The following is a 72,089-nucleotide window of genomic DNA, read 5'->3' as shown; positions in this document are numbered from 1 at the left end:
TTATATCTAAGACCTGAAACCATACAAATTCTAGAAGATAATATCGGAAATGCCCTTCTAGACATTGACTTAGACAAAGACTTCATGACCAAGAACTGAAAAGCAAATGCAGCAAAAACAAGTACTAATAGATGGGACTTAATTAAACTAAAAAGCCTCAGCTGAGTAAACAGACAACCCACATATTGGGAGAAAATCTTCACAATCTATACGTCTAACAAAGGACTAATTTCCAGAATCTACAAGGAACTCAAATAAATCAGGAAAAAACAAAAACAAAAACAAAAAAAACAGTCCTATCAAAAAGTGGACTAAAGACATGAATAGATAATTCTCAAAAGAAGATTTGCAAATGGCCAACATATGAAAAAATGCTCAACATCATTAATTATCAGGGAAATTCAAATTAACACCACAATGTGATACCATCTTACTCCTGCAAGAATGGCCTTAATAAAAAAATAAATAAAATTACAGATGTTGGCTTGGATGTGGTGAAAACGGAACACTTTTACACTGTTGGTGGGAGTGTAAACTACTCCTTGGCATTCTTATTGCCAATAAAATTAGTAATCTAAAATTTAAAGTTGTTACTATTAATATTTTCCATAGTGTTAATAGTTAAAAAAAAATGCATGAGAGTAAGGCTATTAAAGTCTTTGACTTCTGTTTAGTTTCCTTCATAAAATGTCACCTAACCCAAAAGAAAAAGGCATGCAAAACAGAATTCTCAGTTAGACTGTCTCTCCTCTTAGGAAATTATATAGTAACTCTCAGTAGAGAGCATTCTCAGTAGAAATCACTTACATTTTCTTTTTTATAACGCTTTTCCTTTTAAAAAAATTTAGTGAGGTAATATTTAATTATGCTTTAGTGATGGGTAATACGTTTCTTTCACAGAAAAAAGAGATCAGTTTTTTGAATATTTTGATCATCATGTTGCACCCCATCACATGATATAAGACTAAATAAATTAAAGTCCATAAATAGGCTCTTTAATTGAGAAGCTGACACTATCCACATCTAATACACACACCTTTAAAGAAGTAGCCATAAAAGGACAAATAGTAATAGAAACCCAGATGAATAGATGTATCCAATATAATGACAGAATTTTGCCAAAAATTTGATATAGGTAATGAGCATAATCCAGTTTAATATCAATAATCAAAGATCTGCCAGTAAATAGTAATCAACCCAAGGGACAATACACTCTATTCAAATAGAAATGTTAACCATGATTCTTTTGCTACAGTACACGTTAGCAGTAGGAATACTACCAGCAACAGTAACACTAATATGAAGAGCAGCCTAGCATCAGGAGGAGGAAGAGAATAAAGTGGAAAAGAAAGATGAAAGTGGGAACAAATTGAAATAACAGCAACAGAAGTATTGTTAGTTGTAGTCATAATTAAAGTAAAATTTTGGCACAAATAGAATTCTAGCCAAATGCAATAGCTCATTGGTCTTCAGTAGCTTGGGTACCACTGGGTAATATCTTTAATTCTTTCTGTTGACTTCACTTTGGTTTCATTAATCTGGATAATTCAAAATAGGTCTTTCTAAGAAGGATCGCCCTGGTCACTTGTAAATTCAGTCAGAATTACTCTCAGTGACAACCTCAGTGGTTTTATTCAGGTTGGAGGCAATGAAGTTTAAATGAGTGATTAATTCATTAAAAATTGTGTCATGGAATACAGTAACAGGCCGAGTACATTTCTCACCTATAAAACTAATTAATCTGAACTAGATTTGTCTTGTAAACACTTGAGTCATAAAACAGGATTGACTTATAGAATTAAAGCAGATGGCATTCTTGTTTGCCTAATGATCTTTTTAGTAGAGTGACTTATTAATAGAGGACTATGAAACACAACTGCAACAGAACTTTGCTGTGTTTAGACAAAATAATATGAAGATTTGTGTAATTTTCTCGGTTCAGCTTAATAGACTCTTTTATGCTAAAAAATATTAGGTAACCATGGACATATGTATTCTTTCCACTTTGCATTAACTGGGTAAGCTCTATATGAAAATATAGGGTTAATTATCTAAGTAAGTAGATTACATCCCCATTTTGCAGTGTTTGTCCAAGATATTATGCACTGTTGCTCAAAGTATTAAATTCCAGGTATGAAAGCTAAACAAATATCCATATAGCTCTCATTGTGGTTTTTTAAATAAAGTGTTCATTATGTTCATCATAATCTAATTATATGTTTAGATCTCTTTGAGTTGCCTCGTATTAATTTGAGAATGCTAGTCTATCAATTTTTATATTGATTTTCATCATCAAAATGAAATCATACTTTTATGGCAGTTTTCTGTTCTTGCTTTTGTTCATAAAAGTCACAACACTTTAATTAAATCTCTGTGTTAATGGGTTTAGGACCAGTTGCCACCTTAATAAATCAGAACTACCAAATCTGTTCAGTTTACTCAAACTGCAATCAATGCTAATTTCCTTTTGGTTCAGCAACTTTATTTACTTTTGTATTGGAAGTTCAATTATTTGCCATTACAGTTTCAATGTATTAAGATAAATGTGATATAGCATCTAAATTGTAACTTACAGAAGCTCAATTTTTATTATTTGGTGCATTGGAACCTATTTAGAAAGTAATCTTAAAAAGTAAGGATAAATGTTATTATTTCAAATATTTGTTTATTTTGCCTAGAAATTAATTTTGCATATATACACACACGCATTCACTGACGACACATACATTTTAAATGATAAAATAGCAAAATTACTTAGCAACATTTGAAGTACTTCATATCTATTAAAGCACTCTTCCATAGCATGTATATTGTTAACATGGATGTTATTCTATATTTCCTTTCAAATTAATTATTTCTTAGTGTTTTAGACTTTAAACAACACAAAAAGTCATGAAACAGTAACCAATTTTATCATTTTTAACAATTGTTCAGGATTGATTGACATATCTGTTATATATAAAGAATAAATTTGGTCTTTACTTTTTTTCTTAAGAATAATCTGCATTTTATTTGCCACATTTGTTATTACTAAATGCTTATACTAAATAAGAAATTTAAAACTTCAATTTTTTTAGCAATGAAAATAATACACAGTAAGCCTATCAAAAATTTAGAGCATTATGATAGGAAATATTTTAAAGGTTGCCTGTGTGTGTGTGTGTGTGTGTATATATATATAGCGTATTATTTGTGAGTCGCAACACTCCTTGAATGTTTTCAATGTATTTACACAAAAAATGAGGCATATTTTCTTGAAAAAGGGCTGAAGAACATATGCTGGCCATACCTTCAAATCAATAAAATCTTTTTTTTAAATGTGTGCTTAATATTCTGATGAAATTTTACCACAGTTACTAAAATAATTTCGTGAAGAGATTTCTTTCTTATAGAGAATAATTTTTCAAATTATTTTTCCCTACAACTTCTCTATGTTTCTTGCATTTCTAAGAAAAAAAAATTCAACCTCTTGAGATTCTGATTCAAAGAAAATATGAAATTGTAGTTTCTGTTAAGAAACCAGACCTTTGATTCGAGAAGTGCAGGCAATTCTGAAAGGAATACTTGAGAAGATTTTTTTAAATACTGTGATACTCTATATTGCCCTCCAATATTTTCACATTTATTTTAATATCTTCAAGATTGTTATACTTCTAACATTTATCAATTTAATCAAACTTTCATATTCTGTGATTCACAACTCTAACACTACCAGACTTGTGTTTCCAGTAGGATAAATGGCTAAAATAATAAATATATGAACTCAAGGACATGTAAATATGAACTCTCAATTTCTATTCTAATTCATTTCTAACAGACCTACTATATCTGACATTGAACTGAAGGTCAGAGAACTCAGAAAGAAAATTACTAATATGATTTTTTAAGAGACGAATAACATTTGGGCACTTTAACTGCTGGTCAGCTAAAGGTTCACTGCTTAATAATAATTAATGCACGTACCTTAGCGCTCTCCCTTGGATTCTGTTTAAATGCAAAGTAATGTAAAAATATCTGTCAGACTCTAGCTAATGTTAAAAAACATTACTTATGTGTTTATTTACCTTCAAGCCAGTTTTGGACACACCTTATTTTAGAGTTTGTCAAAAGACATGAAAAACCTGAATATGACATGGAGTTTGCAGCTGTTTGTTGTTAGTTTGTTTTAAAATTTAATATTTCTAAATAATTAAAGTATTTATTTTATTAATCTTAATGTTTTCTGTGTACAAAAAGAAGTTCTGTTTTTGCCTTTTAAGGGACATTTTAAAATCTCTGGGAATTTTATAAGTACTCAACTAAAAGATAAGCTTGTTTTATTTTGAAGAAAATGTCCATTGATAATTATCTGGGAGATTATGATTACACTTGAAAATATTCAGCAAGATAGCTGGATGTAAGGTAAAGCTTAAATGAAGAATGTCCATGGTTAATTAAATTGCATTTCTCAACAAAATGGAATGTATGCCAATCAGATATGAGGCTCCTACTCTATCTCCCTGCTAAGCATTTAAGACTTAGAAAAAATAAAGGAATAAGTTGGATTTAGCATTATTATGGATGTGAACCACATCACTAGGAGATAATACCATATTATTTTTCTGGAATGACAATGAGGACATTCACCTTAAGAGGCTCCCTTTCATGCAGTATTTAAAATCGCAAGTGAGGGATGTGTTAGGAATAAAATGAAACCACAGGTGGTGTTTTGGTTCTCAAGTCCCTGATGCTTCAAATAGAGGGAGTGAATTAACAGATGAAATACAGAATCTGTATGACGTCTGGAATGAACTGTTCAAATATTTAATTTGCCTGTTTTTATCTTATTAATAACAAAACATTATATCACAATAACAAGCAGGGTTCAAATAATTACCAGCTAGTGAAGCATCATTTGCCTGCTATTAGTTTAATTTGCGTTCTGTTTTTTAGGAGACGTAAACTGTTTTGTTTTGAGAATTTCCCAGTGAACCTACTTGTTTAAAATACTTTTTCTCACAGTTTCTTTAGACTGTTTTATTTACTTTTTTTTTTTTTTTTACATCCATCAAGCCCTTTTCTATACAGTAAAACTTAACTTCAAAAGTGATTATATTTGTTTCTGTTTTCCTCACCACATAAGCTAATGTAGCTCAACAACTAATAAGAGCTGTAGGCTTACATGGCTTTTCAAAAAGCACCTCACAGTCAATAACCTATTTAGTGTAGTGGCTGGTAAGGATTGTCAGTTTGACTTTCACAATACAACTGCCAAAGAGCTAAAGTCAAATTACTACACTACTGATGCTTAGAAATTATTAAAGTATGCTTGTGTAATTGTAGTCTGATTATCTTACTGAGTAATTAGGAACACAGGTTTGGCTTGATTTTTTTTCCCGTGAGAGAGCTGTGATATAGAATTCTAGGGATAAATAAAACAAACAAAGAAAATCTTTAGTAAGCTAGAAATAAAAATATATATATATCTTTTATAAAGAAATAAAATTAACATAAACCTAAAAAATATAAACATAAAAACTGTAATAAAGAAGTTCCAGATAACTGTTTAAAAGATTGCAAAGGTCATCATTAAATAACATACACCTGAGGGTTGTTTTTCATGAAAAGGTAACATATTAAAGCTTTTTGTGATAAAAATCGTTACTAAAATCAGAAACCATTATGATTTCCTAAGACTTTGATTTTCTAAACTCACAAAAATGTGTCTTCTGAGACAAGGATACAAATTTCAAGGAGTATTTTTTACTAGTGGTTCAGTAAAGTAATGGCTGCAAACTTATGAAAGCACTGTGTCTTTATTAAAACATCTAATTTATACAGCACTTGAATCTCTTCTTGCTTGTGGCTCTTTGGATCGTTGGCAAATATTTTAAACATAACATTTTAAATAATTTTATGTGTTTATTTATTTATATATTTATTTATTTATTTTAGAGACAAGATCTCAGTCTGTTACCCTTGCTGGAGCACAGTGGCACAATCCTAGCTCACTGCAGCCTCAAACTCTTGCACCAGCCACCACACCTGGCCGTTTAATTTTTGAGTATGGTCTCGCTATGTTGCTCAGGCTGTTCTCACACTTCTGGCCTCAAGTGATCCTCCTGCCTCAGGATCCCAATATTTTTAATAATTTAAAATCATGTTTGTACTTTTGAATAATTTAACTATGTGGATGATTTAAATAAGAACAGGTATTATAAAATATATCATTGCTAATTTTGTTGAATAGCTGTGTTTTTATTTCCTCTGTAAAGAAGAACTATAGCAGAGATCCAGTCCGGGAGAATAGTATCAAATACAGAAATGAGCTATTGGACCAACAGGAGAACACCTGTTCTCTCTAAAAAGGATTATCCATAACCAAGGTGTAACCCATTGCTGTTCTATGACATGTGGGACCAGTAGTGTCAAATATCCTATTTTTTCAACTGAGACTAGGAACTCAAGTTCAAGGTCAATGTCCTAAGAGTTAAATATAAGCAACAAATTCAAATGTTTTTGAACATTCTACGCAAACCAAGAATTTCTGGGTGAAGTCTCTATTTGCCATGCTTGCCTCCAGTTTTTTTATCTCAAGGTATTAGGACTGGAGTCAAAGAAAACTGTTTTGAGTATGTCACTCTCTTAACTGAGATTAATTTTTATGCATACAATGTATTTGACATTTTAAAATTCTTTGTTTTGGTCAAAAGAATGGTGTTTCATTTTCTCAGAGTTGAAAACTATTTTTTTCTTAAAGGTTTTATGCCTCTTGAATGGGATACTGTCAAACTCTATATGATATTGTCATAAGATATAGATAAGGTGGTCTGAAAGTTTAAAAGAGATCATACCTGTTTTTTGAACACTAAAATATATTTTCAGAAGAGTAGATTTGAGTATGAAAATTATCTTCTATTTTATCTAAACATAATATTTGGGGCAAAATCCATAGTTCTGTTATTTAGTTAGTTGTAAAACTATTACAGAATGAATATTTATGAATTGTTATTTTGAGGTGTCCTAGTTTGAGCACTGATTATTCTATTAAGCCTTTATACTCATTCAAATTTCTCACATGCTGCTTCTATTTACTAAATGTTATCCTGGCCTCACAAGTTCTAATGAATTTTTAATTGTGAAGTGATGATATGGATTTGTGCTAACACTTAAAAGCCATCCATCATCAAATATATTTTACATACCGATTCCGTTCAGCTCCCGATCACCTGAAACTTACCTACTCCTTTGACAACTTACCATTTGCCTTGTTTGAAATAAAATAAAATATACATTATTTTGCTTTGGATTCCTTCCTTATTATGGTTCTTACATGCACTTTCTCATTTACATATAGTAACAGCTTAATTGGATTGTTATCTTAGTTTCTCCTGGGAAACTCTCTCTGCATATAAAACTCTACATTTTAGGCTCACCCATGTTGATCCTGTTTATTTGCAAACATGTATCTGTTTATTATTCATTTAAAAACTGCTTGTTCATATTTTTGCATATTCTCATCTCTTAAGCTAAAAGAATTTTTGCAAATTATTTAAATATATTTAAGATTCTGTCACTTTCCCAATTAAAAAAGTGCTGTTAGCCTACCTAAAAGATACCATAAGCTTAGTTATGAATATAATTTTCCCACTTCTACATTTGAATAGTCTGTTTTATAAATGAGTATAGCCAGTAGTGAAAACCACCAGAGAATATATGTGCTGTATAACTAAGGTCAAACTTTTCTTTTTATTAGTACAGTGTATTAGATCACATGACTTTCACAGTTTAATTTAGAACATTATTAGAGAAAAAGAAAAAAAGTGATTTTAGAAAAGGTAAAAGGTGGGAAAAATATTAAAACGAGAATGGTTGCAGGGCATTGAAAGAGGCAGAGTAGATATTCCAAAATTCAATAAATTGCTCTGCATTCTGGAGTTAGATGACTTGGACTTTTAATGTAAATTTCAGTACCAATGAATATCAAGTACGTAGACATAATTTCAATTAAAATTAATAACTTTTAATATAATCTTTAATCCTAAAAATGTATTACTGAGTTTCAAATATATAACTAGAATGTAAAATAAAATTTTCCTATGTTTATATGGATATTCAGTTAGCTAGGACCGTTATTCAAGGACTGAACTAGAGACAGGAAATTCTCTATAGAGAAATAATTCTGAAAATAGGTACACACAGCATTAGAAAAGAAAGAAGCAGTTTCAATCTCTTATTTTATCTCTATTTTCAGTTCTTGCTTCAAAACGTATTTGGTGGAAACCTGAGTTGCTGTTTTTCAATAAAATATTCCTTATTAGTTGACCACATGGTCCAACCTGGATAATCATTTATAATCCCCACACCAAAGCTAGATTTTTGACTAGGTTGCTTCTTAGTCTCTATAACTTCTCACCCATATGCCAAAATGCTGGAAATTCTAACAGTCTAATATTCATTTATCTAATATAAGGCTTTGCTTACTGTTAGAAAGCAAATTAAGCCACATTGGTCACTATCTTTGGTGTCAATTCCTACAGCTTGAGTTACGATTCCCCAAACATGTGTCTAATTCACTATCATTTCACAGAATAATACTGAAAGCATTCAGAATAATATTGAAAGCATTCAGTAGAGATAATAATTCTAGTATATCAGAAAAATACAGGTTTGGGGGAAAAATTATGCATTTGAATTTTGACTAATATGTCTCCTATTTATGTGCAATTTATTTACCACTGTCTGTAAAACTAGAACAGCTACACCACCTTGCAGGGGCATTGTGGAATTGAAATAATATGAATACTTATCATAGGATATGTCAAAATTCAGTGATGTCTTTGAATATTGACTCCATGTGACATGATGAAAAAGGCTAGGCCACATGGAGTTGAATGGCAGATACGCAGAGGTAAAGGGAGGTATGCAGAGAAGGAAAGAGCCAAATCTAACAATTGAAACAGGTAGCATATAACATCAGATATCAGATCATTTCTCTGTCCTTTCCCACCTTCAGTATTTTATTGAACTACAAATGCAAATCTGTCATTGTCTGATATCCTCCAGGAATATCTTTTCTTTACTTATTGAAGTAATTCTGTCTTAAATTTTGAATCTTTCATAAATATTTGTGAAATGAAAGAATACAGAGAGAAGATATATGACTAATTTCCTAAGTATCTGTTTTCAGAGAGAATAAAGGCAGAATGCCACATGAACAAATTAATTAAGAGATGTGTTTGCGTGCTTTTTCATGCCCTTGCTCATGAGTGTCTTCAAAATTCCTTTGTATTAATAAATTCGGTAACTGAACTCTCAGACAGAAGAGAGAAAAACTACTGACTTTTTGGCGACAAATACAGTACACAAGGTAAGAAACTAAGAATTACAACTGATTCTTTTTTGATAAGCTAGATGCATTAGTGATTCCCCTAAAGTTCCTAAACTGTAGTAACTTAGTAGGTCAGAGAGAGATTAAAAAAAAGATAATGGATAATACTGCAATACATATATTATATAACTGTATGTATAATAAACACTTAATAAAATAATATTAACTGAGTATTTACAACATATCAATTATATTTTAAGTGTTTACATGGATTAACTGGCTTGATCTCCTGGTAATTCTATGAAAACACTTTTATAATAGTCCCTTTTTTTTCAGAGTAAGAAATTATGGCATAGGCAGATAAAATAAATTGCCTGAGATCACAAAGAGAGGAAAAAGTGGAACACAGGATTCAAATCCAGGCAGACCAACTTCAGAAATTGTGTTCTTAACAGTGGCACTATACCTTTTATTCTCAATATGTCACCGGGGGGTTAAAAATTTGTTATAAGACCCAGGCATAGTAGATCATGCTTATAATCCCAGCACTTTGAGAGGCCGAGATGAGAAGATCACTTGAGCCCAGGAGTTCAAGACCAGCTTGAGCAACATCGCAAGACCCCACATCTACTAAAAGTAATAATAATAAAAAAATAGCCAGGCATGGAGACATGCACCTATAGCCCCAGCTACTTGGGAGGCTGAGGCAGACGGACCACTTGAGTCTAGGACTTTGAGAGTTTGAAGTTGCAGTGAGCTGTGATCATGTCACTGCCTGTTAAAAAATGGTAGACATACTTACTTTATTTCCATGCATTTTTTCTCCAAATAAAAGGTTTTAATATTTTATATATATATATATATATCAGTTTTAGACACAAGCTTATACATGCCCACGTGAGTTTACTGCATATCTTGCCTAAGATAAAAGTCAGCTTAAAAAAAGATGTTCTACTTTTTATATTTGCTCCACATTGACTTAATCATATGACATGTTTTTGTGGTAAAACTTAAGTAATTGTAGTTATCTTTTCAGCTTAAAATATCCATTAAATGTATACATTTAAACATAAATAGCAAAAATATAAATACTCCAAATACTCTGTATGGCTAGTATCTGAAAACCAAAATAGGAGCAGATAGATTGTTTGGAATTGAATAAATCAATACAGTCTTTGAATTTTCCATTGAAGTAGATTGTTCATGGAATTAATATGTTCTCTACTTACAGATCAGTTATTGATATCATAGTTCTCCATTGTTTTCATTTTCCATTAAACCAATTTTATGTGGCTTCTGCCCATCATTCTAGCAAAAGTAATTTTGTATCTCAACTATAATATAGAATTCTTAGGCATTAATAGATTTAACTACTGGGAACTCTTACATACGCTTCAATAAAGTTTTCTTATTTGGAGTCCCTCCATTAACTTCCCTTGTGTCTTCAGCATCTGTTGTCATCTCGCCCTCCTCTATCTACCTTGATATATTTCATTTAATCAAAGCCAAGCCCTTGGCTATTTTTTCTTCTCATTTTCTCTCTCTCTAGGAAGACTTTCATCTATGCATATGAAGCAATTATTACCTCTCTGCCAAAAACACATCCATTGAGTTTTAGAAAAGTGTATTGAATGTCCTATATAATATTTCTACTGGGGTATGTTTAAAATATTGAATAATCATGGCCATCTTCTTTTTTATTAGTTGGGCTTTGCCAAAAACAGACCCTAAGGCAGGGGTTTGAGGGCAGGTAGTTGATCTGGAGGTGACTTCGGGAAGTGAAGTGAGGAACTAGAGAGAGTGAGATGAGGAAGAAAAGAAATGTGAACGATCTGGTCCTGCAGTGAACCCCTGGGCTCAGTTTCTGGTGGTCTTATAAGAAACCTCACAGAGGGCATCAGAATAGCACCAGTTCAGGATGAGGTATTGAAAATGGAACAGAATGAAATTTATGAAATCAAATTTTAATTTTGTCTTTTCAAAAAAAAAATAAATAAATAAAATAAAGGGTTAAAAAATTAAGGACCGTTAATGTTGATTTTTTTTTTTTTTAAATCAGGTTGGCTGATGAAGAGTGTACTGTTTTTGTTGGGAAAGAGGTCATTTCTTGTTATGGCCCTGTGGAGTCTAAGGCTCCTTTTCATTTTGAAAAGATACCTTATGGTAATTTACCTGTCTAGACATTGCATGATAATGTCCTTGTCACAAATGCCTGTGATAAGGGCCATCATTTTTGCTTTTGTAGAATAATAATATTCATAGTAGATTGATCAGTTAATAACAAAACATTGAACATTTTAAGTATGATTACTTCTATCACATAATAGGCTGCTCAAGCTTTGACTCTGAGAGACTATTTTGCCATGTCTCTCTTTTGCACATCCATTAATAAATTATAAATTAAGCGTTATAGTTATTTAGAAATCAAAACAGTTTCTTAAAGCTACTTTTTGTTCTTAATTTCCCTAGAATGCTGCCCCAAGAAACAAACAAGCAAACAAAGACTCTCCATGGTAATTCTTATTGATGCTAATCCCTCAAAGCACAATTTCAATGCCAAAATAAGCAGAACTTTTAAAAAGGCAAGCTTTGTATTATCAGAGCTGAAACATAAAAAATCTGATATGAGTAGACTGGAACTTTACTAAAATGAGCTAGGGCAAATATAAAATTTTTAATTTCTGTTTGCCATTTTAAACATGGAAGTAATTTAAAATAAAAGAAAGGATAAATTATTTTTAAATTATTGGGGAGAAATTCAGTACATTTATTCAACATAAAAACACTATAGAAAGTGTTTTTAAAACTACATGTTCATAGCTTTCTCTTAACTAATACCACATTTTATTGGATGCTTGATATACTCCTGATGTAATTGAAACAAAAAGATCAAAAACAGTCCATGCACATTTGTAGTTTCTTACCTGTTCTCTGCTATTACATGCAATAATAATAACTCAGGATACAGAGAAGTCTTAGATTCTTAATAAAGAAGTGCAGCAAGTATGTATTCAGGCAAAACATACAGCGTCAGCATAGACATTTTCCATTATAAGATGAATTGCTTAATTCAGTATTTACATGTCTGGCATTTAAAAATTCCTGTGTGTAGCCATTTTTCTATGATGTTATTGTTATTAGCAAAACTTAGTAAAATAAGACACAAATCATGAGTGTGTGTTTATTAGGAGAATGAATACATGGTACTATATAAGTGAGATATATGCGATAATTATTGGCTACACATTTGAATTCTTAGTTTTTGTTTGCTAATGCCTTTTCCCATGAAAACTGACTAAACAAAATCATTATAGTTATAGAATCAGAATGGTATAGTGTTATGGTTTTAATGTGTGTGTCCCTTCCAAAGTTCACACTGAAATTTAATTCTCAATGCAACAGTATTGGGAAGTAAGAACACTGGGAAATGATTGAGTCATGAAGCTGAAGCTCTCGGGAATGGGATTAAGTGTGCTTAGGTTAATAAAAGAGCTTGATGAAAGGAGTTTGCCCCTTTTTGCACTTCTCCCTTTCTCTGTGTGAGGACGCAGTGTTCCTACCCTCCGGAGGATGCCTCTCACTTAAGGCAACACCCTGGAAGCCAAGACTGAATCCTCATCAAACAATAAACCTGCTGGCACCTTGATCTAGACTTCCCAGCCTTTAGAATGTGAGAAGTAAATTTCTATTCTTCACCAATCACCCAGTCTCTCGTATGTATTTATAGCAACACAAAACAGACTCATGTAGAAAGACTGGGAGCTTGGTTAAAAAAAAAAAAAAAGGCCGGGAGCCAGACACACCTTTACTCTAGGCATATCTACACATGCGTTCCTCATAGAAAGCTGTGACAACCATGAAAGTGTTTTGCTCATACCTCCATTTAAGGAAGAGTGTGTTGTTCAGCTGCAAAGAAAAAGTATACCCTAGCCAACAGCTTCCAGAAGCAATGTCCTCAGGATCTGCTTCAGCTTTAGAACTGTGGCTAGAAACTTACCTGAAAGCCCTCAGGACTACCACCTGTCTATCTCCTCCCATTGTGGGATTTATTTAATGGACAATCTTTGCTGCAAAAGTTATACCTTATGTAAATGACGAGTTGATGGGTGCAGCACACCAACATGGCACAAGTATACATATGTAGCAAACCTGCACGTTGTGCACATGTACCCTACAACTTGAAGTTTAATAATAATAAATAAATTTAAAAAAAAAAACAAAACTGTGTTTATTGACTAAGACGTTTTCAGGTATTCTTCATCATCTGTGGTACTACAGGCCAACTCATTCCCATCTCTTTATTTTCACTGGTTTCATATCTGCATTCTGTTCTGAAGGCTTTTTCTAACCAATTAGGCCTCCTTCCTCTTTTTACCTATGCAAGTGTTACTCTCTAATAAACTAGCACTGTGAGGCCTGTCCTACGTTTTTCAAAGAACCCAACTGACAGAAAAGTGTCTCTCCATTCTTGAGACATTCAACAGTTTCTGTAAGTGGCATGCCCACATGCCATGATATCACAATATCATACCCACACTCTATAAATAGTTGTGAGTAAAAATCTTGTTAAACCATTTCTGGCTTCAATATTGACATTAAAGTGTTTGGAAGGCATCACTTTAACTCAAGAAAAACCTGTACAAACTGAAAATTAATGATACTTTTTTGGACTCACAAGAGAATTTACTTTGCAAAGCAAACCACTTCTCTGAAATCTGGAGATATAGGAGAATGCATAGAATCATGACTCAGATGAGCTTACCTGAAGCAGAAGTGATAAACTGGAGTGATAAACGGGTAAAAACACATACATGGTCACTTAGATGCACTGCTGGAAGCTGAGTGTGGAAAAACATGAGAGTAAGAAACTGCTGGCCAGGCGCGGCGGCTCACACCTTTAATCCCAGCACTTTGGGAGGCCAAGGCGGCGGATCATGAGGTCAGAACTTCGAGACCAGCCTGACCAACATGATGAAACCCTGTCTCTACTAAAAATGCAAAAATTAGCCGAGCATGGAGGTGTGCATCTGTAATCCCAGCTACTCAGGAAGCTGAGTCAAGAGAATCGCTTGAACCCGGGAGATGGAGGTTACAGTGAGCGGAGACTGCACCTCTCACTCCAGCCTGGGCAATAGGACAAGACTCCATCTCAGAAAAAAAAAAAAAAAAAAGAAAGAAACTGCTAGGCTCTGTAGTCTCAAGGTATTCAATACTTTCATGGGTTTTGCTATCTGAAGCTCTATCAAGTTCTGACAGCGACGATCTGGAAAAAATTACCTTGTATCTCTAGCAGGGTGAGAAGAGTAATTATTGTGAAATACATGTACAGCCTTAACATAGCAAAGACCTACTATCACAGGGAAAGTCTTTACGAAAGTCTAACCTCAGAGCTACAAGATAAAGGCATTTCTCTCTTCCTATTTCCTAGCCCACCCCCAATCTTTCTTTCTCGCCAAAGGAAGAGGAAGTTATTTCAAATAAAATGTTTACAAGTCACAGATTAAAGACAAAAGACTACTAAAAACCTAGATGTAATTGCAAGATTTTAAAACATCTTTCTGCCACACCTTACCACTACCATGACAGGGTTCCACCATAATAAGAGTCAATTCTTAGAAGAGGAGAAGGAGATGCAAGTCCTAGACTCTCTAATGAAGAGTAATTACAGAAGGTCAAAGTGAAGCGCAAATACAGATACAAGGACTTTAGCAGAATTTGAAGCCTTTGACATTTATAACTATAACAAACATTAAACCCATGTGTAACTCACAGCTAGATTAACAAATACTCATGATAAAGAACTTTTTATTGATTTTTTCCTACGTAACATGTCTGCCTTTCAAAGAAAAATTACGAGAAACATTAAAAGGCAAGAAAAAAAAAACACAATCTGAAGAAACAAACCAAACATCATAACAAGATTCAAACATGACGTGATATAAATATTGATTTACTAGACAAGCAATTTAAAAAAACTATGATTACTGTGTTAAGAACACTGAAGGAATATACAGACAACATGAAGAATGGTTGAAAATGTAAGCAGAGAGATTGAAATTATAAGAAAATATCAAAATAAAATGCTAGAAATCCAAAATGCTATAACGGAAATAAAGAACAGTATTAATGGGCTCATCAGTAGACTCAACACAATCAAGGAAAGAATCAGTGAGATTTAAAATATGTCCATAGAAACTTCCCAAACTGCAAGGAAAAAGAAAAGTAAAGTGATAACACAGGATAGAACACTCAAGAATAATCAGATAATTTCAGATGACACAACATATAGATAATTAAACAATTAGAAACATAACAAAAATACAGCAGAAAAAAAATACTGGCAGTAGAATGGCAATAAATCTTCCGAACAGCTAAGAGACACCAAATTTCAGATTCAAGAAGGCCAAAGACACCAAATTAGACAAATGCCAGAAAATCTACATCTAAACACATCAAATGCAAACTATAGAAGACCAAAGATACCAGCCCAAGGTGGTCAATTAGAAGCAGCTGCAGTCTGCGGCTCTCACTGAGAAGAATGAAAATGGCAAGTAAATGCTGTGCCTTCAACTGAGGCAACCAGGTTCTCACATTAGGAATGACTAGGTGATTGACGTGACCCGTGGAGAGTGAGGAAAAGCAGGGAGGAGCAATGGCCCACTGGGGAGTGGCACAGAGCAAGGGGAGCTCCTACCTCCAGCCAAGGGAGGCAGTGAGTGAGTGTGCTACCCCACCTGGGAAACCACTTTTTTCCCCACGGATCTTTGCAATTCATGGATAAGCAGATCTACTCCTGAGCCCGCACCACCAGGGCCTTGGGTCCCAAGCACACAGCTGTGCAGACTCTCAGTTGCCACTTGGGTCAGTGGTACCCGGTCAGGAACTGAGACACAGGAGTTTTTGCATACTCTGAATTCTGGTGAGGCAAGAGTTTCATCCATTCCTGTAGGAAGGGGGCTGAAACTAGGGGGACAAGCTGTGTCATTCAGCTGGCCCCACTCCCACAGAACCTCACAAGCTAAGACACACTGGCTTGGAATCCCTGCCAGCCAGCGGCAGTAGACTGGAGACTACCTGAGACAACTGAGCTCCCCCGGGAGAGGGGTGGCCACCATCACTATGGCTCCAGTAAGCTGTTTTCTCTTGCTAGCGCTGAGAGTGGGCAGTTTGGACTGGCAGCAGTTCCCCACAGTGCAGCACAGTGGCTGTGGCAGATCATGGCCAGACTGCTTCTTTAAGCGAGACCCTGATATATTCCTCCTCAAGGAAGTGTTGGGGGGTGTTCCTACAAGAATTTCAGCAATTCCAGCTAGGATTTTATGGACAGAACTCTGATCTCCCTGGAATGGAGCCCCTAAGGGGAGGGGCGATCATGGTCTCTGCAGTTCAGCTGACTTAGTCTTTCCTGCCTGCTGGCTCTGGAGCATCCAGGCAGTCTGGACAAGGGGCTTACCCACAGCACAGGACACCTGCTATGCCAAGGGACAACCAGACTGCTTCTTTAAGCAAGTCCCTGATCTCATTCCTCTTGACTGGGTGAGACCTCCCAACAGGGGTCTCCAGATACCTCATATGGGATTTTTCAGGCTGGCATCAGGTCAGTGCTCCTCTGGAATGGAGCTCCAAGAAAAGGAGCAGACTACCATCTTTGCTATTTTGCAGACTCTACTGGTGATACCTCCAGGTGTGGAAGGGACCCAGGTGAATAGGGTCTGTAGTGGATGCCCAGCAAACCTCAGCAGCCCTATGGAAGAGGGGCCTGACTCATAAAAGTAAAAGAAAAAGCAGAAAGCAACTCCAACAAAAGGTCCCACACAAATCCCATTCAAAAGTCAGCAGTCTCAAAGATCAAAAGCCCATACAGGTTAGATGTAACCAATGTATAAAATGCTGAAAATTCAAAAAGCCAGAGTGCCTTTTCCCCTCCAAATTATTGCAGGACCTCTCCAGCAAGGGCACATAACTGCGTCTGAGATGGATGAGTTGACAGAAGTAGGCTTCAGAAGATGGATAATAACAAATTTCACTGAGCTAAAGGAGCATGTTCTAACCCAGTGCAAACAAGTTAAGAACCATGATAAAACACTACAGGAGCTTATAACCAGAATAACCAGCTTACAGAGGAACATGAATGACCTGATGCAGATGAAAAACAATGTGAGAACACAACACAACCACAATATCAATACCCAAAGAGACCAAGCAGAGAAAAGAATCTCAGAGCTTGAAGACTATCTTGCTGAAGTAATACAGACATGCAGGAATAAAGAAAAAAGAATAAAAAGGAACAAACAAAACCTCCAAGAAATAAGGGATTATGTAATAAGACCAAACCTATGACTTACTGGAGTATCTGAAAAAGACAGGGAAAACAAACCAGGTTGGAAAACAGACTTCAGCATATCATCCAGGAGAAATTCCCCAACCTAGCAAGACAGGCCAACATTCAAATTCAGGAAATCCAGAGAAACCCAGTAAGATACTCCACAAGAAGATCAGCCCCAAGACACATAAAAGTCAGATTCTCCAATGTCAAAATGAAAGAAACAATGTTAAGGGGAGCCAGTGAGAAAGGCCAAGTCACCTACAAAGAGAAGCCTCTCAGACTAAGAGCAGACTTCTCAGCAGAAACCCTATAAGCCAGAAGAACCTAGAGGTCAACATTCAATATTCTTAAAGAAAATAATTTTCAACCCAGAATTTCAGCTAAACTAAGACTCATAAGTGAAGGAGAAATAAGAGCCTTTTCAGACAAACAAATGCTGAGGGAATTAATCACCACCAGGCCTGCTTTGCAAGAGCTCCTGAAGGAAGTAGTAAATATGAAAGGAAAAACCATTACCAACCACTACAAAAACACACTGAAGTACACAGACCAGCGACACTATGCAGCAACCTCAATAATAAATCTGCAAAATAACCAGATTGTGATAACACAATCAAATTAACACATAACAATATTAACCCTAAATGTAAATGGGGTAAATACCCTAATTGAAAGACACAGAATAGCAAGCTGGATAAAGAGTCAAGACCCTTGGTGTGCTGTATTTAAGAGACCCATCTCACAAGCAAAGACACACAAAGGCTCAAAATAAAGGGATGGAGGAAAATTTACCAAGCAAATGGAAAACAGAAAGAGCAGATATTGTAATCCTAGTTTCAGACAATGCAGACTTTAAACCAACCAAGATCACAAAGACAAAGAAGGGCATTACATAATGGTAAAGGGTTCAATTCAACAAGAAGAGCTAACTATCCTAAACATATATGCACACAATACAGGAGAACCCAGATTCACAAAACAAGTTCTTAGAGACCTACAAAGAGACTTAGACTCACACACACTAATAATGGGTGTGATGGTTCTCCCATAGCTAGGATTCATGGGTCCAGAAATCAAGGAGTTGAAGTGCAAGTGGCATCCCTCACCATCACCCCTAGTAACCCACTAGCAAAATTTTTCTTCATATTCCCACAACATTATGTTCTGTTAGCCTAGAGATTTTAGATCCAGAGGGAGAAATGCTGCTACCAGAAGACACAACGATCCCATTAAACTGGAAGTTAAGATTGCTACCTGTCCACTTTGGGCTCCTTCTTCCTCTGAGTCAATAGGCTAAGAAGGAAGTTACAGTGTTGACTGGGGTGATTGACCAGACTATTAAGATGACATCAGTCTACTACTTCACAATGGAGGTAAAGAAGTATTTGCGTAAAATACAGGAGATCCCATAGGGTATCTCTTAGTATTGTCATGCCGTGTGAGTAAAGTCAATGGGAAACTATAACAACTCAATCCAGGCAGGACTACAAATGACCCAGACTCAGACTAGTCTCCTTGTTTCTCAGCTTGAGGAAGACCTATCATAGAGAATCACCTTGTGATCATGTGAGTCAATTCTTCTTAATAAACTCCCTATCACATGTACATATATTCTATTAGTTCTATCCATCTAGAGAACCCTGACTAATACAGTGGAAGACTTTAACACCCCACTGTCAATACTAGACAGACCACAGAGACACAAAATTTAAAAAGATATTCAGGACTTGAACTCATCTCTGGTTCAAGTGGAGCTGAAAGATATCGACAGAACTCTACACCTAAAAACAACAGAAAAACTTTCTTCTCAGCAACACATGGCACTGACTCTAAAATTAATCACATAATTGGAAGTAAAACCCTCCTCAGAAAATGCAGAATAACTGAAATCATAACAGTCTCTCGGACCACAGTGCAATCAAATTAGAACTCAAGATTAAGAAACTCCCTCAAACCCACAAAACTACAAGAAAATTGAACAACCTGCTCCTGAATGACTTCTAGGTAAATAATGAAATTAAGGCAAAAATCAAGAAGTTCTTTGAAATAAATGAGAACAGAGGAACAATGTACCAGAATCTCTGGGAAACAGGTAATGCAGTGTTAAGAGGGAACTTTATAGCACTAAATGGTCACACCAAAAAGCTAGAAAGATCTCCAGTTGACACTCTAACATCACAACTAAAAGAACTAGAGATCCAAGAGCAAAACAAAAATCCCAAAGCCAGTAGAAGACAAGAAATAACCAAGATCAGAGCAGAATAAAAGGAGATACATGAAAAACTCTTCAAAAAATCAATAAACCCAGAAGCTTTTTTTTTGAAAAAATTAAAAAAATAAATAGACCACTAGCTAGACTAATAAAGAAGAAAAGAAAGAAGAATCAAATAGACACAACAAAAAAGGATAAAAGGATATCACCACTGACCCCACAGAAACACGAACAACCATCAGAGAATACAATAAACACCTATATGAAAATAAAGTAGAATGTCTAGAAGAAATGGTTAAATTTCTGGACACATATGCCCTCCAAAGGCTGAGCCAGGAAAAAGTCGAATCTCTGAATAGACCAATAACAATTTCTAAAAACAAAAAGCTAAGGACAAGACAGATTTACAGCTGAATTCTACCAAATGTACAAAGAAGAGCTGGTACATTTCTTTTGAAACTATTCCAAACTATTGAAAAGGAGGAACCCTCGCCTAACTCATTTTATGAGGCCAGAATCATCCTGATACCAAAACCTGGAAGAAATACAACAACAACAAAAAATAAAACTTCAGGCCGATAACCCAGATGAACATCAATGTAAAAGTCCTCAGTAAGATACTGGCAAACCGAATCCAACAGTACATCAAAAAGCTTATCCATCACAATCCAGTTGGCTTCATCCCCGGGATGAAAGGTTGGTTCAACATATGCAAATCAGTAAGTGTTATTCATCACACACACAAAAATAAAGACAAAAACCACACGATTATCTCAATAGATACAGAAAAGTCCTTTGATAACATTTAACCCCCTTCATGTTAAAAATTCTCAATAAACTGGGTGTTGAAGGAACATATCTCAAAATAATAAGAGTCACATATGACAAACCCACAACCAATATTATACTAAATGAGCAAAAGATGGAAGTAATCCTCTTGAAAACTGCTGCAAGTCAATGATGCCCCCTGTCACCACTGCTCAACATAGTATTGGAAGTTCTGGACTGGGCAATCAGGGCAGAGAAATAGACAACACGTATTCAAATAGGAAGACAGGAAGTACAACTACCTTTGTTTGCAGATAATATAATCCTATATCTAGAAAACACCATCGTCTCAGCCCAAACAATTCTTAAACTGAAAAGAATCTTCAGCAAGTTCTCAGGATACAAAGTCAATGTGCAAAAATCAGAAGTATTCCTGTACACCAACAACAAGTAAGCTGAGAACATAATAATGAATGAGCTCCAATTCACAATTACTACAAAGAGAATAAAATACCTAGGAATACAGCTAACAAGGGAAGTGAAGGACCTTTTCAAGGAGAAGTACCAACCACTGCTCAAAGAAATAAGACAGAACAGAAACAAATGGAAAAACATTCCATGCTCATGGATAGGAAGAATCAATATTATGAAAATGGTCATAGTGCTCAAAGTAATTTCAGAGTCAATGCTATCGCCATTAAGCTATCATTGACATTCTTCACAGAAACAGAAGAAACTATTTTACAATGTGAATGGAACCTAAAAAGAGCCTGTATAGCCAAGACAATCCTAAGGAAAAAGAACAAAGCTGGAGTCATCATGCTACTCAACTTCAGAGTATACAACCGGGCTACAGTAACCAAAACAGTATGGTACTGGTACAAAGAGAGACACATAGATCAACGCAACAAAATAGAGAACTCAGAAATAAGACCACACTCTTACAACCATCTGATCTTTGACAAACCTATACAAAAATATAATAGGGCAAGGATTCCCTATTTAATAAATGGCCTGGAGGAACTGGCTAGCCATATGCTGAAAACTGGAACTGGACCCCTTCCTTACACCTTTGTAATGGTTAATACTGAGTGTCAACTTGATTGGATTTAAGGATGCAAAGTATTGGTCCTGGATGTGTCAGAGAGGGTGTAGCTAAAGGAGATTAACATTTGAGTCAGTGGGAAGAGAATAGCAGACCCATCCTTAATCTGGGTGGACATAATCTAATCAGCTGCCAGTATGGCTAAAATATAAAGAAGGCAGAAAAACATGAAAAGACTAGACTGCTTAGCCTCCCAGCTTACATTTTTCTCCCATTCTGAATGCTTACTGCCCTCGAACATCAGACCCCAAGTTCTTCAGCTTTGGGACTCGGACTGGCTTCCTTGCTCCTCAGCTTGCAGATGGCCTATTGTGATACCTTGTGGTCGTGTGAGTTAACACTACTTAATAAACTCACCTTTATATACACATATCTATTCTATTAGTTCTGTCTCTCTAGAGAACCCTGACTAGTACAACTTTATACAAAAAAAGAAAAAAAATTAACTCAAAATGGGTAAAAAAACTTAAATGTAAAACCCAACACTGTAAAGAAACAGAAGAAAATCTAAAATATCATTCAGGACATAGACATGGACAAAGATTTCATGACAAAAACTCCAAAAGCAATTGCAACAAAATAAAAAATTGACAAGTAAGATCTAATTAAACTAAAGAGCTCTGCACAGCAAAAGAAACTATCATCGGAATCAACAGAAAACCTTAAGAATGGGAGAAAACTTTTGCAGTCTATCCATCTGATAAAGCTTTAATATCCAGAGTCTACAAAGTACTTAAACAAATTTACAAAAAAAAAAAAAACATTAAAAAGTGGACAAAGGACATGAACAGACACTTCTCAAAAGAACACATTCATGGAGCCAACAAACATATTAAAAAAAGGCTCATCATCACTGATGATTAGAGAAATGCATATCAAAACCACAATGAGATATCATCTCATGCCAGTCAGAATGCTGATTATTAAAAAGTCAAGAAATAATAGATGCTGGAGAGGTTGCTGAAAAATAGAAACACTTTTACACTGTTGATGGGAATGGAAATCAGTTCAACCATTGTGTAAGACAGCCTGGCAATTGCTCAAAGATCTGGAACCGGAAATATTACTTGACCTAGCAATCCCATTACTGGGTATATACCCAAAAGAATATAAGTCATTCTATTCTAAACATACATGCACACAAGTGTTCATTGCAGCACTGTTCACAATAGCAAAGACACAGAATCAACCCTAATGACCATCAGTGATAGACTGGATAAAGAAAATGTGATATGTACGCATCACGAATACCATGACGCCATAGAAAAGAATGAGATCATGTCCTTTGCGGGGACAAGGATGGAGCTGGAATCAATTACCCTCAGTAAACTAACGCAGGACCAGAAAACCAAACACTGCATAATCTCACTTATAAGTGAGAGCTGAATGATAGGAACACATGGACAAGAGGGCCACAACACACAAAGAGGCCTGTTGGGGACCGGGAGAGAGAGCATCAGGAAAAATATCTAATGAATTCTGGGCTTAATACCTAGTGATGAGTTGATCTGTGCAGCAAACCACCATAGCATACCTTTACCTATCTAACAACACTGCACATCCTGCAGATGTACCCCATAACTTAAAAGTTGAAGAAAAAAAAAAAAAAAAGCAACCAAAAACAAAGTGTTGAAGGAAGCTGGGGGCTGAAGGACAGTTGCCTGTAAAGGAACAAGTGTAAGAATGACTGTTGACTTCTCATTAGAAACCATGCAAGAAAAAAAAGAGTAAAGTAAAACATTTAAAAGTTTTCTTTTTAAAGCAAAATAAAATATCAAGACTGAATTCTAGGTCCATTGATATTGTCCTTTAGAAGTGAAGAACATATGAAAACTTTCTCAGACAAACAAGAATGAGGAATATAAATTGCCAAAAGATTTGCCCTGTAAAAAATGTGGGAGGAAAAGTTTCTCCTGGGAGAAATAAAATGATAAAAAAAGAAGATGTTCTTCTGGATAAAATAAAATAACAAATCTACATAATCAAAGGAAAAGTGTTAGAAAAGAAAAAAATGAAGTACAATGTTTTAAAATCGTAATCTAAAAGGTATCTATTGGTTTAAGATAATAATAGCATATGTACTGAGTGATGATACCATATAGATAAGTGAAATGTATGACAGTAATATCAGAAGACACAAGGGGAGTAAGAAATTGGGAATACAATATGCTCACTTCCCTGCACTACAGATGAAAGAAATAGTGTTTATTGAGAATGGATTTAGATTAGTTAAATCTGTAAATTGTAAACTCTAGGGCAAACAATAAAAAACGAAATAAAGAAATTAATACACCTAAAGAAATAAAGTGAATTCAGATCAAATTCTCAATTAAAATTAGAAAGTATATTAAGGCCTCTAGCAACAAAAAGAAAACAGTAATAAACATTGTTGATAATAATTCAAATATACCAATAATCGCCTTAAATTAGAGCGGTCTAAGTATATCAATTAGACAACACTTTCAGAATGGATTAAGAAAAGAGGAGACTCAGCTACATGTTTACTACAAGTTATGCCTTTAAAACTGAAGACTCTGATAGGTTAAAGGTAAAGGGATAAAAATATATCATGTAACACTAATCAAAAGAAAGCTGTAGTTATATTACTTTTGAGATAAACAGACTTTAGAAATAAAAGAAATGATGAAGGATAAAGAGAGGTATTATATAATGATAAAGAAGACAATTCTTCAAACAGAATCTGAAACCTATGTAAATCTAAAACTAGAACATCCAAATTTGTGAGGCAAAAACTGATAGAACTAAAAGTAGAAATGGACAAATCCATTATTGTATTTAGAAAGTTCAACATACCCATATATAAGTGATAGATCAGGAAGAAAGAAGATCAATAAGAATGTTATTGACCTGAAATGCACTTGATCTGACATTTAGAGAATAATTACTTTTTCCAACAAGAATATGATACACATTCTCCCTAATCTCAGGTGTAATATTTCCCAAGATGGTGCATTTTCTGGGCCATAAAACATGTTTTTACTAATGAAAAAAAATGGCAATCACACAAAGTATGTTTTTAGAACATGATACAATAAAACAAGACTCAATACCCCAAATCAACCCGGAAAATTCCTGACGATTTGAAAATTTAACAACACACTTCCAAATAGCACATCTATCAGTGGAGACAAAAAAAAAAAAAAAAAAAAGCAAATGTTTTAAACTAAGTGAAACTAAAATGATCAAAATCTATGTGTGTCACAAAATCAGAACTTAGAGAAAAATATGTAGAATTACATATACATATTAGAAAAGAGGAAAGATTCAGAGTGACAACAGCAACATGGCAGAATAGAAGACTCTTCATCTCTCCATCCATGGATGCATCAAGCGAACATCTAAACAGGGGTCAACTCCCTCTGAGAGAAAGTCATGAATTGTGACTCCTACTTTATTTGTTTGTGCTACCAGAACTAATTACCACAAATTGGGCATTTTATAAACAATAAAACCATAATTTCTAATAATCTGGAACCTGGGAATTCTACAGTCAAGGTGCCAGTAGCTCTGTGGTGAGAGCTTCTCTCTGCTTCTAAGATAGCACCTTGATATATTATCCTTTGAAGGGTAGGAACACTGTGTCTACACATAGCAGAGGGGAGGGGGAAACAAAAGTGATGATCTCCAGTTCCCTCCATCCCTTTTATACTGTTGTAAATCCTATTCATGAAGGCTCCACCTTCTCAACTTTATCACTTCCTAATGGCCTCATGTCTTAATATTATCACATTAAGTTTCAACACATGTCTTTCTGGGGACATTCATACCATACCACCTACACACCAGGCAACAGAGAAGATACTCACATCAAATGGATAGGAAAAGTTGAGACACACTTGGGCACAAACTCCACCCCAGGCACTGTAACATGTAATCAGGACAAAATTCCCAAATCCATGAGGAGGGAAAGGTTTAGAACACATACACAGTACCTTAACTCTGAAGCTTCTCACAGCTCCTAATTCACCTTGCTCTGGAAGTGGAAGGGAATAGTCATACATAAGTCTCCCTGGACCACAGAACACAATAAGCAGTTGTATACAAGCATATAGCACTTCCAGAGGATGCATTCTTTGGGATCAGAAGAGAGAAGGGACTAAAACTAAAAGATTCCAGTGTGTACCTGGAAAATATTTGCCAGCATATTCTTCCAATGTCTGCTGACAATCAACTTTCGAAGTAGCCTGTATCAGGGAGTTAGTGGATTGACAAACTATAGACCTGAGCAAATGACAGATCATTCAGATAGAAAATCAACAAGGAAACATCAGATTTAACTGCACTGTAGATCACATAAACCTAGTAGACATTTACAGAACATTCTACCAAACAGTTGCAGAATACATATGTTTCTCAATAAAATATGAAACTTTTTCTAGGATGGATCATATGTTAGGGCACAAAACAAGTCTCAATAAATTTTTAAAAATTGAAATTATATTAACTGTCTTTTCTGATCACAATGGAATAAAACTAGAAATCATCAACAAAATCAACTTTAGAAACTGTACAAATACATGCAAAATGAACAACTTCTCCTGAACAAAAATGGGCTAATGAATAAATTAAAAAGATACTTGAAATATTTCTTGAGAAATAAAAATCAAAATGTAGCATAACAAAACCTATGAGGCTATAGAAAAAAACAGCTTTAAGAGGTAAGTTTATAGCAGTACCTAAACACATCAAAAAATTAGAAAGATCTCAAGCAACCTAACATTGCACCTCTAGGAATAAGAAAAACAAGAACAAGCCATTCAAATTTAGTAAACATAAAAATAATTAAATATCAGAGAAAAATAAGATGCAGAATTTTTTTAAAAGTACAAAAGATAAAATGAACAGTTGGATTTTTGAAAGGACAAACAAAATTGATAAAATTTTAGCTAGACAGAAAAATAAAAAAAGACAAATATAAAATTGGCCATGAAAAGGAAACATTAAAATTGATACCACAGAGATAAAAAGGGTCATTAGAAATTATTATGAACAACTATATGACCACAAAACAGAAATGTAGAAGGAATGTGTAAATTTCTGGACACAACCTACTAAGATTGAACCATGAAAAAACAAACAACTTGAAGAAACCAATAATGAACAAGAAGAATGAAAGCCTTAATAAAAAAAGTTTCCCATCAAAAAAATCTCAGGACCTGATGGCCTCACTGCTGAATTCAACCAAACATTTAAAAAAACTAATACCAATTCTACTCAAAATATTCCTAAAAATATATAAATAAAGAGAAGGGAATATTGCCAAACTCACTCTATGAGGCTGGTATTACCCTGATACCAAAATCAGACAAAAACACAATTAAAAAAGGAAGCTATAGGCCAAGATCCCTGTTAAATATAAACACAAAAATCATCAACCAAATACTGGCAAACCAAATTCAACAACGCATTAAAGAGACCTTTTATTGTTATTAAGTTGGATTCATCCGAGTAATGCAAGGATGGTTCAACATAAGCAAATCTATCAATACAATACATTATATTAACAGAATGAAGGACAAAAACTACATAATCATTTCAACAGGGGCTCATAAAGCATTCACAAAATTCAATATCCCACCACGATAAAAACTGTCAACCAACTTGATATGGAAAGTACATACCTCAATAAAATAAAAGCCATATATGGACAGGTGCAGTGGCTCACATCTGTAATCCCAGCACTTTGGGAGGCCAAGGCAGGCTGATCACATGAGCCCAGGAGTTCAAGACCAACTTGGACAGCATGACAAAACCTTGTTGCTGCCAAAAATACAAAAAGTAGCTGGGCATGGTTGTATGCTCCTGTAGTTCCAGGTACTCAGGTTGTACCACTGCACTCCAGTCTGGATGATTCTGTCTCCAAAAATAAAAATAAAAATAAAAATAAAGTTATAAAAGCCAAATATGACAAACCCAGAGCTAACACCATACTGAACAGAAAAAAAAAAGCTGAAAGCTGTTCCTCCAGGATCTGGAATATGACAAGGATGCCTACTTTCAGCATTCTTACTCAACATCATGCTGGAAGTCTTAGCTAGAAGAATTAGAGAATGAAAGTAATAAAAGGGATCTAAATTGAAAAGGAAGAAGTCAAACTATCTCTGTTGCAGACGAAATAATCATATATATAGAAAACCCTAAAGAACTAATACGAAAATTCAATAAAGCTGTAGAATACAAAACCAGCATACCACAAATTAGTTATGGTTCTATATTCCAATAGCAAACTGTCTGAAACAGAAATCAAGAAATAATCTCGTTTACAATAGCTACCAAAAATAATAATAAAATACATCTGAACAAATTCAACCAAAAAGGTAAAAACATATATACAATGAAAGTTTTAAAACATTGATGAAAGTAACTGAAGATGATACAAATAAATGAAAAGATATCTTGTCTTCATGGGTTGGAATAATTTTGTTAAAATGTCCATACTACCCAAAGTGATCTACAGATTCAATGCAATTCTTATTTAAATACTAACAACATTCTTTACAGAAAAAACAATTGATTATTTGTATGGAGGTACAGATGACCTTGAATTGCCAAAGTAATCTTGGGCAAAAAGAACAAAGCTTGGAAGCACCACCCTAGCTGATCTCAAAATATGCTACAATATTGTAATAACCAACACTGCACGGCATTCGCAAAAAAAAAAAAAAAAAAAAAAAAAAGACATACAGACCAATGGAACAGAATACAGAACACTGAAATAAATTCAAACACTTAAAGCCAGTTGATTTTCAACAAGAGTGCCAAAAATACACATACATAGGGACAAGGACAATATCTATAATAAATTGTGCTGAGAATAAATGAAAAATAATAAAACCAGACCTCTATCTCTCACCATACATAAAAATTAAATCAAAGTTGATTAAGGACTTAAATGTAAGACTCAAAACTATAAAATTACTAGAATATATGGGGAAACACTTCATAACACTGGTGTGGGCAAGGATTAAAAAAAAACCTAAGAGGACAAGCAACGAAAGCACAAATAGACAAATAAGATTACATCAAAATGAAAAGCTTTTGTACAACAAAGGAAACAATCAATAGAGTGAAGATACAACCTACAGAATAGCTTAAAAGTTGCTAACTATGCATCTCATAAGGTGTTAATATCCATAATATGTAAGAAACTCAAACAACTCAATAACAAAAATTAATAATAATAACTTGACTTTAAAAATGAGCATAAAACCTGAATAGATATTTCCCCAAAGACCATACAAATTGCTATTTCATTAGGTATATAATCCAGAAGTAGTCAGTATTACAAATTATCAGGGAAATGCAAAGCAAAACCACCATGAGATGTCACTTCACCTGAATGCAAATGGTTGTTTCAAAAAGACAAAAATAACAAATGCTGACATGAATGTGAAGAAATGGAAACCATTACACACTGTTGGTATAACTGTAAGTTAGTACAGCCATTATGGAAAACAGTATGGTGTTTCCTTACAAAATTAAAAATAGAATTACCATACTATTGAGTAATTCCACTACTGGGTATATATCCAAGAGAAATGAAATAAGTATGTTGAAGATTTGTCTGCACTAATGTTTATTGCAGTGCTTTACAAAATAGGTAAGATATGGAATCATCCTAAGTGTCCATTAACAGATGAATAAATAAAGAAAATATTTATACACATACACACACACACACACACACACACACACACACACACACCCGTACACACAGGAATATTATTAAATTCTATCATCTGCAGCAACTTGCATGAACCTGGAGGAATTATGTTAAGTGAAATGTCAGGCACATAAAAACAAATACTGCATATCTCACTCATTTGAGGAATTATAAAAAGCTGATCTCATAGAACTACAGAGGGCTTCTATTATTCAGGTTACCAGAGGTTGGATAGGGTAGAGGAAAGGGGATGGATGGGAAGCGATCATTTAATGGGTAGAAAATTACAGATTGATAAGGGGAATACATTCTGTTGTTCTATTGCATAGTAGGGTGACTCTAATAAACAATGTTGTATTATATATTTTGAAAAACTAAAACAGAAGATTTGAATGTTTTTACCACAAAGAAATAAATGTTTATGGCGATTTGCAAGCTGAATATCCTTATTTGATCATTGAACTATGTACACAAGTGGGAAAACATGCATACTGTCCCCCATAAATATGTACAATCATATGTGTTAATTAAAAATAAAATAAAACCTTAAAAAACAGTTAACAGCTCAGTAATTATTATTTTAAAGGAATACTATTGATATTTTTAAATCATTAAACTTAGCTATATTTAAAATTTTGAGTATAAAATATTGGATATATTATTATTTATGTAAATGTAAAATGGGAAAAAGTAATAGTCTATTGATTACCAACCCAATGTGACAACATAACATTTAAAATACAAACACAACTTTATTGTTGGACAGATGGCTAAGATAAATGGAAGAATCATGAAAAGGTAAAATATAATGTACAAATTTATTTTATAGATAATTACAAAATGTGGATTTCAACCATTGCCATCTATTATAAATAATATATTATTTAAGAAAAATGTAAATACATAAATTTTACATTTTAGAAAAATGTAAATACATAATAAAATATGTTTCAAGTTAATTAAAAGTCTAGTAGTAGTGGTTTTAGTTTTCTTTCATGTTATTATGAGACTTCCAACTTTGTTTCTATTTCCTTTTTCTCCAGATAAAATTTTATGATTTAGAGCCTATGTTTTAAGATCCCAGACTGCAACGTTTTAAATTAACTCATAGGGGACCAATTCTAGGCAGCTATTTGTTTCGGTGCAAACGGAAAATACTCTTCCTTGATACTGAATGTGTACTTTATAGTTTTTCTCCCCCACTATAAAGCCAAATATGAGGAGAATAAGAAAAACAAAGCAATTAATCCAACATTATAGGCAAATATGGTAGAATTCTTTGCTTTAAGATATTCTGAGAAGTAAAATTAGAGTGAGCACTACCACATATTTGCAAGTCTCCATAAGGTAAAGCATAGTACAAAATATAATTTTATGATAATATAGCTAATCACAATATATATTTTGATATTCCATGTGTCAAATGGAAATTTATATTCCATAGTTGTTTTTTGCCAGTAAGTCTTGTTCTTCAATGAATGGTATTCAATGTATAATATGCTTTTCTTTTTACTCTTCCTTACTCTCTTTACACTACTACTTTTATTTTTTCTTTTTGTATGAATTTAGGGGGTACTCATGCAATTTTGTTACATAGATATATTGTGTAATGAAATCTTGGCTTTTAGCGTAACCATCACCAGAATAGTGTACATTGTACCAATTAAGTTATTTATTTACTTTTTAGAGACAGGGCCTTTCTCTGTTGCTGACAACGGAGTGCAGTGATGTGATACTAACTCACTGCAGCCTTGAACTCCTGGGCTCAAGGGATCCTCCCACTTCAGCCTTCCAAACAGTTAGGGCTACGGGGGTACATCACAATGCTAATTTAAAAAATTTTTTAGTAGAGATAGGTTCTCGTTATGTTGCCTAGGCTGGTCTTGAACTCCTGCCTCAAGAGATCCTCCCGCCTCAACCTCTTCAAAATTATTTCTCAGCTTGCACTTCCATTCCCCCATTCTCCCACTCTTCTGAATCTCTAGTGACTTATTAATCTACATCAATGTCCATGTGTGTACTTTAATTAGCTTTCACTTACAAATAAGAAAACGTGTTCTTTGGCTTTCTGATTCTGAGTTGTTTCACTTAATATAATTGTCTCCGGCTTCATTCATAGTGTAGCAAAAGACATGATTTCATTCTTTTCCATGGCTGAATAATATTTCATTGTGTGTTCATATACACATTTATACATCTTGTATATCCATATATACATACACACACACTGCAATTTCTTTATTCACCCATTGATGGACACTAAGGTTGATTCCATGTCTTTGCTATTGTAAGTAGTTCAAAGTACTGCTTAAATCATATGAGTGCAGACATCTTTTTGCTCTATTTCTTTTCCTTTGGGTAGATACCATTTAATGGAATTGCTGGCTCGAATGGTAGTTCTACTTTTAGTTCTTAGAAGAATCTCCATTCTGTTTTCCATAGAGATTATAATAATTTACATTGCCACCCACAGTGTATATGCATTCCCTTTCATCTATATCCTAGCCAACATCTGTTATTTTTTTATAATAGTTTTTTGACTGGTGTAAGATGATATATCATTGTAGTTTTAATATGCATTTCTCTGATGATTGGAGATGTTGAACAATTTTTATAGACTTATTGGCCACTTGTATGTTTTCTTTTGAAAAATGTCTATTCATGCCCTTTGCACACTTTTTAATGAGGTTATTTTTTGTGGTGGCTTTTAAGTTGAGTTCCTTGAAAATTCTGGAGGTCAGTTCCCTGACAGATTCATAATTTGCAAATATATTTTCCATTCTGCAGATTATCTGTTCATTATGTCGATTATTTCTGTTGCTGTGCAGAGGCTTTTTAGTTAAATGTAGTAGCATTTGTCAGTATTTGTTTTTGTTGCTTGTGCTTTTTATTTTAAGAGACACAGCCTCATGCTTTTACCCAGCAAGCATGCGGTGATTTGATCACAGCTTATTGCAGCCTCAAACTCTTAGGCTAAAGCAATCTTCCTGCCTCCACCTCACATGCCACCACACCTGGCCAATATTTTAAAAACTTTTTAATAGCCACAGAGTTTTACTATGTTGCCCAGGCTGATCGCAAACTCCTTGCTTCAAATGATCCTCCTGCTTCAGTCTCATAAAGTGCTGGGATTTCTGACATGAGCTATGGTGCCTGACTTGACTTGCGATTTGGAAGTCTTAGTCATTAATTCTTTTTCTAGACCAAGGGTGCCCAAATCTTTTGGCTTTTCTGGGCTACACTGGATGAAGACAAATTGTCTTGAGCCACTCATGAAATACACCAACATTAATGTTAGCTGATAGGCTAAAAAAATGTATTGTAAAAAAAAATATATATCTTATAATGTTGTAAGAGAGTGTACGAATTTGTGTTGGGTCAAAGCCCTCTCGGGCTACCCATGGGCTGCGGGTTAGAAAAGTTTGGTCTAGACTAATGTCCAGAATAGTTTTCCCTAGGTTTTCTTGAGTACTTTTATAATTTCAGATCTTACATTTAAATCTTTGGTCCATCTTGAGTTGATTTTGCATATGGTGTGAGACAGGGGTCATTTTATTTTTCTGCATAGGGCAATTCAATTTTCCCAGCACCATTTATTAAAAAGGGTACCCCTTCCATAGTGTATGTTTTTGTCAACTTTGTCAAAAGATCAGTTGGGTATAGATATGTGTCTTTATATCTGTGTTCTCTATCCTATTCTATTGATCTATGTGTCTATTTTTTTACATCAGCATCGTGATGTTTTGGTTACTATAGCCTTGTAAGTATAATTTTAGATCAGGTAACATGATGCTTCCAGCTTTGAGTTCCTTGCAAATTCTGGATATCAGTCCCCTGTCAAATTCATAATTTGCAAATTCATAATTTCCCATTTTGCAGATTATCTATTCTTTTCGCTTTAGCTATTGGTGGCTCTTTTTAGGTTCTGTGTGAAGTTTAGAATTTTTTCTAATTCTGTAAAAAATGACATTGGTATTTTGATAGAGATTGCATTGAGTATAAGAAATCCACAGCCAACATCATACTGAATAGGAAAGGGTTGAGAGCAATTCCCCTAAAAACTGGAATAAGACGAGGATTCCCACTTTTACCACCCCTATTCAACATAGAACTATAAGTCCTAGCTAGGGCCAGCAGGCAAGAGAAAGAAATAAAAGACATCCAAATTGGAAAGATAAAGCTAACTTATCTCTGTTTACTGATGGTATGATCTCATACCTATAAAATCCTAAAAACTTCTTCAAAAAACTAGATTCGATAAAAGAATTAGGCAGCGTCAGTATACAAAATCAACATACAAAATTCAGTGTCACATATATATGTTATTGGTGTGTGTGTGTATGTGTGTGTGTGTGTGTGTGTATATATATATACACACATACCAATAACAGTCAAGGTGAGAAAGAAATCAAGAAAGCAATCTTATTTACAATAGTTACAAGAAGGAAGCACCTAGAAATATATTTAACCAAGAAAGTGAAAGATCTCTAGAAGTGAAAGATCTCTAGAAGTAAAATTACAAAAAAACTGATAAAAGAAATTAATATTGTTAAAATGACCACACTGCTTTTTTTTTCTTTTCCCTAGTAACAATGTCGATACCTAGTAATTGGCTATTTTATTACTATCTCCTGTCTTTACTTGAGAATTCTGTTTGATCTATCCAATAAAGTTGTCAATCATCTCTATTAATTGTCTGCACTTTCAAATAAAGGAAATAAATTAACACATAGTTTTCTGTGCATAATTCTACTACTTTTTTTCACATTGCAGAATAAAAATCAGCAGTCTGTCTTCAGACTATTAATTGCATTAATCTTAGGATAAATTTCTGGTAGTGAAACAATCTTATAATCTTTCTGTTTTTCCTTTGAGACAACATGCTTTAGCTTACATCAAAAGACTGAGAAGGTAGAGTCAGATCTATTGAACTAATATATATTGAGGACATGAATTATTATTAGTAATAGTATTTTAACTAATTTTTACTAAAGATTATTGTAAATACCCACTTTGTTTTGTCCCTGAAGAGCTCTATTCTCAAAGCAACAATGTGTTTACAAGGTTAACTCACCTTATCATGGACTAAGATTCTGGAGAGAATGGTTTATAGGATGAGATGATTTAGTGAGGATAAGTGAGCTGGCAAGAGAAGAAATCTTATATAAAACATAAAAGGGAAGAATCACTCACAATCTAACAAAATAATAAATATAAACAAAATAAATACTGTAGTATTTTTATCTCTATATTCTATTCTTATATATACATATTTTAAAGAACAAGTTCTTTGTAAGATCATACTTTCTACAAGAATACAAACTTAAATACTTCCTATGTCCCTATAAATTCTTGCACTACTACGTTTTTAATAGTAGTAATTATTAAAAAAAGATATACCCAATATTTAATTTAAACTTTTATATAACACATTTAGTTTATTTCTAAATATATAATATGTAAAGAGTGACCATTCATATTTATTTTGGCAAATGTTCTTAATCATTTGCTTAGGATATATTCTAGTTGTACAATTATAGACTCAAAAGACAAACATATTTTAAGGATTTTGATAAATATTCCATACTATCCTCCAGAAAATTTTACCAATTTTTACTCTGCTAATCATATATTGGATGCCCATTTCCCAAACACTCTAATAAAACTGAATACTATGTTTTAAAATTATTATTAGTTTAAATGCCAAAACTACATCTCTTCAATGTCTGTTTATATTTCTTGTATAGTTAATAATTTGAAGTTAGCATTCATGTTTTTATTAGCCATTCATATTCTTTACAGTTGAAAGTCAGTTCATTTCCTTTATGCATTTTAGTTGTCTTCTAACTTTCTCTTTTTTATTTATTTGGAAACTCTTCTTTGTATATACTAGTGTAGGTCTGTTCCTTGAAGTTAATTTTTAACTCTAAATGTTGGTAAGGATGTAGAGAAGCAAGAACCCTTAACGTTGTCGGTGGAAGCCTAAGATGGCGCAGCCACTTTAGAAACATTTGTAGCAGCTGGCTGGGCGTGGTGGCTCACGCCTGTAATCCCAGGACATTGGGAGGCCGAGGAGGGTGGATCACGAGGTCAGGAGATCGAGACCATCCTGGCTAACACGGTGAAACCCCGTCTCTACTAAAAAATACAAAAAACTAGCCGGGCGAGGTGGCCGCGCCTGTGTTCCCAGCTACTCCGGAGGCTGAGGCAGGAGAATGGCGGGAACCCGGGGGGCGGAGCTTGCAGTGAGCCAAGATGGCGCCGCTCACTCCAGCCTGGGCGACAGAGCGAGACTCCGCCTCAAAAAAAAAAAAAAAGAAAGAAAAAAAGAAAAAGAAAAGAAAAGAAATATTTGTAGCAGCTTATTATAAACACTGAACACTTGTCAAGCATATGACCTAAAATTATGCTTCCAAGTATTTATCCCAGAGAAATGAAAACATACGCCCACACAGAGAATATCCACTACAGCCTAATTTATAATACCCCAAACCAGAGACACAGGTGTCTATGAATGAGTGTGCTACGGTCTGAATATTTGTATCTCTCCAAAATTTATATGTGAAATTCTTGTTTCTCAAGGTGATCATATTAGGAGTTAATTACATGACGCCGGCAGACAACTAATGAACAGGAGTCATACCTGTCTTAGTCCCTTCAGGCTGCTCTAACAAAATACCATAGACTGGGTGGCTCGTAACCAACACACATTTACGTCTCACTTTTCTGGAGGCTGACAAATGCAAGATCAAGACGCCAGCAGATTCAGTGTCTGCTGAGGGTCTGTTCCTCGCAGATGACACCTTCCTAGTGTATCCTCACAAAGTGGAAGGAGTGAGCAAATTCCCATATATCTATTTTATAAGGCACTAATCTCATTTGTGAGAGTTCTACTCTTATGATTTAATCACGCCCCAAAGGATCTACGTTTTAATATCATAACCTTGAGAGTTAGGATTTTAAGATATGAATTTTGTGGGAACATAAACATTGTAACAATGCCAGCATCCTTGGTAAGAGAGGCACAGGAGAACTGCCTTGCCCCTTCTTCCACTGCGTGAAGACTCAGTGAGAAGGTGCTGTCAATGAAACGGAAATCAGGCCCTGATCAGAAAACAAATGTGACTGTGTCTTGGTCTTGGACATTCCAGACTTCAGAACTGTAAGAAATAAACTTTTGTTATTCATAAAATACCTAGTTTATGGTATTTTATAATAGCACCCCAGAGGGACTAACACCAGGTGAATTAACAAACAAATTTACGTATATTTATAAAATGAAATACTATTTATTAAAAAAACCCTACTGATTCAAACAAAAAGCCAGATTAATATACATCATTATCACAATAGACACAGAAAATCATCTGACAAAATCTAAACCCATTTACAATTTTAAAAACAAAAGCAAAAGCAAAATCTCCCAGTAAACTAGGAATAGAAGTTAGTTTTCTCAGCTTGATAAAGGACATTTATAAAAGCAAATAAACAAACAAAAACTACAACTAACATCAGGCCTTATTTGAATTTCTCAAGATTGAAGAGATTGGATACATGGGATGGAGATTCTCTCTTACCTCTCCTATTCAACAATGTGATGGAGCTTTGAGGCAGTATAACAAATGTTAAGACATGTTATTAAAGGTAGGTAGACTAAAAAAGAAGAAATAAAAATTGTCTTATTCATAAACAACATGATCTTTTATGTAGGTAGTCTGAAATTATTTACAAATAAGCAATTAGAAATATGAGAGAGTTTAGCAATACTGCAAGATACAAGATTAATATAAAATGTAAGTTGAATTTCTATATACAAGTGAAAAAATGTCTCAAACATTAAAAAAAAATTCCTATCATAATAGCACAAAAAGAATGAAATACTTAGGGACAATTTCAACAAAAATGGTATAGGACTTGTTCACTGAAAACTATAACACATTGTTGAGGAAAATTACAGATCTCTAAATAAATAAAGAGGGAATTATTGAAATAATAAATGTGATCATGTGACAATTCTACACAAAATGATCTGCAATCAACAAAATTTCAACAATTTCAACAAAAATGGTATAGGACTTGGTCACTATAAAAGAGTATTGAGAAAAATTAAAGATCTCTAAATAAAGAGGGAATTATTGAAATAATACATTTTGGTCATGTGGCAATTCTACACAAAATGATCTGCAGTCAACAAAATATCTATCAAAATCTTCCCAGTCTTATTTTGTAAACTGGAAAGCTGATTATAGGCACGAGCTGCCATGCATCGTCTAGTCATATTTTTAATGTGTTGATTCTTTCCAGTTCTTGTTTTCAAGGACTAGAATAGCCATAACAATGTAGAAAAATAAGAAAAAAAAAAACCCAGAAGGACTAACTAATTTCAAGACTTACTAAAAACTACAGTAATTAATAAAGTATATATTATTATAAAGATAAACATATTAATTAATGGAATAGAATAGAATGTCCAAAAATACACCATCACGTATCTGGTAAACTGTTTTAAAAATGTGTATAAATTTAGAGTACGATTACAATGTTGTCATGTGAATATATTGTATATTCATTTGATCTTTGACAAAATCTGCTAAAGAATTCTATGGAAAAAGAATCATCTTGTCAACAAATATTGTAGGAACAATTGAATATCCACATGCAAAAACCACATATGCCATATATACAAATGTATACCCCTAAAAAATGTAAACTTAGATTCTTATCAGAAGTTATTCCAGAAAGACAAAAAACTTCAAAAACCATAACACATCTCTGTGTAAGAAGTAAAATTATAAAATGAATACAGACAAATATAGTGCAGGTTTTCCTGACCTTTACATAGGCAGAGATTTCTCATGTATGACACCAGATGTGTGATTTATAAAATATAATATTAAAAAAAAATTAAAAATATTTTCACCTATAATATCTTTAGCATCAACTTTAAATCAAAAACTGAATTCTCATTTAAAGTCTCATCTAGGGAAAGATTTGATCATGTGGCTGGAGGAATTCATTTCCTTAAGGCTATAGGCCTGGCCACTGCAAATCACTATTCCCTCCCTCATCACAAAAGGGAACCATTACACTAACTTCTAATACCACAGAGTAGTTTGACAAGGTTTCTATTTTATGTAAATGAAATATTTAATCAGTACTGAGTTTTACTTAGTTTCCTCAATGTATTGCTCTATGAGACTCATTCTTATTATTAAGGTGCATTAACGTGTTATTTTATGTTGCCATAAAGTATTTATTATATGAATATTTGTACATTATTTGTAATGTATTATTTGTACATTATACTGTTGATGAATATTTGCATTTCAGATATATACTACTGTAAATAATGATGCTGTAATTTTTATTGTATAAGTGTCTTACAGCAAATGTGCACCTATTTCTCATAGGCATATACCAATGAGTACAGTTGCTGTGTCAACGTTTATAAAATTAATTTTACAAGATACTGTAAAAAGTTTACTAAAATCTGCATGACAAACTCACATTCCCACCAGCAGTATATGAGGGCTCCTGATTGTTATTTCAATTTATATTTGTATGAAGATTAAAACAACAAAGCATCTTTTCATATGCTTACGGTCCATTTGGATATCTTTCGTTTTGCAGATTGTCTCCCTACTTTATCACTAACTGGTGTGAACAGTTCAAAGACTATCAGAGGGTCCATGGGTCATTTTAAGTAGAAGCTACATTTTAAATAGAAGCATTCCTGGGGATAAGTGACCTCAAACACTAAGCTCTTTTCTCTCTTTTCTTTTCTCTTGGGTATTGACTCTGTTGTTCTTCATTGTTTTGTAATTTCTCTGATGCTGTCAAAAAAAAGGTATTTATAGTTGGCCAGGTTTTCTAATTCTTCCCAGTAGTAATCTGTTTTTCCTATTTACTTAGAACTCCTTTAAAAGAAATAGATCACATTATTCACTTTTTAAGACTGTCAAGTATTTTTGTTATTTCTGGAATCAATTATCTTGTCTAAAACTTTCACTAATCAACTTACATGAAGGGAAAAACAATGTCTTGGGGATTTTTTTTTAATCTCAAGTTTCAGAGTTCTGGGTCTAATGTTATCCTTCTTATATTAAAAAAGTTTTTAATCATTTTAAAATATATAGTATTTGTTAAACTCCTTGAGAAAGATAAATCATCTTTTACTTTATTAGGATGTAGTTTTCTTCAATATTTAATGTAGGCATTTAGATTATTTTAGAATAATTCTACCACCTAGAATACTCAGTGAGATTAGGAAGCTAAATTTTAAAAAATGAAATATTGATTACTGATTGAGTAAAATTTTATTTGGTAAATTAACTGTGACATATTCAGAATGTGACACCTCACATTCTGTATGAAGAAACAGGTATCAATCTAAAGAAGTATTGTTACTTATTTTTACACTGAGATAGTACAGAATTGGTCTCACTATATTATAATCACGGAATATTATTGAACAGAGTGGATTGATTTTTCAGAATTATCATGTACATTGTTCACAAAAAAGACCTCTGAATAATTTTCAGCCATCAAAGAATGATCAAATCCCATTTTTAAGCTAAAGTAGATGACTAAAGCAATTGTATAGGCTAGTAGATTAATTTTAATAAGTATTTCATACTTATATAAGATTTTATGCTTCTATAAATATTTCTTACTTATGTGAAATTTTTTTTAAAATGCATAAGCTATTAAAATGGTTACTAATTAATATAATTACTATGGACTACAAAACATTATTTATCTGTTTGCTATTTTGTTACATAAGTTCTCATTTCATTATGCATGGTTTGAGAATTACTTGATTTAATTTTTATTCCATTGTTTAAAAGTTATGTCATAAGATTATTCTCTGCACATTGAACACTGTTAAAAAATCTGTTTACTAGATGGGTGATAATGTTTCCATAAATAAAAAGTTGTTTTAACTCTTAAATGACATAATCCACAGTTCATATTATTTAGCATAATATATTCACCTATTATATATTTACCATAAACCATTTTATAAACTTTATCATTTGCTTTATTAGTATAATGTTTTGTTACAGAGGTATATAAACATATTATTTATACACTTTAGATTTCATCTATTATGAAAGTAATTCATATTATAATGAAGATTTATATTTTTAAACATGATTTCACTTTTATCTTTGGCAAAAACTTGTACAATATTTATTTGTTTTAACACTGTAATATACCTGACATTTTTAAAGCCTCTGGGTTTTTCTGTGCTTTGAACTGTCCAATGTATGTGACCTTCCGTTAGCTTTTGAAAATACGCTCTCGGCACTCAGTTCACCACTGAGTTCCAATTTGTGACACACAGAAAGAACTCTAGGAGTCCATTTAGATGACAGATAGAAAAATGTTCTTTTTTCTTTCACTGAATATCACTTTAAGAACATAATAGGGTGACTGTAGTTCTCACAAAATCCCTGAGTTCTCAGGAATTCTGTGTTCTGCTAAATCAATGTAAAATCAGAAAAGTATAGATAGCTGATTTTCCCAGCTTACTCAAATGTACCAAGTAACATTCATACATTACATTTATTCAGTATCTATTTCTAGCTTTCTAAAGTGGGCTATTATTGAAATTGTTTGTTTTTAAATAGACTGTAAAATGAAAAATCTCTTTTTATATTTATTTTCAGAATATTCTATTGAAATGAAGTCAATAGCTAAAAATAAGTCATTATCATATCCAATACTAATTAAGAAATAAACAAATTAATATAGGCTGCATTCTACTAAAACCAGTTATATTTTGAAATAACTCTTGCCAATAAAAATCTTAAATAATCCTCATGCCTTCTATAATTAATTTATTAGTTAAACCTCTCTTCTCCAATTTAGGCCACTTTTCAATCACATAGGGCTCAAAAAAGGCTTCTTCTATAAGCAATCACTTTATAGTATTAGACCTAAGGCATCCTTGTGAATAAAATGCCTACGAGCAACAGCATTGGGAATTACATCTGGTCAATATGCAATCTTTGTAGCACTATGAGAAAGGTTCTTCCTCAGCAGTGAACTGGTGAGGTGAATAATTCAAGTAAGAATCGACATTGCTGGAGGCCACATTGCTGAAATATTTCACGATTAGAATTATAAGAACATGAGAGATTTTTGGAGAGAGAATAAAGGTCACTTGGTCCATCAAGGCATATCCTTTTTAGTACTCCATTTCCCCAAGGATGGCATCTAATTGTTTCTTGAATGACACTCCTGCTTTTTGCCTCAACAACTTTGCCTGCAGGCTCTTCTAAGCATTTATTATTCTCCACATGAAAAGGTACTTTCTGAAATATGTGCTGAATTTATTTTTTAATTTCCATTTATGTCTTCCTGTCCTATAATCTGTGTTGAAATGGAAATAATAATTCGGGTTGACATTATCGGTGGCAGTTAAGACTTTATGTGCTTCAAATCAGACAGCTCCAACCCTGTCCTTAATATTATATGCCCAGATTTACAATCGTAACCACCAGAACTGCATAACAAACAATTCTAGGGACCCCAGTTAAAACAATATTTCTAAAATGTATACTCCTTCATGCGTATTTTTTTCTGTGCATAATAGACTACAACTCACTGAAAATAACTGAAAAATTAATGAATGCATTGTTTTGTCTCTCCTGGCACTTGCAAATATGCACTAATGTGTATGTATTGTGTGTATGCATACATACATATATACATGTATATACATATATGTTTTGTATGTATATGTGCATTGTATGCAGGTATGTATGTGTACAGCATATTAATATATATTTTTTCTGATTTTCTCCTGAATGTAGAGTAATGAAAAAAGCTATCAGAAGTGTAGTGGTATTTAAATTGATATTTTATTACGTATTTTTAACACAGAGTCAAGTAATGAATTTATTGCATTTGACTAAGTAATTACACATTATAAATTATAACAACCCAAATATCCACACGTTTAGAAATATACACACAAAATACATCATATTTTTCAGTTGTTTGTATAAAATAGTAATAACTATTTTATAGACAAAGAAAGGTTAAGTCTGAAAACTCACACCATTTTTGCTTTTGTTTTTAGAAATCCTAGGAAGAAGAGATCCTTATTTACCCATTATTCACCTCCCTTCTTCGTAGCAACCAAATTTCAGAAAAATCAGCCTGTAATCATTCTGTTGTAATTATGGTGTTTGGCACATTTATTAAGTGTATTATAATCATACCTCCATTACTATGATGATTAGATCTGGAACAAGGAGAAATCCAGGTTCAGCTAATTAGTTAAACCAGCCATCTCCTGACATTACACTGGTAAATGAGGTTGGTTCAGGTTGATCCAATAACATTGAAGTTCAGGATTTATCTTCTCACTTGTGAAAAATAATTATTTTGTTTTTTCTGAGATGCAAAGGAAGAAGCATGTGGGTTGCTACTGGTGACAGCATATTGCCATCGTGGAAGAATTCAGGACACAGATAATGCAAATAAGAGTGAGGTAGAGACCCTCTCAAAGTGGGAACTGGAGGCCTGAAGCTCAATCTAAGTTACAACTCTTCAGTTATATGACTAGTACAATTTTAAATTGTTTATACATTTCAGGTTTTGTTAACTACAAATGAAAGCATTCAAGATAATACATGAAATTTTATTTTTAATTTAATTTATACAATTTTTGCTTTCCTGGTCTTTACATATTTGTCTGATCCTGGATGTTACTGGTTGCCTTCATACTATTCAATAAACTATTTTTAAAAGACCACCATAAAATCATTAGAAATGATTAAGACAATTCACGCAGCAGTCTATAGCTAGGCAAAATTCACGCACTTCCTTTTTGAGATAGCATCTAACCCTGTCGCCCAGATTGGAGTTCAGTAACACAATCTTGGCTCACTGCAACCTCTGCCTCCCAGCCTCAAGTGGTTCTCCTGCCTCAGCCTCCAGAGTAGCTGGGAGTACAGGTGCCCATCGCCATGCCTGGCTAATTTTTGTATTTTTAGTAGAGATGGGGTTTCACCATGTTGGCCAGGCTGGTCTAAAAACATGCACATTTACACACATACATATACCACACACTCAAAAGGAGGTAGATGGTGAGGAAGTCAACAAACACATGATCTACTGTCTAAGGGCAGCCTGGCAATGTGCCTCCCAGTCTAGTGACCTAAGCAACAGCTAGCGGAACTATCACATCAAAATTGGCTATTATTTTTTCACGTTATAAAAGATGATCAGTATCAACCCAGTTACTCAAAATAAACTTTAGCCATGGGACTGATCTTCTTTTTAAAACATACTGAAAATGAATAGCCAGTTTTAGACTTCTCAGTTATGTGTTATTTCTAAAAAAAATAAAATAAAATAAAACTTATACAGGAGAAGGAAAATAGTTCTCTTTTTATTATCAGGGTCCTTGTCGTTAATTTTTATTGTCACAAGTGTGTGGGAAATTTCCTTAAGATCATAAGAAATTCTTTAATCACAAAGAAAGAAGAAAGTATTGACAAGAGAAGCCTTTTCCCCCTTTTTGTCACAAGAGCAGCAAGATAGTCTCCCTTTATCATAAACAAAGTAAACTATTTTCTCATATCCCCTTTTGAAACAACTTTTGGAATATGAGGGTCATAAGTTTTAGAAGGAAGACTGAGATTCTGAAAATATTTAGAATTTCTAGGTCTATTTTCTAGGTTAGAAAAATGTTTTGAATCTCTAACACTGATTTTTCAACTGTGAAACTCTTCACAAAATCCTAATTCTAATGGCCAAGTCATTTTTTAAAAAATAAAAATATGACGGAAATATATAAAAGCCTGCCTTTAGTAATTCAGTCTTAACTGCCAGATTATATTATTTGAAGTAAATGAAGATATATTGCTCTTTAGGTGTTAATTAGATGAACACAATTATAAATGCTTCATTTACAAAAAAATATAAAGATGACTGCTTTAGCATGAGGTTCATGTTCACTATATACCACAGTTATTCTAATAAATGACACAGGATTTCTAAAGCAAATAATTAACTGTAAGTAAATTGAATGTTGGCGTGACACTCCCTCCCACAGAAGCTGGCATCTCTCTTGCCAATCTCTTTCTTCTCCCTAGTCTATCCCTTTTCAACAAACACATTTAACAGCTGTGGATGCAAACAAGGCACATTTGGCAAAAGTAGGAACCAGATGCCAAAGTATGAATGTATGCTCTATTCAAAGCTTCAGGGCCTGTTGCTAACTCCTCGGTGTCACCTCTGCTGGCTCCCTTTTTAGATCTGTCTACTGGCACAGAACAGAGGCACATCTGGAGGTATTGTTGAGGTCACGTAGCTGTGGCCTGGACTTGGCTACCTGGTTAGATTACAACCATTTTGAGATGGTGTTCTGTTTCTAAGAATGTGTTGGTAAAACAATATCACACACATACACACACACAGACACGTTTGAAAACGTTACTAGTGTTCATTGAAAAAAAAAAATCTCTAAATTTAAGAATTTAAAAATTTTGCCCACAAGTAAAACACCGGTATCTGAAACAAAACAAACAACCCTTACAAAGGATCTTTGAACAAGTGTAAGGAAGAAATTGTTAGAATCTGCGTGATAAATTATTTCAGTTACATAGGCAGATAATTAGCAGCTCATCTTAGCTCAGATTCCAATATAATTTATTTAGAAGTTGGTATCAGGAAGCAGAATAGCAAACAGGGCGGGGATGGGAGGGTCATAAAACAGGAAAGGTGGGAACGCCAACAATAGGGTAGATGACTCAATGAGTACTGAATTCCATAATAATTTCTGGGGATATTGCTGAAATACATTTTTCATAGATTCATATTTTAGGGAGAAAAAAATAAGACATGACTTTGTATTGCCCAGTGGCTAAGAATTGAACCCTGAAATTTCTGAGTTGTGCATGTGAGTGTTGACCAGATTACTAAGGTCTTTTCATCCTGTGGAATAAGAGAAGAAAGCAGTGTTTGACCTGCCACGGACTTGTGTCAAGGCACTGTCAAATTATGCCTGAAATAAAAGTAGCTAAATTCTGGAATAAAAGGGAAGACTTAAAGATTTGAAGAGGTAAATAAGTAGTAACTAACACACAATGACTTTAAAAAAAAAAAATTCTGTTTGTTCGTCATTTGGAAAAACATAGTAATCAGAAATCATACGAAAACAATTGTTGATAAAACTTTTTCTCTAAGGATGTTATTAACACCAAAACAAATTGGGATCACTTTAAGTTATTGAAGACTATTCATCAAAATGCTTCTTAGCTCCTTACATATGACATTAATTCTCACAAAAATTCTAAAAGTAGATATGTTGAGAAAACTAAGGTACAGAAAAGTTTAGCAACTTGTTTAGGATCATTCAGGTAGAAAAGCCCAGACAAAATTTGACTCTTCTCTGGAATGATGCAAAAAGTGGAGTGCTTACTCATGGAGGGCCTTATTCAACAGGAACCCTAAAGAACTGTTCACCAGCATAGATGAAAAGCCTGTTGATTTCAGTGGATAGGTGGCAGGCTGGAGTTGCTCGGTTCACAAGCAACTCATCAAGGCTGGCCATAGATGGCGCTCATACCTCATCTTCCTCACCTTCTCTTTCCTGACTCTGGTGACCTTCGTGCAGTGTCTCCTTGATCCCCTCTTCACCTTCCACACGTACCCAATCACATGATTATTTTCTTCTGGTATTCAAAGACATACTTAGAAAATAAAGCATAGCAAAACAAGTCAAACCAAAATATTTAATATTCACACGTGTTTGCACTACCGATTTGACAAACTTACTTCTCCGGAAAGGAATGGTGGACGTTGCTGACTCACTGGAAAATGCAGAGTTGTTCTTTTTTTTTATAAAAGAAAAAAAGAAAAAAAAAAAAATCAATATTCTACCTTGCCATCATCTTATATGTAGAAGAACAACCAGTCATTACAAGCTATATCTTCAGAGTTTTATCCACTTTAAGTTTGGAATCTAGAAAAGAACAAGAGGGAATTAAATGTGCATTGGTGTAGTGTAGATAATTTGACTTACCAAGTGAAGTAGCATGTACTGTAAATTAGATTAGGAAAGATTTACACTATATAGGTATAAGGAAGAGCACTGCAGTTATTTTGAGTCTAAGTTAAAGAGAAATTTGTATCTGACAGGCAGAGAGGAAATCAATTTAGGCATTCAAAGAAGAGTGGGGAAGTAAGCAGCATTTGAAAAAAAGAAAGTTCTAGCAGCTGTGGTTGGGTCTGGGTTGAATTAAATAATGAAGTGTATGAAATAAGAGAAACAAGATAGCTGATTTTTGTACACTCATATGTGATTTAGTAAGAAATCCAGAATACTTATCAAAGACATAATTGCCAAGATTCATTGATAGAAGAAGTAACAAAATATAGAAATGTGTGGTTCTATGTCAAATCTTAGAAAGTCAAGACCTATTTGGAGTTATAAAACCATTATCTGGGAGTTAAATTTTCAGAAAAAATATTTGAATGCACATTGCTTTTATTTTATTATTTGAAATTTATGTTTCTGTAGTTCAATTATTTTTAATTTGTGACTGAATGTATGAATCAATAAAACCATTAACAAGTAAAAAAATGAATGACTGAGAAGACAAGGGCATTTTTTGTTATCTAAGCCCAGAATAAAAAAAAAAAAAAAAAAAAAAACCCATACAAGAAGTGGCTGATCACAGCAGCAAAATAAATAGAATTTGTTGTAGAAAAATGTTGATCATATTCCAAGCTTTAGATGCTTTTTTATTATAACTTAAAGGTCAAAGAAACAGAAAAGAAAAGAGCAACAGTGAAAGAGACCATACGTAGGTAAAAAAATCACAGGGGAATCAGAGAAAATGGCATTAATATAGAAACAAATCATTACATTGGTGTCCAATTCTGTAGAAAACATCCAAAAATTGTGGGAAGAAATTCCTGGTGCAAAGTAACTTGACATCATGAAATTATCACTGTGCTGAGTGCCAGAGATGAAGCAGGTGTATTGACAAATACAATGGAATGGTATGTCAAATTGACTGCAAGCTTATTTAGGAAGGGGGTTCTACCTGATTAATTTTCAAATCTCACAAAATGTATTGCAGGGATCCTTGGCTAAGGCATATCTTTAAAGCAAAATGCTTTTACTGAAATATTATAAAATAAGCAAAATAAATGAAACATATAGTTGTACTTCTGAGAGATAATCATCAGTATTCAAACACTATGAGGCAAATAATATATCTCGATAAGACCAATATACTGGCTGGACTCGGTGGCTCACTCTTGTAATGCCAGCATTTTGGGAGGCCAAGGCAGGGGGATCACTTGAGGCCAGGTGTTCAAGACCAGCTTGGCCAACATGATAAAACCCCATCTCTACAAAAAAACACACAAATTAGCAAGGTGTGGTGGTACATGCCTATGATCCTAGCTACTTGGATGGGGTGTAGGGGTGGTGACTGAGGCATGAGAATTTCTTGAACCGGAGAGGCAAAGGTTGCAGTGAGCCAAGATCACACCACTGTAGTCCAGCCTGGGCCACAGAGTGAGACTCCGTCTCACATGAAAATGGCCATACTGCCCAAGGTAATTTATAGATTCAGTGCCATCCCCATTAAGCTACCAATGACTTTCTTCACAGAATTGGAAAATAAAACTATTTTAAAGTTCATATGGAACCAAAAAAGAGCCCCCATTGCTAAGACAATCCTAAGTCAAAAGAACAAAACTGGAGGCATCATGCTACCTGACTTCAAACTATACTACAAGGCTACAGTAACTAAAACAGCATGGTACTGGTACCAAAACAGAGATATTGACCAATGGAAAAGAACAGAGCCTTCAGAAATAATACCACACATCTACAGCCATCTGATCTTTGACAAACCTGAGAAAAACAAGAAATGGGGAAAGGATTCCCTGTTTAATAAATGGTGCTGGGAAAACTGGCTAGCCATAAATAGGAAGCTGAAATTGGATTCCTTCCTTACTCCTTATACAAATAATAATTCAATATGGATTAGAGACTTAAATGTTAGATCTAAAACGATAAAAACCCTAGAAGAAAACCTAGGCAATACCATTCAGGACATAGGCATGGGCAAGGACTTCAAGTCTAAAACACCAAAAGCAAAGACAACAAAGGCCAAAATTGACAAATGGGATCTAGTTACACTAAAGAATTTTTGCACAGCAAAAGAAACTACCATCAGAGTGAACAGGCAACCTATAGAATGGGAGAAATTTTTGCAATCTACTCATCTGACAAAGGGCTAATATCCAGAACCTACAAAGAACTCAAACAAATTTACAAGAAAAAAACAATCAACCCCATCAAAAAGTGGGCAAAGGATATGAACAGACACATCTCAAAAGAAGACATTTATGCAGCCAACAGACACATGAAAGAATGCTCATCATCACTGGCCATCAGAGAAATGCAAATCAAAACCACAATGAGATACCATCTCACACCAGTTAGAATGGTAATCATTAAAAAGTCAGGAAACAACAGGTGCTGGAGAGGATGTGGAGAAATAGGAACACTTTTACACTGTTGGTGGGACTGTAAACTAGTTCAACTATTGTGGAAAACAGTGTGGCAATTCCTCAAGGATCTGGAACTAGAAATACCATTTGACCCAGCTATGCCATTACTGGGTATATATCCAAAGGATTATAAATCACACTGTTATAAAGACACATGCACACATATGTTTATTGTGGCACTATTCACAATAACAAAGACTTGGAATCAACCCAAATGTCCATCAATGAGAGACTGGATTAAGAAAATGTGGCACATATACACCATGGAATACTATGCAGCCATAAAAAAGGATCAGTTCGTGTCCTTTGTAGGTACATGGATGCAGCTGGAAACCATCATTCTCAGCAAACTATCACAAGAACAGAAAACCAAACACTGCATGTTCTCACTCGTAGGTGGGAATTGGACAATGAGATGACTTGGACACAGGAAGGGGACCATCACACACCGGGGCCTATTGTGGGGTGAGGGGAGGTGGGAGGGTTAGCATTAGGAGATATACCTAATGTAAATGACGAGTTAACAGGAGCAGAACACCAACATGGCACATGTACACAGATGTAACAAACCTGCACATTGTGCACATGTACCCTAGAACATAAAGTATAATAATTTTTTAAAAAGAAAATATTTTCACACTTAAAAAATAAATATAGTTTACCAAAAAAAGCCAAATCTACTAAAAATATAAGCAATTAATGTGATTAATGTGGGATGAAATTATAGAAGTTTTGCCAGAAAACATGCAATATATTTTAATTGTAGGCTGCAAAATGTTAACATCTAGACCAAATGAAGAATAAGCTATATAATCACATGTCTAGTTCACTTTGCTAGGTGATATGACTGCATGCATTTCAATACAGTTTACCCAGTAAAAGGATTAACAAACTGTCAGCTATTCTGTGTCGTAGTTGAGTTGAAAAAAATGTTTTTGATATTCTAAGATATGTTTTTTATTGCTGTTCAGTAAGAAGTTAAAACATACTGGGGATTCCTGCACTGTCTGAAAAGTATTAGAAGGTGATAGGTATTATTTTGACACTAGAAGGAACTAATACAATTTTCTTTTATAAACTTACTTTTGTTGTTAATGAATAAACTAATAATGATTTGTAATATGTCATCATTTGTACTTTATAACTAAGAAGAAATTATTTTGCGTAAAATGTTGCATCTATATCAATTGAGAAGTAATATATGAAAATGTAAAATGCTGTTATATTTAAAAATATATTCATCAGTTCAAACTTAAAATCATTTTAATAAGGTTAAAACTAAAGTTTATTATATATGTAAGTATTAGGCTTAAGAAGCATAGCGTTCAGAGAAAGTTTATAATTTTTATTTAAGATTTGAATATTTTGTTTAAGAGTTGAGTTGTAACTGTGAAATACTCTAATTTAAAAAATACAAAATATAGCTAGGTCTACTGGTTGAAAACATTGTTTATTTTTTGGGTGGGGGGATTTTAATGATAAAATTGTAGTGATTACAGTATTATTTTGGTAATTTTAAAATTGAAAACTTTTACATTATGAATACTAAATGGTCAAGAACTAAACAAGAAGGATGAAAAAAGGAGCAGCAGATGGACAGGATGTGAAGCCAACCATATTTAAGGAGCTGAAACCAATTAGAAAGGTATCACTGAAGCTATTCCATGGACCCAAAATGGAGAGCAAGTATAATAATCAATTGCCATGGCTGATAGCTCCTAAAGCCTGTAGAATGTCAAGAAGCAGTAAGAGTGTAATGTTAGCACCTTAATAAGCAATTTATGAGTATTTCAATGCAAGACCGTTTCTGTTTTTGGAACCTAGATTGAGTGCTGGATGAAATGAAAAACAGTTGGGGAATGCCATTAATCTGTGCACTAACCACATGTTCAGATAGCTTCTGTGGGGCTGATAATTGGCAACAGGTTAAAAATGGAAGATCATTACACAGTAAGGATTTAGAAAATGCAATGGTGTGTTTCTCAAGGGAAAGGGGAAAATGAACCTGTGGAAAAACGGAGGCTGGAACAAGTGGCAAATCGTTTTCATACTCTCATTATCAGTTTACTTCGGTAGACACCAGATTTGTATTCAAAATTAAAGCATCAAATCTATAGTTGTGAACTTTATATTTTGAAGGAAAGAAAACATTATTCACCTAATAAAAACCTTAAAACACTTTATAAATAATTCTTAATATTTATCAAAATATAAAGAAGTTCACATATTGTTTAACTTTTAAAATATACATAATGTGATTTGCTTTCAATTTGTGTCCTAGTGTATTTTTGAGAACAATATGGTATCATATATACAAATTACAGTTATAGAATATGTACAGATTGTTTAAGATATTCAATATTTAGAGAAAGGTAAAGTAACAATAAAAATATTCCACTTTGTTAATTATTTGAAATAACCTTAGCCTTTTAAACACCACAGTATTCACTTTAAGTTCTTCAGGGAAATATTACTCTAAAGCCATACATTATTCAAATTGGTTGCACATCAGATGCTTTGCAGTGCATTTTTTCCAGCTATTTAAAATAATGTTATGCATTCATATTCATCTACATAGATTGAACATTCATATACAGAAATAAAACAATGTAATTGAAATTTAAACATCATGACTGAAATAAACTTTGAGGAAAGTTAATTAGGAAAACATGTTCTGTCTTCTTTACCTTTATACATAGTAAATCCACAATATGTTAAACTAAAGATTCTTATGCAGTGGAAAACTTGCCTGTATATGAAGATATAAAAACATTAGGTTAACCTGGACACTCATTTCATATTGAGGATGAGAGTATATTAATCACAAATAAATGCCAATTTTAAACCTGAAAACTGTTCAATAATTTACATTTTAATAAGAAATTGGATATGATTTAGAAAGATTGTAGAATAACATAATCACTATCCTCTTTAAATAAACATTTTATATTTGAATGTCTATGTTTCTGAAACTTGTGTTGAATATTGTGTAAGAAGTACAATGTTTTCCTTGCTTCCTTCCTAAATTGTTTAAAATGTAGAAGTGTAATTACACATTGGAATACATACACAACCTGGAAAATCAGGAATAATATATTCTCTTTATTAATCTCATCACTAGTCAGTGCTTTCAAATGAAGAAAAAATGGGTACAGACAACAGAATTGTATGTACTCTTTTCATTCCCCTATATTTTTTCCTCCTCACGGAATATTCATTATGTCTTGGTTTTGTTAACAGTTATGGCTTTTCCATCTAAGAAAATTTAGCAAGCTTCTCCAGATCTTATCGTTTCTATTAGATTGTCTAGATTTTTTGTAAGTTTACAACACATAAAGTGATCAACCAACTATGCTGTAGACAAGCACACCAATCTTAGAGGAGCACTGTATCATCATAGAAAATAAATGAGAAAGAGAACTTTATTTATTTATTTATTTTTAGTCAAATGCCTCTCAGGTAGAGAGAAACATGTAGCTACATGTAAAATCTGAGGCACAACTTAGGGAGCATATGACCTTTCAACAAGGATACTCAAATAACACCACTATTTTAATCAGTGACTTTTAAGGCTGTATTTTGACATATATAAGACTTTTATTTGGTTGAATGTGGTACGTAGGTTTGGGACTATAATTTGTTTTTTCAGGACCATACTTCTACTGGGAACTCCCTTTGTTTTTCTTTCTTCTTATCTCCAAGTTGCTTGGATTCACTATCTATAATAAAATAGATGTTTAATGAATGCCACTTAGATATAACGCATTAAGCTTGCTGGGGTATGCAGGTATTTTGGATTCTCTCTGAATGCTCTCTAAACTGCTATGCATTGAAGATTTATTGAATGTCTTAACTACCTGTCTACCTTTTGTCTGTACAAGCACCTTCAGTTGCCATAAAACCTTCAGACATCTGGAAGACTCAGCCCTATGTTGGTATTTTATAATCAAGCAGTCAGATAAAGCAAATCCTTCTGTGAAGGACCGGCCGTCCTCACCATGTTCAGATTTCCCTCTCCCTCCTTAAAACACAGCACGTCGGGTTAGGGGAGGAAACAGTAGCTGCCTATGATTCTTAGGAGTTTCATTCTCTGATTTCCAGGGCCAATCCTATCATGTCTTGTTCATTTATTTTTTTTTAAATCATCTTCATGCTTACCAAAAGCATGAAAAATAGTTGCTCATTTATGTATGCTAATTCTCATTATACTTAACATATTTCCTTGAATTACTGGAGCTAAACACGTGCTTGACTTTTCCTAAGAAGCTGCATTTTTATTTTTACAATGATTGTTGAGGGGAGTTACTATTGGTATTTAATGGTCTGGATTCAGAAATAATAAGTATAATTTGACTTTCTAGACTTCTGGGATATCCAAGATATTCATGAAATCTACCTTATCTTTTACCTGTAAATACAGAGACTATTGTTTGTTTTCAATACAAAGTTATTAGGTTATTTTTCAATCAAAACAAAACAAAAACCTGTGATTTTTTTTTTATGATTTTAACTATGTAAATCAAGAAAAGACTACACTTTTTAAAGAAATGGCACTTCACTAAAATTGTCATTATGTCGGAAAATTGGTTCACCATTAGCCTCTCATGATGTCCGAATTGTCAGGCTGGCATGCTACTAACAGTCTGCATTTTTACCTCATTCAGGATGATGCTAAGTAGAAATGCAAGCTTCTGTCTATATTATTATATCTATATTAAAGTTATGTCTGAGCATTACTATAGTGACACACATGATTAATATAAATTATTTTCCTTTGATTTTCCCATATTATACTTAGAATATTGCATTGACTTTTAAGTGTGTTTTCAAGTTGTTTACATTTTTATGAATTACATTTCACAATATTAAAATGGGGTTATATAATCCTTGTTATTAAATGGGACTTTGGTACTGATATAAATCCTGAGAAATACTGCCCTGAATGAGTAGTCCCTGTCTTACTCTGTTTGGACTGCTTTAGCAAAAGCACCTTACAATGTGTGGTTTATAAACAACAAAAATTTATGTATCGCAATTCTAGACACTAGAGAGTCCAAGACAAGAGCACCAAAGTCTTCACGTGATGGAAGGAATGAGCGGGTCTGCTTTTATAATGACACTAATCCCAGTCATTAGGGCCTTGGCCTTGTGACATAATCTCACCTCCCAAAGGTCTCATCTCTTACTTAACATCATCACATTGGAGATTAGGTTTCAACATATAAACTTCGGGGGGACACATTCAATCCACTGTAGTTTTATTTCTGTTACTGATGCCAAATCCGTACAGGTCAGCAGCAACCTCAATTCTTGCTTCCTCAGAAGAAAGAATTCAGCGGAGCGGGATAAGGCAGAATAAGAGACCTGGGCAAGTTTTAGAGCAGGAGTGAAAGTTTATTCAAAAGCTTTAGAGTCCTTTGTCAGATGAGTAGATTGCAAAAATTTTCTCCCATTCTGTAGGTTGCCTGTTCACTCTGATGGTAGTTTCTTTTGCTGTGCAGAAGCTCTTTAGTTTAATGAGATCCCATTTGTCAATTTTGGCTTTTGCTGCCGTTGCTTTTGGTGTTTTAGACATGAAGTCTTTGCCCATGCCTATGTCCTGAATGGTACTACCTAGGTTTTCCTCTAGGATTTTTATGGTATTAGGTCTGACATTTAAGTCTCTAATCCATCTTGAATTAATTTTCGTATAAGGAGTAAGGAAAGGATCCAGTTTCAGCTTTCTACTTATGGCTAGCCAATTTTCCCAGCACCATTTATTAAATAGGGAATCCTTTCCCCATTTCTTGTTTCTCTCAGGTTTGTCAAAGATCAGATGGCTGTAGATGTGTGGTATTATTTCTGAGGACTCTGTTCTGTTCCATTGGTCTATATCTCTGTTTTGGTACCAGTACCATGCTGTTTTGGTTACTGTAGCCTTGTAGTATAGTTTGAAGTCAGGTAGCGTGATGCCTCCAGCTTTGTTCTTTTGACTTAGGATTGTCTTGGAGATGCGGGCTCTTTTTTGGTTCCATATGAACTTTAAAGCAGTTTTTTCCAATTCTGTGAAGAAGCTCATTGGTAGCTTGATGGGGATGGCATTGAATCTATAAATGACCTTGGGCAGTATGGCCATTTTCACGATATTGATTCTTCCTATCCATGAGCATGGTATGTTCTTCCATTTGTTTGTGTCCTCTTTTATTTCACTGAGCAGTGGTTTGTAGTTCTCCTTGAAGAGGTCCTTTACATCCCTTGTAAGTTGGATTCCTAGGTATTTTATTCTCTTTGAAGCAATTGTGAATGGAAGTTCATTCCTGATTTGGCTCTCTGTTTGACTGTCACTGGTATATCCAGAACCTACAAAGAACTCAAACAAATTTACAAGAAAAAAACAAACAACCCCATCAAAAAGTGGGCAAAGGATATGAACAGACATTTCTCAAAAGAAGACATTCATACAGCCAACAGACACATGAAAAAATGCTCATCATCACTGGCCATCAGAGAAATGCAAATCAAAACCACAATGAGATACCATCTCACACCAGTTAGAATGGCGATCATTCAAAAGTCAGGAAACAACAGGTGCTGGAGAGGATGTGGAGAAATAGGAACACTTTTACACTGCTAGTGGGATTGTAAACTAGTTCAACCATTATGGAAAACAGTATGGCGATTCCTCAAGGATCTAGAACTAGATGTACCATATGACCCAGCCATCCCATTACTAGGTATATACCCAAAGGATTATAAATTATGCTGCTATAAAGACACATGCACACGTATGTTTATTGCGGCACTATTCACAATAGCAAAGACTTGGAATCAACCCAAATGTCCATCAGTGACAGATTGGATTAAGAAAATGTGGCACATATACACCATGGAATACTATGCAGCCATAAAAAAGGATGAGTTTGCGTCCTTTGTAGGGACATGGATGCAGCTGGAAACCATCATTCTCAGCAAACTATCACAAGAACAGAAAACCAAACACCGCATGTTCTCACTCATAGGTGGGAACTGAACAATGAGATCACTTGGACTCGGGAAGGGGAACATCACACACCGGGGCCTATCATGGGGAGGGGGGAGGGGGGAGGGATTGCATTGGGAGTTATACCTTATGTAAATGACGGGTTGATGGGTGCAGCACACCAACATGGCACAAGTATACATATGTAGCAAACCTGCACATTGTGCACATGTATCCTACAACTTGAAGTTTAATAATAATAAATAAATTAAAAAAAAAATAGAATAAAATGTTCTTAAAAAAAAAAAAAAAAAGCTTTAGAGTAGGAACAAAGAGAAGAAAGGTACATTTGGAAAAGGGTCAAGGGGGTGACTTCAAGGCCAAGTGCAGGGTTTTACATCTTGATTTGGGGTTTTATACACTGCAGTACTTCCAGGGTCTTGCATCCCTTCTCCCCTGATTCCTCCCTGGGAGTGAATTGTCCCTATGCCTGTGGCCTGCTAGCGCTTGGGACGGGAGCACGCACAGCGTGTTTACCGGAGTTACCTGCATGCTCACTTGAGGTGTTCTTCCCTTATCAGCAGAATGTCCTTGGAAGGTCATTCTGCCTTTTTACCTCTTAATGCGCATGCTTGAGCCCACTCACCCAACTCCTGAGATCCTATCAGGAAACTGCTCTCACTAGTTTCAGGTGTTCCCTATCTACTGGGAGACCACCTTTCTCTGGCACTGGCTGTGACCAGTGCCTTATTTCACAGAGGCAGTGTGACAAACTGCCTGACCATCACCTAACGGTCACCTGACTTTCCTGGTGAGCGGTCGGGGCCCTCTCCTGCCCTATTAGTGTCTGACAAGCCACCTACTGTAACACTTCCATTTCTCCTGAGCTTCTAAATTATTCCACTGCCTTCTAAGTAAGCTTTCCTTCCGCCACCCCATCACCTTCCTGCTCGAACTCCAATCTAGCTGTCCGTGAATATGCTATTTCTTCTGCAGCACTCTTAAAATTAAGAGAGATTATTACTTTCTTCACATACCATTATATTTCACATACCCAGTGGGATAAAGAAGATATAAATAAAAACCCTTGTTTCACATGCTGCTTGCCATTGTCTCACCTCCTCCCTCTTTAAACTCTAGTCTGTGTGAAGTGAAAGTCTTCAGATTTCACTGCATTTCATTCTTGCATGTTGTTATTTACCGACACTCACTGGTAAGTTTAGTGCTTAGCTTGTCTTTTCTTTCACCCTACTACTCTTCTCATTTTGGTTTATGATTTAAACCACCACATAAGTGATTCATCCAAACTTCTAAATGCTCAGTTTTTTACTTCTTTATCTAGGATAATATTCAGACAATATTATAGGCATCCTGAACACTTACTCATTTTATGCCTTGTCAACAGATAACCAAAATTATTCATCTTAAATATTTTTGTCTTTTTTATAATGGTCCAAAAGTAGAAAAAGGCCAAGTGACCATCAACTTCTAAATGGATAAATAAAATGCGGTATATCCATACATGAAGTACTGATACATGTTATTACATGGATGAACTTGGAATGTATCATGTTAATTTAAAGAGGCCAGCTGAAAAAGACCACATATTGTATTATTCAGTTTATATAGAAAGCTGAGAAAAAGTAAATCTTTAGATATAAAGACTAGATTAATAGTTGTCTGAGTATGGGGTAGTTGCCTGAGTATGGGGATAGATAAGTAGTTGTCTGAGTTTGGGGGAGTATTAGTAGTTTCCTGAGAATGAGGATTACCTGGTAAAGGGAGCCTTCTAGGAATGTTCTAAAATTCGATGCTGGTGATGACTGCACAAATGGATAAATTTGATATGAATCACAAATTGTACACTTAAAATGGGCGCATTTGTGTTTTGTAAATTATATTGAATGAAACATAAACATTTTACATCAAAGTATATTTCTCTGACATATTTTAACTAGCTGCCACAGGGCCAGCAAATGGAAATGGCCCTGCGAAGTCTTTCGTGGGGGAAATTTGCGTCTGTGGAGAATCTCCATTAAGACAGTCAGGCCTTCCCTTTCTAGGCTTTTCTTGGATCTAGGAGAGATTAACTTAAGAGTCTGACATCTAAAGGGTCTGGAAAGAGACATTTACTATCCATCCTTTCTGAGAGCTACCACCTATGAAACTTCATCTGAATAACAAGGCCAACTTTGCTACTCAAGCTGCTTCTTTACTCCTGCCCATAACCTGTCCTGACAGTAAAACCTAATTTACTAATATTACATGTATTTGGCCACACTCTTGGCCTGCATTTTTTCTGTAAAGTCAAAATGATACATAAGATTTGTACCTCATAGGAAGCTTGGGTTTTCATTCTAAAGGCTCCCATGTATACACATTAAATAAGTTTGCTATACTTTTTCTCGTAATGATCAATCTCCCTCCAACTGTGATTTTTCAGTGGACGTTTAGCGGGTCAAGGACGTTGATTCCCCCAATGCCTCACCAGACTTATGCGCCCCTTTCCCTTTGCCCAGCCTTAATCTAATTGTCATTCTCTGTAACTGACTGAAAAATACAGTTAACTCCATTACCCATCTCCCCACTGACACATTCATCTGCTTTTATATAAAGCTGAATGCTCTTGGAGATATCACACAAAGTGTTAAGTATTTCAAAATCATGATGAAAAATCTCAAATAGTTATCATCACTGCCAATCATACCACTTTTCTTTAGTAAAATCCTTTTCTGAATTTCTATTTTATAACATCTCCTATCTCTAATAAGCCAACTGCCTCCACCACTCTGCTGAAAACCTCATCAATTTCCTGTATCTGAAACCACATATTATGCCTTCAGTTCTAGTAAAATGGAGTAATGAGTAGTTTTCCCAATCAAAAGAAAGCCTATTTATGTCCTGCATCCCATCCTATATTACCTGTAAAAGCAAAATATAACAAAACAAAATAAAACAAAAGCCTGAGTCCTGCCCTTGTATCAGCCTTCTTCTTCATAATCACTTTTCCTTTCTATTGTATCGTTTCTGTCATCATTGTCATAAAATTACCATGATCATAAAATATTCCTTAGTGATCATCACCCTCTGAAAGAAAATGCCATAACTCACATAATCATTCGGTTTTTACCCATTTTCTCTGTTTCTCCTCCCATGGCCTCAGAAAGTTGTGCCTTTTCATTGTCTCCAATTCTTTATTTTCTAATTTTCATTCACTATACTGTAATTAGGCCACCAGTGCTGTTTAATTCCTCTACCATTAGAGTAAGTAGCTCTTAAGACCAACAGTAACCCATTTCTTGCCAAGATCAGTGACTGGTTTTCCGTCTTATTACATGGCTTCTTAGCTGTATTTCAGATTATTGGACAGTTTTTGTTTCAAACTGTATTTAACTTTCAGGATGCCCCATGTTCTTTGTGTTTCTTCAATGTCCCTGGAGATCCATCTAAAAGCCCTCCAATTCTTCCCCGATTGTCTCCAAATTTCTTGATGTCATAATTTTAAAATTGCAAACTAAATAATATTTTAAATGTCAATGTTTACAAATAAAACTGCTCCATTACTCTTAAAAATGTATCCATTGGAATCCAAATGTAATAAACATTTAATATTTATTGTCATCTTCAGAAAAAAAAAGACATCACCAACTTGTTTTTTCCAAGTAAAAAGTAACTAAACGTTTTTCTCCTGAACTTATATTTCCATTCTATTCCCTCAACAAAATTTTATTCTAACCTGATGTTACTTACTCTTGAAAGCCTTTTGTTTTCCTATTGTAATTCTCAGCCATGAAATACGTAAATAAATTTTAAAAATCATTTTTGAAAGTTCAGGTTACCGTAAGTTTCTATAAATTAAAAATAAAAGATTCTGGCAAAATTATTATATAAGAACTCCTCAAAACAACATACATATTTGACAGACTTTGACATTAATTGTAGAGCATAAAGAGTAGCATTGTATTTGAAATTCATTAATCAAGTGAATGCGGCTCTTTAATATATTTGTTCATGGATCCATGAATGAGGTTTATCTGTCATAATGTAACGTTAAGATTTATTTCTCTGCTTCATTTTTGTAGATTCAAACCCTGGAGACATTTTATTTCACTTAAAAGTTGTCGGGGCTGGGCCGCGGTGGCTGACGCCTGTAATCCCAGCACTTTGGGAGGCCGAGGCGGGTGGATCACGAGGTCAGGAGATCGAGACCATCCTGGCTAACACGGCAAAACCCCGTCTCTACTAAAAATACAAAAAATTAGCCGGGCGAGGTGGCGGCGCCTGTAGTCCCAGCTACTCGGGAGGCTGAGGCAGGAGAATGGCGGGAACCCGGGGGACGGAGCTTGCAGTGAGCCGAGATGGCGCCACTCAATCCAGCCTGGGCGAGAGAGCCAGACTCTGTCTCAAAAAAAAAAAAAAAGCAGAAAAAAAGTTGTCCTGAAATTTAGGGATTTTTAAGTAAGATACTCGATTCTTTGAATTCCTTTGTGAATTATATGCCAAAAGTCACATTATGACCACCATCAAAAATAATTTATTTGGCTAGGTGCAGTGGTTCATGCCTATAATCCTAGCCCTTTGGGAGGCTGAGACAGAAGTGTTACTTGAGCCCAAGGGTTCAAGACCAGCGTGGGCAACATAACGAGGCCTTGTCTCTACAAGAAATTAAAATAAAAAAAATAAGTTATGCAGGTGTGGTGGCAACGGTCTGTGGTCCGTGTCCATAGGAGGCGGAAGTGGGAGGATTCCTTGTACCCAGGCTGCAGTGAGCTATGGTAGCACACCACACTCCAGCCTGGGGAGCACGGTGAGACCCTGACTATTAAAAAATAAAATAAAATCAGTAAGTAAATAAAATTGTAATCACTTTTGACTAACAATATACTTATGGTTAAATATGTTGAAATGAAAAATGAAATAAATGACCAAATTTTTGAAACAATAATTTGTTAACCAATTTTACACTTTCTAGAAAAAAGTCAAAGGCTTTACTTAGATTATCAAGTGATTGTAAATGGTAACTGCTACCTTTTTATTTACAGGTACATTTTTAAAGTTGCCACACTCCAAAAGGTCATGAAAATTGACATATTGCTAACTTAAAAATACTTTTAATATTATTTTTGATGAAACATTTTAATCTTATGTGCTTTCCATATATTTTTGGCTAAACTCAGAAATGCAGATTTAACTCTTTCAAGTTCTGGAAATTGTTGGCCACATAATCTAATTTGAAGAGATAATCAGCCAAACCAGATTTTTATTTTTGCTCTTTCTTCCCCCTTGTCAGGGTCTAGGTAGAAAACGTGAGTGGGTCACATATTATATAAAATTGAATGTACATTTCCAGATTATGAAATCTTCAGGTTCCTTTAACATTATACTAAATAAGTATTTGCTTTTTTATCTTACATCATTAGGAGCCAAAATGACAGCTGAGATTCTTAACTTCCAATTTAATAGAAACTTTCTCATATCCCCTGGTGGAAAGATTACTCCCTTGGGTACCAATAAGACATCTTAAACCAGCAGAACCCCGATTTAGGGTCAGACTTCTTAAACCAGCAGATCTTCTTAAACCAGCAGAGCCCAGATTTAGGGTCAGACTTCTTAAACCAGCAGAGCTTCTTAAACCAGCAGAGTCCAGATTTTGAGGTCAGAGAATCAGCATTTTACAAGTAGTTTTTGAGGTATAATAGTAATAAATATCAGCTCCACTTCTGTTCCTTGGTTTCTGAACCCATGTATTCTAGCTATGGTAAAAAACTGTGTGATATATCATTCAGTGGCTCAGAGCATAGAGGACTGAACACCTATCTCTTAAGGTTATGCTCACAGTAGGTGCAGCAACTGAATATTGAATAGCTATTGAATAACTTTAAAAGAGAAGTCATTGCTTTGAAAAGGGTCCAATGAAATCACTACGTGGCTACATGTAACGGGACCCTGAAGGCCAAGGTTAAGACATGATTTCTAATGCACAACATGAGCCAGTAAGGCTTGTGGGAAAGGTTTTTCAGCAGTGCTGGTAACCATATCAGGTTTGGCAAAGGGAAACCATGGTCTTGAACTCCTAACTTATACTCCTAACACCATGGCTGCTTTGTCCATGACTTCATTAATCGGTATTATGGAATGAATGGTTTCCCCCTAAAATTCACATGCTGAAGTCCTCACCTCCAGTATCCCAGAATGCAACTTTATTTAGAAATAGGGTAGATAAATAGGCAATTAATGTAAAATAAGTTCACACAGGCATGCCTTAATCCGATATGACTAGTATAAGAAGAGGAGACTAGAACACAGACAAGCACAGAGGGAAGAGAATGTGAATACAGAGAGAGATGACTGCCATCTACAAGCCACGGAAAGAGGCCTCAGAAGAAACAAACTCTGCCTACACCTTCATCCTGGACTTCTAGACTCCGGAATATGAGATAATACATTTCTGTTGTTTAAGTCACTCAGGTATACTTAGCAAACTATGCTAAGGAAAGATGTAAGGGATATCTATATCTCAAGTCATACTGTGTCTATTGTGTGCTTGTGTATTTGATTACTGAGAACCTTCTCTTCAGGGGGGTCCTTTCGTACGCCCCATATTTTATACCATGGATATACTTTTAGAGGTCTATCAGTACCAAACCATTGGAACCGGTGGTTTTTGTTTTCATTTGTCTCTAATAAGGAACAGTAATGAGCCAAGATTTATTTGGCATAAAAGAAAAGTCTTTGGTCTACATCTTTAGGGAAAATTTCTGTAATTTTCTCATTCAGATTTTCCAAAGTCACTGTTTATCTTGGTTGTATAGGTTAAGGACACATCTAATTCATTGCTAGAAAACTGATGGCCAGTATGACACCAGATTAGACCATTATGAATGCCTTTCTATCATGTTACTTATTAGAGTAAGTCTGGCTTTCTTTCTCTTTTAATTCAATGCTTCTAATTAACTTCTGCCATTGTGAAAGCCAATTCCAATGGCAGCATCTCCTATTTTTATCATTAGTTTATGGAAGAGATCCACTACAGTGATTTTTTAGAAGTGCTTGTTCAATCCTTACCAATATGCCATTCTAGAATTTAATGAAGTATGTTCTCGAGTCTTCATCTGAGTTCCTGTATGATATTGTGCATTATATGTAATAAGCCCATGACAATGTTTCTATCATCATGTTTTTAAACCTTTTTTTCTGTGTAACACCAAGACAAGGTCACTTCATGGACATGTGATCTATGTTGTTGTACAGGACCACGCACTCAGAATTCCTCCAAGCTGGGCTGAATGTTCTACTGCCCAGTGGGTCAATGTAGCATGAACATAAGCAAAGTGTGCAGTGTGCATGTTCTCTGTCCCTTGCTTCCTCTCTCTTTATAGTGTGTGTGATGCCTCAAGAGCACGAGATTGTAGAGGACACACAGTTCACGGGGTTTCAACAAGACTCAATGCAAGTTCAAAGTAAGATTGTTACAGGTATGATTAAACAAGCAGGTTTGCTGACAGCTCTGAGAAGTCATGCTTTCTGTTAAAATTACAGCTAATTTCTAATACAAAAAGAAGGCAATGACATTCTAAGAAATAAGAATAATTAGGTAACCCTGTATTTTTTTCTTACTTGTGTTATTTCCCTGTAACACAGAATACTGTGTCATCAGTATTCCCAAGTTAGAGAGTGTTGGTAGAAGGTTCAAGTCTCAAGAAATGAAATAAAAGCAATTGGGTCAGTCTTGTGCAGCATTTACACTGTTCTGGTAAAATAAAATGCATACACATGATTAGCTATTAAATGTAAATTTAGATGATTTTGCATGAGTTAAATGCTCTTGCATTTAAAGCTGGCACTTTGCAATATAAGCAGTAAAATTCATGCTAATAAATAGCAAAAACAAAAACAGTAGAGTCAAGAGAAAGGTCACACAAAAAAGGTAAAAGTGTTATGTTTTAGTACCTTTAAAAGCACAGTTTTGAACAAGATTATAATTTCACATTGGTTCTCAAAAAGTATGTAGCAGACCCTGCACCAAAGTATTTCTTGGATCTCAAGTTCAACAGGGCACTTACTTCTTTTGTTAAGTTTTTTATTTTTAACTTTTGTATTTAGTAGTTGTATATATTTTTGGGATACGTGAAATATTTTGGTATAGGCACACAATGTGTAATAATCACATCATGGAAAATTGGTTGTCCATCCCCCAAAAGCATTTATCTGTTGTGTTAGAAACAATCCAACTGTACTCTTTTAGTTATTTTAAAATGTACAATTAAATTATTATTGACTATAGTCCTCCTATTGTTCTATCAAATACCAGGTCTTATTCATCCTTTCTATTTTTCTGTACACATTATTCATCCCCATCTCCCCAGATCCCCCCACCCAATGCCCCCACATCCTTCCCAGCCTCTGGTAACCAATCTTTTATTCTCTATCTCCATGAGTTCAATTGTTTTGATTTTTAGATTCCACAAATAAGTAAGAACATGCAATGTTTCTCTTTCTGTGCCTGGCTTATTTTACTTAATATAATGATCTCCAGTTCCATTCATGTTTTTGCAAATGACAGAATATCATTTTTTCCGACTGATGGTACTTCATAGTATATATGTACCACGTTATCTTTATCCATTTGTCTGTTGATGTACACAGATTGCTTCTAAACCTTGGCTGTTTTAAACAGAGCTGCAATAAATGTGAAAATGCAGGTATCTCTTCAATGTACTGATTTCCTTTCTTTTGGATATATACCCAGAAGTGGGACTGCTGAATTATGTGGTAGCTCTACTTTTAGGGTTTTGAAGAACCTCCAAATTGTTCTCTATAGTGGTTGTACTAATTAACATTCACTCTAAATGTATACAAGGATTTCCTTTTCTCCATATCCTTGACAGCATTTCTTATTGCCTGACTTTTGATAAAAATCATTTTATCTGCGGCGATACGATATGTTATTGTAGTTTTGATTTGCATTTTTCTGATAAGCACATTTTCATATGACTGTTTACCATTTTTATTTTGTTTTCTTTTTTTTTTTTTTTTTTTTTTTTGAGATGGAGTTTCACTCTTGTCACCCAGGTTGGAGTGCAATGGTGCGATCAGGGCTAACTGCAACCTCCACTCCCTACATTCAAGCGAGTCTCTTTCCTTAGCCTCCCAAGTAGCTGCGATTACAGATGCACACCACCATACCTGGCTAATTTTTGTATTTTTAGTAGAGACAGGGTTTCACCATGTTGGCCAGGCTGGTCTCGATCTCCTGACCTCAGGTGATCCACCCTCCTCGGCCACCCAAAGTGCTGGATTATAGGCGTGTACCACTGCGCCTGGCCTTATGCTTTCTTTTTATGTTTTTTTTCTTGTGGAGGCTAGGAGAAATTTGATTTCTGCTCAAAATATTCAAAATATTTATTTTGCTCATTTGTAAATTAGATTATTAGAGTTTTTCCTTTAAAATTGTTTGAGCTCCTTATATATTCTGGTTATTAATCCTTTGTCAGGATAGTTTGCAAATATGTTCTCCTAGTGGGTTGTCTCTTTACTTGGTTGATTGTTTCCTTTGTTGTGCAGAAGCTTATTATTATTATTATTATTATTATTATTATTTTGAGACGGAGTCTTGCTCTGTTGCCCAGGCTGGAGTGCAGTGGCACGATCTTGGCTCACTGCAAGCTCCGCCTCCTGGGTTCACGCCATTCTCCTGCCTCAGCCTCCCGAGTAGCTGGGACTACCCGCCACCACGCCCAGCTAATTTTTTTGTAGTATTAATAGAGATGGGGTTTCACCATGTTAGCCAGGATGGTCTCATCTCCTGACCTCGTGATCTGCCCACCTCGGCCTCCCAAAGTGTTGGGATTACAGGCCTGAGCTACCGTGCCTGGCCATGTAGAAGCTTTTTAATTTGATGTGATCCCATTTGTCATTTTTGATTTGGTTTCCTGTGCTTATGGGGCATTACTCAAGATACCTCTACCCAGATTAATGTCCTAGAGAGTTTCACTGAAGTTTTTCTTGTAATAATTTCATAGATTGAAGTCTTAAAGTCTTCATTCCATTTTGATTTTGTTATTTTATATGGTAAGAGATAGGGGTCTGATTTCATTATTCTGCATATGGATATCCAGTTTTCCCAGAACCATTTATTGAATAGACTACCTTTTCCCCAATGTATGTTCTTGGCAACTTTGTTGAAAATGAGTTCACTCTATGTATGCATTTGTTTCTGGGTTCTCTATTTGGTTTCACTTGTCTATGTGTCTGTTTTTATGCTAGTACCATGCTGATTTGGTAACTATAGTTCTGCAGTATAATTTGAAATCAGGCTAAGTGATTCTTCCAGTTTTGTTCTTTTTCCCCAGGATAGTTTTGACTATTCTGGGTCTTTTATGATTCTATGTACATATTTTAACATTTCTTTCTCTATTTCTGTGAAGAATGTAAATGGTATCTTGATAGGGATTGGATTGAGTCTGTAGATTGCTTTGGGTAGTATGGACATTTTAAAAATATCGATTCTTCGAATTCATGGATATGAAATATCTTTTCTTTTTGTGTCCTCTTCAATTTCTTGCATCAATGTTTTCTAGTTTTCATTACAGAGATCTTTCACTTCTTAGTTGATTCCTCATTATTTCATCTTATTTGTGGTACTGTAAATAAGATTACATTTTTTTGTTTTTTGTTCAAATTGTTCACTGTTGGAATATAGAAATACTATTGATTTTGTATGTTGATTTTGTATCCTGCAACTTTACTTAACTTGTTTATTAATTCTAACAGTTTTTCTGTTTAGTCTTTAGATTTTTCCAAATATAAGATTATATCATCTGCAAACAAGCATGATTTGACTTCCTTTCCAATTTAAATGCCATTTCTTTCTTTCTCTTGCATGACTGCTCTAGCTAGAACTTGTAGTACCATGTTTCATAACAGTGGTGACAGTGGGCAATCTTGTTGTGTCCCAGATCTAAGGGCAAAGGATATCATTTTTTTTTGTATTCAGTATGCTGTTAGCTGTGAGTCTGCCATAGATGGCTTTTATTGTGCTGAGGCATGCTCTCAATTTTTGTTTTAGTATTTTTTTATCATGAAGAGATGTTGAACTTTGTCAAATGCTTATTCAGCAGCAGTTGAAATAGTCATATGGTTTTTGTCCTTCATTCTGTTGATATGACAATAGGCCACTTACTGAGTCCAGGTTTTAATCACCCAACAGGAAAATAATTAAAAACACATTTAGCTAGCTGCCAAAGGCTTATAAACAAGGTTAAGATTCAGCCTGGTTCATATGTTCTTCTTTTCTGGGCTAATAGAGTTAGTATTTATTCCTACATATATTTCCTGAATTTTGCTAATATATTTATACATGTTTACACACACACACACACACACACACAGACACACACACACACAACTCTTTGTTGCAATTCTTCTGTTCCTGGATTTGGATTTTTTTTTTTTTTTTAATTAGACATTTTAAAAATGGTAAAATCTGGCTGTAGTTCTAAATCTGGAAACCTTATTGAAGTCATTAAATGTGTTAAAAACAAAACAATACAAAAAACAAAACAAAAGAAAACAAAAAAACAAAAATGAAAAATTGAGCTCAGGTCCTGCGACAACCCAATGAATGGGTCACTTCCACCCATCAATACTGTTTGCCAGGTGGACATATGGAGATAACTGAGATAATTAAAAGGCTGGGGGAGGTGCATATAGTGTGTGGCACCCACAACCCCTACAATTCTCCAGTGTGACTAGTTAGAAAGCCTGATGGAACTTGGGAGATGATGGTGGACTCTCAGGAACTGAATAAAGTAACACCCTATTTGCATGCAACTGTACCATTAATCATGGATTTGATGGACCATTTGACAACAAAACTAGGAGAGTCCCATTATGTAGTGGACTTGGCCAATGCATTTTTCTCCATAGACATGGCTCCAGAGGGCCAGAAGCAGTTCACCTTCACATAGGATGGGCAGCAATGTCCAACAGGATGGACTTTTAAAGTGTTGCCGCAGGGCGGTGTGTGTAGCCCCACCATATGTCATAGTCCAGTTGTCACAGATTTAGTCACCTGGCAGTGTCCCCAAGAGGTCCACCTATTCCACTGTATAGATAATATTACATTAACCTCTGATTCTCTTGCGGATTTACAAGCATCTGTGTACCTCTTGTGGCAACATTGGGTCATCAATGAATCCAGCTCCAAGGGCTTGGATTATCTGCCAAATTCTTGGGAGTTATCTGGTTGGTTAAGACAAAGGCCATCCCAGAGGCTATCATTCGTAAGATTCAGGTATATCCCCTGCCCACCATGGTGAAGCAGCTGCGAACTTTTGTGGGCCTCTTGGAATATTGGCAGGCATTTGTACCCCATTTAGCTCAAATGATAAAACCGTTGCATTGATTAATAAAGATGGGAGTTGCCTGGGATTGGGATGATGTGGCTGAGACCACCTTCCTGGCAGCCAAGCGGGCTGTTCAGCAGGCACAAACCCTATGAAAAGTCGACCGGGGCACTTATTTGAGCTAGGTGTGCATGTGACCACAGATGGTTTTGGTTGGGGCCTGTGGCAGTGCACGGAGCACTTGAGAATGCCAGTAGGCTTTTGGTCCCAACTATGGAAGGGAGCTGAGCTCTGGCAGTCCTGGATAGAGAAACAGCTAGCAGCTGTATATGTTACCCTTCAGGTTTGTGAGAGTGGAAGAGGATGGGCTGCAGTCACTTATTTGATAGCAGGATGGGTGCGTCCATGGGTAACAACCTTCGCCCCCCATAGGCATGGTGCAGACATTCACTTTGGCAAAGTGGGGCACCTACTTGAACAAGTGGAGTATGCTGAGTACAAGCCGCTTAGCAGGCAAGTTGCAAGAGGTCTCGAAACCTGTAGTCCTAATGCAAGATAAGGCCATGGGGCCTGAGGCATCTCTACAACCTGAGCCTTTACTGTTTAAGGAAGGGCATCTCCCCATTCCCGATGGGGCATGGTACACAGATGGGTCTAGTCAAGGTGCTACTGCGGCCTGGACCACTGTCGCAGTTCAACCTGGTAGTGACACCATATGGTTTAAAACTGAGTGTGGACAAAGTAGCCAATGGGCTGACTTTAGAGCAGTATGGATGGTGGTCACCAAGGAGGTGACACCTATGGTAATCTCTACCGAGAGCTGGGTAACCTTTCAGGGCTTAACCTTGTAGTTAACTACTTGGAAAATAAAGAATAGTTAGTCAGCCACCAACCCATTTGGGGCCAAGCCATGTGGCAAGACCTCTGGGAAATGGGTTATCAGAAAGAAGTGATTATATATCATATGTCATGCCATATTCCTTTGACCACTCCCGGCAATGATGAGGCAGATGACTTGGTCAAGGTCTGATGGTTAGAGTTGGCACCTACATGAGATGTGGCCTTGTGGCTACGCCAAAAACTGGGACATGTGGAGGCTAAACTGATGCAACAGGTCAGTAAACACTGGGGACTGTCCCTGCCTAGGCAGGACATTTGGGAGGATTGTCAGAAATGCTCGGCATGTGTTCAGGCATACTGTAAATGGAGGCAGTTGCCCGGTGTTACACAACAAGTAACTATAAGGTGTGTGCCTTTGACTAGATGGCAAATAGAATACATTCGGCTGCTGCCTAAGTCGCAAGGGTATATGCATGTGCTAACAGCTATGGACATGGCCACAGGCCTGTTGTTCACCTTCCCTTGCAGGGTTGCCCCCACCAGCACACCATCCAGGCACTGCACACCTGTGTACCCTGTATGGTCGCCCACTGGTCGTTGAGAGTGACAGGGGAACATGTTTCGCCAGACAACAGATACAACAGTGGGCACAACAAATTACATAAAGTCGGGATTCCATGTGCCAAACTGCCTGCAAGCTGTGGGTATGATTGAGCAATAGAATGGGTTTTATAAGAATGAGTTATGCTTGCATGTCACACCCCCATCTTTGCAAGACTGGAGTTCCAGGCTTGATCTGATGCTCCAAACCTTGAATGAATGGCCACAGAAAGGCAGCCTGACCCTGGTGGAGTCCCTGTTACACTAGGCCACCAACCCCATTCAATTGCAGATACACTGTAAGGATGACCTCCTTCGACCAGGTATGTGGACAAATGGTAACGTGCTGTTGCCTGCCCCAACACCCCTGGAGGCAGGGGAACAGAAAACCTGACTGTGGGCATGGACCCTCCAGATCCCCACTGCTGGTGGCTGGCCATCATAGCTCCCTGTGGGGAGGGCCTACAGTAGGACTTGCATGTCATTCCTTGGGTGTTCAATACGTGGCTCCTGCAGTTAACTGTAGGGGAACGGCCAGAGAAGGAACCCTCCTCCGGGGACATATTTACTGTCTGTGTGGTGTATTATGAGCTCCCCTGGGACTTTGGCAAGGACACAGAACCCCAAAACCATGGGGAAGTGAAAAGGGATGGTACCATCTCCAAGGAGTGCATTATTATCCAAGGATGAACAGTTAGCCTGAGTGTTTTCTGAGGGATGTGATCTACCCTCACGGGTTAGTACCTGTGCCTGCTGTCACTTCAACCGTAGGTTAACATGCTCTAACCATATTGTGGACTGGACCCACACCTACGCTGAGGTGATCAATATTTTCAACTGTTGTATCTGCGCCCCTCTTCCAGCAGCAGCTGCGAATATCTTGCCGTGGCACATACATTCAGCACCTGCAGAATACTGGACATGACTGGAAACTTGGGGTCCCATAGCCAATGTCTGGAATGTAACACGGCAAGCTCTGGAAAAAAGATGCCTCAAGACCCATGGCACCTCTTCCCGCTGGCTGGCTCATAGCATTTATGACAGGTGGGGCTGGCTAGTGGGAAAACATGCAGTATGCCCAGACCAGGTGCCATAGTGCATAGAGCAACACTGGGGTAACACCACTGTGGGATGCATTCCCATCATGGCCTGTGTAAATATAACACATGTCACCACACTGAAGGTATGGTAGAACAAGTGTCCCCACCAAGATCGTGCCCTAGTGAATTTTGTGCCCCTTCCTCGGAGTTTATGAGTCTGTGGGGACACAGGGTGGCCTTCCCTATCAGCAGACTGTACTGTACATTGTATCTTGGGGTGGCCTTCCATACTTGCCACTGTTCTCCCACATTGCCCAGACACCCACATAACGGAGGTGCTACACTCTCAGTTTTTGCTAATACAATAAGCCCTTTGGTGGTTCTACCCCTTGGCAATGACTATCCCTGGAGTGGGTGTCATAACTGCAGAAGCACAAGTTACTGCTCTTGTCAAGCACACTGCTCGGGCTCTGAATTACACCTGACTGGCCCTCCTCCTGTTACTGTATGAGGTTGATCAGATCAGAAAGGTGGTGCTGCAAAACCAATGGCCTTAGGCCTAATAACTGCTGCCCAAGGAGGCCCCTGTGTCCTTTTAGGAACACAACATTGTACCTTTATCCCTGACAATCAGCAGAACATAACAGCAGTGCTGCAAGGTGTCTCACGGGAGATTAAGGTGGTTGAGAACCCTATGGACAAACCCCTGCAGAGATGGTGGGCATCCCTAGACTCTGGACTATGCTGAGCCCTATAGTCACCAAGTAGTACAGCTGGGATCTTAGGAGTAAGCTGCTGCTCTCTGCATAGTTAGTTGTTATGGGTTATGGAATCAGGGCTCTGCTCTATGGACATGAGTCGCTGCCTGGTGGAGGCCCTCAGCCTAGGGGACGGAGTATAAGGGAAATACCTGCACTTTAGTCTGGATTCGGCTGAGGAGCAATTCCAGCACAACATGATTCAGCAGGTTTGGAGGACAGGCACACAATCCCGCATATTATGTAACCATGCCATGTGAGGTGCATTAGGTGATCACCCACATGAGCTTGTGCTTGGCTCAGAGCCGCTATTGTCTGTAAAGGTACAATTATCCTGCTAGTGCTGTTCATATGGCTCACTCTATGCCCAGAGAGAGAGTAAAGCCATGCTGAAACTGTCGACGATTCCTCAAGTGTTTTTGCAGCTACCTGCCACTCACATGCCAACTCCCCTTGGACCTCAGTGAGAACCTGACAGGCACACATGGAGATGTGTTACCCAGGTCCCCCTTTAAGGGTATTCTGTCCAGCCGTAGGAAGTATAGTCAGTAGACAGCCTCTAGCTGTCAATTATTACCAACGTGTTG

Source organism: Chlorocebus sabaeus, chromosome 22 (assembly GCF_047675955.1).
Source record: "Chlorocebus sabaeus isolate Y175 chromosome 22, mChlSab1.0.hap1, whole genome shotgun sequence".
Classification (NCBI taxonomy): domain Eukaryota; kingdom Metazoa; phylum Chordata; class Mammalia; order Primates; family Cercopithecidae; genus Chlorocebus; species Chlorocebus sabaeus.
Note: the sequence above shows the minus strand (reverse complement) of the source record.